General features: G+C 37.9%; 1 protein-coding gene, 1 long non-coding RNA gene and 1 pseudogene across 3 annotated transcripts; 1 reads left to right on the top strand and 2 right to left on the bottom strand.

The window, feature by feature from the left end:
* The first annotated feature begins 42,828 nt into the window (after positions 1-42,828).
* On the top strand, positions 42,829-49,564 carry LOC103946071. Its single transcript, XM_048569779.1, has 3 exons — positions 42,829-43,077; positions 43,129-44,419; positions 49,077-49,564. The coding sequence occupies exons 1-3, from the start codon at positions 42,829-42,831 to the stop codon at positions 49,562-49,564; spliced, it is 2,028 nt and encodes a 675-aa protein (XP_048425736.1).
* Positions 49,565-55,148: 5,584 nt separating this feature from the next.
* LOC103946021 lies at positions 55,149-57,407 on the bottom strand (annotated as a pseudogene).
* Positions 57,408-61,177: 3,770 nt separating this feature from the next.
* Positions 61,178-62,955, bottom strand: LOC125470588. 2 transcript variants are annotated; one of them, XR_007252884.1, is made up of 2 exons: positions 61,979-62,955; positions 61,178-61,893 (listed from the first exon to the last, which is right to left on the bottom strand). It is a non-coding gene; the product is annotated as an uncharacterized LOC125470588 (long non-coding RNA). The 2 variants fall into 2 exon arrangements; XR_007252883.1 differs by having other exon boundaries at positions 62,001-62,955.
* Between the last annotated feature and the right edge of the window lie 9,134 nt (positions 62,956-72,089).

The raw sequence follows: 72,089 nt of genomic DNA, 5'->3' as shown, positions 1-72,089 counted from the left end.
AAGCAAGTAAACTACTCAATCACAAGGCTCCAGGCCGGCCACATGTGGTGTATTCCCAGTTGGGAGACAAATAATTGGCCCCAAATCAAAGTTTCAGACTCATTTTTAGAGGTGGTGCAAAGATATTTCACTTTATTTTCTTCAGTGGGTTCATTGATGATCATTGTCATCTCGAATATCCTTAAAAACTCAACGACAGGAAGAATTTAAGGTCCCTTAAATGGTAATTCAATACCATTCATACAACGAGGAGTGTGCCAATGCTCTTAATCAGGTTGGATAAACCTGAAGTTGTTGTTAGAGATGTGATTTAGGTGTAAAGTTAGTGTGCGTAGTATCGCATTCATCCAGACAACTAACTTTCCCACATTCCTACCTAATAACGTGTTTAATTGAATTGGATCACATCTATTAAGAAACATGATTCAATTAATTCATATTTGAGGACAATATCAATAAGATTATCCATAAGTAAAACATACGCCAAATGTGAATCTAGGAACATAGAAAAATGTTCACAAAGTAAATGGTTTACTAAGAGGATTCGGCCAACAAGGCCATCCATGTCAAAATTCTGCTATTCCAACGGTGTTTGGTGAAGCAAAATTAGTCTCACATATTGATTATGAGAATGGTACTCCTCGACGACATTGGTAGGGGCACAAATAGGTGTATAACCAATGATCTATTCGATCGAGACGGAAATAGATTCTGTAGGGTTGAGGTTTGAGAATACTATCCATTATTCTTGAAGTTTTAGGTCTTAGATGCCAATGATCACGCTTCGGGCGTGATGCCACACCTTGGCAGGCCTTGATTTTACCATATGTTGTAAAAAACAAACTCGAAATTGGATTGTGAGAGAGACAAACCTGAATTGGGTTCGGTAGGCTCTAGTCGAAACTGGAGGGGTCTGTTCGGTAGGTCTCTACTGAAGCAGAGTAGTATCATTCAGTGCACCTTTGCCGAAGCAGAGCATGCCCTTCGGTGCATCCCTGCCGAAGCAAGGCATCATCATTTAGTAGGCTCTGATCGAACTAGGTTGAGCCATTTGGTAGACTCCAGCCGAACTGGGTCTATACCTTTCCCTCACATTTATGGTAGTATTTAGATCTGAGAATTTGGTAAACTTCCGCTTTCTACATTGCTGCTTCAGGGGCGAGTTAGAAAACATGGAAAGACAAGAAAAATATTCTCTAGTCAAAATTTGATCGGATTTATAAATTTCAAAATCATACTCATTCATGGACGTAATCATGGTGTGCTTCAGGCAATGTCTTTCATGATTAAACAGTCCATAGGAGCGAGCCAAAGAGCCATGAAATCCTCATTCAGAAGGTATTTCCATTTGTAATGCTTCGGGCATAAGTCTTCGAATGAAGATCATGACGGAGACTTATTCAGCTATTCCATGTCATTGTTGACTTCAATGGTTTCTCAACTTCTTGATAGTAAAGTGGAGATTCATGTCTTGTACCCCACATAAAGTGGTTTATATTAGAAACATCCAAATCAGGATAATCGAACTTGTTACGGTTCGACAATCCACTGAATTGGAGGGAACAAGATTGTGATTGGTGCTATGAGAATGAATCATCAATAAGCATCAAAGTTAGAACATTCGAGTTCTAAGACATGGTTTTTCATGAAAAACGTCGGGTTTTCATGGGTGTATTGTTTTATGAAAACTTTGGGTTTCAAAGGCATTAAATTTGAAACTATATGTTCAATTTAGTTTATGAACGTTTAGTTCATAAAAGAGAGGTTCCTACAAGGACATAGAATGCAATATGCTGATTTAAGTGTAGTGGATTTGAATTTCTTCGAGAACTCAAGTGTGAGAGCTTCGTTACTACAAAAGTATGTTAGCGGTTCAAAGTATGAAAATAAATTATTGAATCATTAATGTCCAAAAGTGATCTTCACGTTAATAATTTTGGATTCATTATTAGATTAATGGACTGTAGGTCACTTTTAATTAATTCAATAGATTAGGACCAAACGGGGTCGTTCGTAGAAGCAAAAGAATGCTAAAATAATAGTGTTGGGTCGAAAATACCATAGCCCAAAAATTAGGCTGGGTGTCGTGAGCAAAGGGCACGGGTATGGCTGTAATAGCAGCCCATGGAGTGGCTTCATGCCATGGACCGAATGACAAGAGCCCAGCAGCAAGTTGCTAGTGAGATTGGGCCTAGACCATTCTGCAGGGACAGGCCCAGAGGCCTACGGGTGTGAGAGAAACCCCAGCTGCAGCTGGGTTTCTGGTTTGGGTTGAAGGTAAGGCGAAGCGCAAAAAGGAAAACTGTGCACCGTTTAACGCTTACTCTTTTAGATGTCACATTCCTTTTCTGTTAAAGGTGAAGATAAACTCCAAAAACTTGATCAATCTCCCAGTGAGGACTGGCTTCTGAACATGTTGGAGCCAATCAGTGAAGGACTTCTTAATTATTTACTCTTCTTAATTAATTTTCAATATGATCAACGAATTACAGTTTGAATAGGCTGGTTTTGGTTGAATAGGCCAGTTTTGGTGGTTCAGCTGATTTGATGCACACTGTATTATATTCTCCCTAGGCTAACCATTCATGCATTACCTGAATGTTATATTCAGGTAGTTTTTCTCTTATCTTTAGTTTGTGTTTTTTTTTTTTTTTTTTTTTTTTTTTTTTTGTTTAAGCTCGGGCTTGAAGTAACATTGTTTGTTCTGTTCCGCTAGTGACAATTGGTTCCAATTAGATTGAGATTGTTCATGCTAATCTAATGTTACTGTACGCATTAAATATCTATACCAAGCTTCAAGTTGAAGTGTTGTTGTTCTGCATTGTTGGTATCATTATTGGATCTATTTGAATTGGATGTCAATTAAGTTCAGTTTAGTTGGTAAGAGTTGGGTTTCGAATGAACTAAATGTTTGATCTAGATAGGGAGTACTTGGTGCTGCCTCATATTCTGGGTGTATAGATGCTTATTACATATTCTGAGACCTCACTAGTTATAGAATTTATCTTTGTTGATTAACAGAATTTTGACCGAGAGGTGTGCCAAAAACTTGTCTTTTTGGATTTCCGTAATTGGGGATATAGGGTTAGTGCTTGTGTTACTAGACCATGCGAATGAGGAGTGTACGCTTTTCCATAACTCGGAGTCTCGGAGAGGGAGGGAAATCAGCGTGCAGAGTTGTTACGATGGCCTAGTCCAGAGCAAGTACCCACCCAGGGACTTTCCGGAAGAAGTATGTTATAAATGTTGTGAAATCAGGGTATAAGAATTTGGATTGAGTATGGCCATTGTTTTCTTGCACCATGGGAAAAATATGTGTTGTATGTGTAAGTGTGTGTGAGAGAGAGTCGCAGAGAGAGAAATCTGACTGAAAGTATCAAGATTTTATTTGATTATGAAAGCTAATGCGCTAATATTAGCTCTTAATGATTTTTTTGTAAGAATATCCGAGGCATTGTGGCTAGCTGGAAATCTTTAGGCTTGGCCGTATGTGATATATGACTCCACTTTAATACTGTGGATTTTTCCGGAAAGAAACAACTAAGAGAGGGTACGCTCTTGAACTCATTCTGATTTGCTATGACTTCGTTTGTGTTTTTACCTTTTCAGGATGAATGCTATCTCTCTATTTTTCACCACAAGGTGAATGCAGAAGACAGAGCTTGAAATCTTCATGTGTTCATTTATATTGAACTGTAGAATTTACATAATTTAGGATCCAATCAATCAAGTTACTAAACTACATGTAAATCAATACACATAGCATATTCGACTAACCCTAATATTTACTGCAATAAATGAAGTATAACATGAACCTTAACGTAGAAACTGATATGCATGAATAAGCATGCAAACCTGAACTCGAAGCCATGATCTGCAATAGGATCTATCTTCCCTTCTCTTGTACGACAACAATGGATATATCAGGTTTGAAATGGGGCAACCTTACTTAATTGTGAATCATCCATATTTGTACCGAGAAGAGGGACCTATCCCACTCTATTTCTGATAACTGCCTTATCCCATTAATAATGCAGTTATCTTCAGTTACTAATAAGCCAACCATTTTTCATTGATTCAAATATGGCTTAATCATATTTTTCCCTCCAGTTTGTCTTACTTCATTCGAATGTAAAACCTGAAGAAGTCTAACCATATATATAGCTCATTTACCAAGTTCAGCCGCAATCGACAGTTTGAGGAGCTCACATAAATGAATTCATGGATGATGAAATCACATGAATTCTTACATGAACTACGAAAAACTTATTATTCTGGTTACAGAAAAGTTCCAAAGTTACACAATTTGAGGTATACGTGATGACTTCATTTGGATGGTTATGGCAATTTAAATTTATGGCTTAAATGCCACAGGTTCTAACCGGACATAACGCAGCGTATGTTTTAGTTTACTTTTTCTATTTGATTGATTGTGGTTCACACAAGCGAAAATCTTATTTATCTTTCTTAAATAATATATTAAAAATGTTGAGAAATGCATGGTTTATGGGACTATCAGTAGTTTAGTACAAGTAATTCTCTTATGGGATCACATTCTTTTATGTTCACTTTTGTGTATGATTATTGATGTCTTTTTGGACCTATGCATCTGCCCCTAGTTTATGTCCTTTGAATTTCTTCCTCGTTGTTATTTATTTGATCTTTGAATGATAATTTTAGTTTTTGCTTCTGTTGCTTCCACGTAATAGTTGAGTGTTTCTGTCTACTGCATTGCAGATATGACATGGCTTCAAACCATTGGCGTAAGGAGTCACGTATAACAAGACAGGTCCCATGCGACTCACCATTTGGATTTGTTCTATTGAATGGAGAGTTGCATGTAATAACCCTTTTGAAGGCAGCTGAATCAGCAGAAATCCGCTGGTCGCAACTGCATAAGAGAGCAGGAACACTTTACATCCAAATCTACCATCCTAAGAAGAAGTCATGGAGATCTCTCATAACAAAGTCACCTTTCCATTACAGCTTGGATTTCAATACTGCAGTTATGAGCACCATTCGCTTGTGAATCTCGATTCTTATTGCTTGTCCTTGTGTTGATAATTGTACCGATTGATGTGCAGTGCTGCCTATATTGGATCATCGGGGTCATTGCTGCTAGCATATTTGTATAGTCTTGAATGTACAGCTAGCAGACCGATACAAATACCTAACCTGTTAGTAAAGCGGTAATTAGATAAGGTTGAATACAATTGAGTTTCATATATTGTATCAGTTCTTTTTCCAGAGAACAGATAAATATGTGTGTGTGTGTGTGTGTGTGTGATTAAGTCCTGTTGAATAGCTTTGTTGCTTGTGCACCAATCAATCTTTCCACTTTTCATGTTACATCTATAGTTGATATGTTTCTTACTATTTCCAAGTCCGGTTTCTGGGTTTGTAGCTTCATCATGTATTTACTCCACCGTACTTATGATACTTTACAACCAAGGACAAAATCAGACTCTCATTTCCCCCTCCCTTTTGAGAACAGTAAAACGAACTCTAGTCGTTTTCCCATCAAATGAAGTCTTTTCGGAAATTTCAACCAAAAAAAAAGAAAGTCGTGTAACAAGTGAAGTCCTTTCAGAAGTTCCGAGCAACTAAAAGAAAGGTGTAAAAGTGAAGAGCGGGCAAAAGTTGAGACTAAAATGCAGAAATTCCAAGTGAAGAAACGTTTCCACCAAGTTTGTTGAGTTCCCCAATTTTGTAATACATGGCGAAGCGACTAGTGCGGCTAAAGAAGAACCGACTGGCCGTGAAGAATGGGCCAGAAGTCCAAACTCTAACCCGATGCAGCGTTAAACCGCAACATGTATCGCAAGTTTCACTTTTATACATCTATGACTTCAAACCTGAGATATAGTAAATTAAAGTCCTAATATACAATCACCAAGTCAACCCAAAATGTTTTATTACATTTCGGGCAAATATTCGGGAAAAAACGGAGGGAATCTGCTTTCTTGCCAGAGATACATCCCTTTGTATTAGTCGCACTCATCATGTAACAAGTAAACATGAAATGACTTATCTCTACAACACTCATCACGTGACATGTAAACGTAAGGAGATATCTCTGTTGTAGGTCTCGAAGTGAAGGTATTGCAAGGTCCATGGTAAGTGCAAAGAAGCATATATTGTGGGTCAGATTTTGATTTATTTGTGCCCCAAAATGCATGCCAATAATATAATGAAAAATTATTTGCAAGACTCGTGCTAATACATGTAAGGAGAGATTCAACTTAAGAAATTTGAAAATTTTGCTTTGAATACTACTATCATAGATCAAACTCATTTCTTCTGTTCTGACTCCTGACCCATTCAATTTTTAATGCTTTCCACAATAGAAAAAGGGCACATTGGTGCCTATAAATAGCCATATATCTAACCCTCCACATAACGCATCCTTCATATTTTTAAGCTAGCTATCTTTGTTTAATATCTATAAGTATAAGATCAATAGATCATCATGAGGTTTCTTAATGTGATATTCACAGTTACAACAGTTGTATTTCTCATGAGCATGAACATGCATGAGGCTAGTGCAGGCAGGGTGTTGCATGATGTGAACGGAAACATCATGCTGATGGAGTCGAAGCAGAAGTCCAACCATCCTCCTGCCGGTGGACCTAATCCGAAGGTCCCTGCTATGTCGAATGATCTTGACGGTTCAATGATCAACGAAAGGAACTTTGCAGGCCACACAACTACTCCGCCTTCTCCACATGATGCATACCCTCATAATGTCGTGGCTAGATCACTACTCGGCGTGGCTACAGATCATAAATCATTTAGTTGATTAACGATATCTACAGAAATCCCAACCTAATAAGATATATCAAATGTGATAGAAAATAGACGAATAAGTAGAGGGGAAAAACCTAGTTTAATTTTTCACATTTATTTTCATTATACCTTTCTTTTATCTGTGTATCTTCTTGAATAAAAAAAAAGATGAATTCTCATACAACTATCTTATTTCTTCTTTATGCAGTATGCGTGTCAAGATTATATGAGATTTTTTTTTTTTTGGTGGGAATAAGACGTTTTATTCAAACACCATGAGATGGTCCAATTAACAGTTTAAAATACTCCATTTCAAAGTCAACATAAGCATTCGGAGCAAAAGCATCGTCAAAAGATGCGTTGCCTGAACACTATCATGGGGCAAAACAAAGAAATAAACAAAAACACATACAAATGTTTACAATCATATCGTGGAAATGTCAAGTTACACTTGATGCACTGCTGCAGTGAGCCTCGGTAAAAATCCACCACATGAGACAAATACACCTATCTATCTTTAGACTCATCCGGATTAGGAAAATACAGCTATCTATCCTTACACATGAGACGAGAAAACAAGTATTGCGCAAGCTTTATACTCATCCGGATTAGGAAAAGGAACCTGAGACCTCTTCAATCCTATCTATCTTCAAGTGTAGCTTCTTGAACGATCATAAAACATGTAATGCTTTGCCGACCTCTCATCTGCATCCCATTGAAATTCGATGGAGTCCACCATCACAACCATTTTAACTTCCCGGCGTCCGCCATAGGCAAATAACGAGATTTATAACACTCATTTAATGTTTATTGTGAGAAGGCAAATGTTTGCGCAAGTATAGAATTGTCCGTGACAACCCAAAATAACCTTCGTGTAACAACATTCTGGTGATTCATGATCTGGGTGGAGCAGAAGGCGGTGATCAAACCTATATAATTCAGAAGATACTCAAGGCTAGCCAGGAATTTGGGTTTTAAATTTTTTCAGGTAAATTATTAAGAAGTCAAATTAAATACTCTTCCTTCATCAAGTGACCTTTGCTTCAAATTTTCAATTACTATGTTATGTGTCGTGCAATTTACGTTTTTTTGAGACACTATAGGCAACGAAATATTTTTTACGGGCAAAGTAATCTTAGTAGGGCAAAGCTTGCGCGCCAAGGGGGGAAAATTGGCACATATTATGCCACTTTTTGCGCGACGAAAATTTGTTTGTCGGCGGACATATTCGCATCTTCAATTCCTTTGATAAATGTTGCAATTTGTGAAATTAACTTCAACAATTCAACCGTCAATGTAGTTGGTAGGTATATACTCATGAGATGTCATATGGCAACATCAGCCAAATGCAACTTTCTGGGATTAGGTCACGAAACGAAAAAACATATCATCATGATTTAACGGTTCTTTTAGCTCTGATTTTGATGATTTTTACAACTACACTCCTTGGTCCTAGAAAAATGTAATGAACGAACCCGATTATCATTTTAAAATATTTACACTAGTGATTACCACAAAATCTTACATTCTTCTTAATAGAAGTATATAATAAACTCTAAATATTTGTTATAATCTATTGTTTTCATGGGATATGTGGTCTATGAAATTAATTTCAACTACCCAACCATCAAACTTGTTTGAACATATACGAGATTTGCATACACCAAAATTCACTAAAAATAAACTTTCAGGGATTAGGTAACGGGATGAAATCACTTGATGGTTACAAACGTATCATCATGATTTTGATGGTTTTTTGCAAGGACACTAATTCAGGATAAAACTACATACTAGACTAAAATGATCATCAAATTCGATTGATGATCTTTTAACCTTAAAAAAAAAATTGAATTTTTTATGTTTACCGGATGAAATTGGGAAAATTTGTCGCCCAAACTTATCTAAATATCGTTGAGCAACATCACTAAATTTGTCAGGCAGACTTTCAAAGTTTTTCCAAAAAAATCAAACTTTCTCCTAGATTTAGGGTTTGCCTGATGAAATATTGTACACTTCGTCATGCAAAGGTATTTTCCCGCCAATTTTTACGGCAAAACATTAAGTGCACGGCGCCTTTTCTCTCCTACAAAATTCCTACAAAAGTAACAAATTTAACAAACTTCCTACAAAATTTCACAAATTTCTTACAAAGTTCACAATATTTCACAAATTTCACTCTGCCTCTAGTTCGAGTTAGAGTGACCCAGCGGCAGAGAGACCCAGTGACACCCATGCGGCCATTATCGAGTCGATGGCCCGGCCCACTGCATCGGCTTCACAAGGCAAGGTGCCTCGATCTGCCAGGCGTGTTTATAGCCAGAGCCAGCATAAGGCTATGCTAGCTCAAAATCTACCCTGTTGACGACGCATAGGGCGATGCCTATTCGCCAAACCCCCTAAGGGGGATAGAGAACTACCAGCCAAGAAGTAGGTCAAAGTGTAGAGAGTCTGTAGTGGCTTGGCCTCGAATAGGATCACCTGCGTAATGCAAAACAAGATCGTGATTGTTTACGACACACAACATCTGCAAGCGGGCCTTAAAGTTAATAACCAGTTGACTCATAACATTAGAGCCATCCTCGACACCAAGCGCCCCATAATGGGCACTTCATGGAAGAAGCTCCGCTCCTAGGTGTAAAAGGAGATGATGAGATAGATCTCGGTATTTTTTTTAATTTATTACTTTTACTTATTCAATCTTTTTTTTTTTTTTTTAAATCAATACACTTGTTTTTTTTCTTTCTATTTCATGTAACTTCACCATCGACTTGGAGTACCCGATATGTTTGAGTACTTAAATCGGGTGTGGACTGAACGGTACAAGGAGTGGAAGTACAAGTTGCATGTGTACTACGACACTTGTGCGTCTCTTGTTGAAGCTCTTACCTCCATTCTCGAGGTTTGCAGAGAGGTTTGCCGAGTGGGAGTGGATGTGTGATCATTTTCTGAGGCTCGAATTTCTGTAATTAAGTTTTTTTTTTTAAATTAAATTCTAATTTTTTGTTTTTTTTTTTCAAATTTAATTTATTTTCAATTTAATTAATTTTTTAAATTCACATTGAAAATCGGCGACGAATAAGTCTAACCGGGAAGCGAAGCAATTCTTTTATCACTCTATGGGTTGAGGAAAAGCATGATGAGAAGGGTTTACGTTTTCCAAAAGTTTAGGCTTGGGGGATATGCATGCCAATTATGGAAACCAAGTGACTCACAACATTTATGTAAGCATTCCATTTAAAATTTTAATTTCAACATTCATTACACTTAAAATTTTTAAATTCATGATCAATAGTCTTAGCTTATGTTTTTTTTTGGTAGGCTTCTATGTCGTAGAAGAAGGATGAGTATCTCTCCAACCTCTCGCAGCAGCAACCAGATGAGTTGACACCTGATCCAGAGGTATCTATACAATTGTTGATGGATGAAGTTGTGTGACGAAAAGGGAAAGAGATATGTGGGTTAGGAGCAGGTTGAGTTCAAGAGAAGAAGTTCGGGAAGAAGCGACACGCCATCGAGACGAGGAGTTTCGGTGGGACATGGTTGGGATGGCCTAGGCAACTACAACCTCTTACATTCGCCTCCCCGATCCTCCGAGCGACCTTCATCAGCCGCCATCCTCACCAGCCAACATAATTGAACTAATTAATTATACCAAGACAGGCCCCATGCGACTCAGCATTTGGATTCGTTGTATTGGATGGAGAGTTGCACGTGGTAACCTTTTTGAAGGCAGTTGAATCAGCAAAAAAATGCAGGTCTCGATTGCATAAGAAAGCAGGAACACTTCACATCCAAATCTACTATCCAAAGAAGAAGACATGGAGATCTGTCATAACTCTACCTTTCCATTACAGTTTGGATTTTGATACTGTAGTTATGAGCACCATTCGCTTGTGAATCTCTATTATTATTGCTTGTACTTCTGTTGATAATGTACCGATTGATAAACCCCCACTGATAGAAAGTAAAATAAGTTCGTTGTATTATAAAATAAGTTCGTTGTATTATTTTTTCTATCACTCAAAAGAGAACGAAGTTACAAACATAAGATTTGTACTTATACAATATGTGCGAAAATAAAATAACTATCAAAGAAAAAAGGAATTTTTTTCCTGTAATGTATTATTCTTTAGAAAGAGTATATTCAATTAATTAAATGTTTGAAATGAAAATCTTTAGTTGGTTAAGCTAGTTTTTTTAATCCAAAATGGTTTCTGAGATTTGCATAACTCATTACTTTGGTCCTTGAGATTTGAAATCAATAGAAGTGGTCCTTAAGTTTGTCCACCATCAATCATTTTGATTATTCCTTAAAAAAAATGTTAAATAAGGACTAAATGACAAAAATACCATCAATTTAATAAACAATGGACAAAAATGATTTGACAAAATTTGAGAGTATTTTTGTCATTTTATCTTTATTTAATGGAGTTTTTTTCAAGGAATGACCAAAAAGATTGATGGTCCTCTTCTATTGATTTCAAATGTCAGGGACCAAAATGATGAGATATACAAATTTCAAGGACCATTTTGGCTAAAAAGCCAGTTAAGTTTGATATGCAGATGCCCGTGTTAGTATTGCACATCACTTGACCATGGCATGCATGAATCCCTCGGCCATCTATTTTGCATGCAGTGTTGTGATCCCACATTAGTGGGTGAAAATAAAACAGTGGGGTTACACGTGAGGGGCCTGTTTGCAGTCTCACATTGGTGGGGGAAGTCAACAAGGGTGGTTTTAAATTTGATTACCTTACTCTAACTAATACCGAGACCTTTTACGGTAAAATTTCACACCTGACGAATTGGGCAAATGGTAAAGTTAGGGACAATATCGGTGTCGTTAGAGTGGGGCCCCCAGACCTATCGATCTAAAAAATTCCAACATGGTATCAGAGCCAAGGTCCGGGCCTATGCAAACCAACAACCTTGTCACCAAGAAGGAAATAAGCCAGGACTCTTAACAGAGAGCCGACATCTAAGTTCCATTGAAGACAAGTATGGAGTCTTAACATACAACCAACCTCTGAGTTTCAATTGCCGATGTGTGGATTTCCACGTGTGAACCGCTAAATGAGTTTACACGTGAGGGGGAGTGTTAAAATCCCACATCGGTGGGTGAAAAAGAAAACCATGGGTTTAAATATGATTACCCCACTCTAACTAATATCGAAGTATTTTGTGATAAAACCCCACACCTGACGGATTGGGCATGTTATAAAGTTGGGGATAGTACTGGTGTTGTTAGAGTGGCCCACCCACCCCCACCCCCCCTGGGAGCCCGTCAATCTAAAAAATTTCAACATGGTATCAGAGCCAACCTCTGAGTTTCAATTGTTGATGTGTAGATTTCCACGTGTGTTCACTAAATGGGATTACACGTGCGAGGGAGTGTTGGAATCCCACATTGGTAGGTGAAAAGAAAACAATGGGGTTACACGTGAGGGGGTGTGTTGGCAGTCCCACATTGATGGGGGAAGTCAACAAGGGTGGCTTTAGGATTACTCTACTCTAACTAATACCAATGCCTTTTATGGTAAAATCTCACACCTGACGGATTGGACAGGTGGTAAAATTGGGGACAGTATCGGTGTCGCTAGAGTGGGGCCCCCCGGGCCCGTCAATCTAAAAAAATTTCAACATGGTATTAGAGCGAGGGGGTGTGTTGGCAGTCCCACATCAATAGGTGAGGTCAACAAGGGTGGCTTTAAATATGATTACCCTATTCTACTAATACTGAAACCTTTTACGATAAAATCTCACACCTAACGAATTGGACAGTTGGAGACAATATCGATGTCGTTAGAGTGGGACCTTCCAAGCCCGTTGATTTAAAAAAATTTCAACATGCAGATTCTTATTCATTTGGTTGGTACAACTTCAAGGGACGGTCGGACTTGGAGTATCGTTGGGTGGGGCAGGAACCCTCTGCAGAACTTGCTTGATTATCTGATTCAAGTGGAAATAATTGACAGTTGTGCCCCTAATTTGCAAAACATCCTTCTTCGTCATCGTAAATTTCCCTTTCACAGGCAAAATTCTGCAGGCCTCGTACAAGTGCACGTTCACTAGAAAAACCACTACCATGGCCACCAAAAGCATATTCAGAAACTTCATGTTGTTACTCGTTTGGCAAATAATGATTTTTCCTTTTCCTTTTTTCTTCTTTCTTTCTATGTATGAATGCAAAAGAACGAACGAATGAATGGATGAATGAATAATAGAGGACTATAGGGCTCTCTATTTATAGGGACCAACTTATATCATGAGTTGAATTTTCCATTAATATTTTATGCAGCAATTTTTTGTTTTGACCATTCTGTCAAAAGGACAGATATTGAATGAGTCATACAATTAGGGAGAAGAAATTGGGTTTAAAAAATATATATAAAATCACCTCAGAATATTCCATTCCATTGCAATCGTGATTATATAGAATTGTATACATAAAATTTGGGAAAATGACCAAAACGGCTACAACGGAGCAGTGGCATGGACGAGCTGCTTGCCGTTTTGGGGTACAAGGTTCAGTCCAACATGGCTGACGTCGTGGAGAATTCAAAATGACCTTCAATTGACGGGTGCTAATTAACGGTTTTTGCGGGTAAACTCAAAATGATCCGTTATTTAACAGATGATTAACTATCTAACCAGTTAAATATTCAACCAAATGCTATTTTAACGGGTGGGGTAGATCGATCAAGTTGACGGGTTAGGTCTAAAATGTCATATGTGGAATATCTCACAAGATTATACAGTATATAGGTTAGAGTAATTAAATTAACCGAGTGATAAAGTTGAGAATTGATCAATTCATTTGCTTGCTACACAAACTGAGAACTGAGAAGTAAAGCTTGGTGTGGAAGCATTAACAACGACCTAGGAATTGAACTTTGAATGTTTCTGGTATTGGATGTGTGCTAACCTTTTACACAACATGGATTACTCTGACAAAAAAAAGTTGAATCTCATGGTATGGTTGAAGTCCCATTTGACTGAAATATATCTTGCAAGATATGTAGAATGACGGTGTCTTAATTAGGTTGAATAAGCACTCTTTTTATGAGCACTAATTTTTTATTACTACTTTATATCTTCCTTTATGTATAAGGGTTTAGCAGATCTTTAATGGAAACAAGTTAATAAGCCTAGGAATCAGGATATGTAGTAGGAAATTTTTTTAGTATAATTAACGGTTATATATACGTGTTATAATAAAAAGTGGACAACATAATTGATATGTCACACACTAGAATATAGTATAACACAAGTAAACTGATAATACCATGACACAAATGGATCGATAACACCATGATGGTGGACAGTCATATCCCAAAATCTCCCCGGACTCAACTAATAGCCGATACCAAGTTTTTGATATTTGGACAAGCTGTGGATTTCAGGTTTTGATATCTTTGTACACGAAATATGATACTGCATCCCATTCTGATAAAAACGTTATCTTTAGTTGCAAAACTTCCAATGTGTTATCACATTATTGGAGCAGAGGGTCTCATCTTTGTGCCACGTATGCGTACTAATAGAGTTGTTTGGGTTAATATTTGAAAAGAAATAAGAAAAAAATAAAATAGTTATGTTTGAATTTAGTATGTGTGAAATAAAAGGATAAGAGGTAAGGGTTTTAGTCGAGTCTCCTTAGCTATATTGGTTCACTTTACACCAAAGGAAGTTCATGAATTCTTTTATAATTGATTCTAAATGGCTTAGACTCTGCAGTAGAATTAGTTGGAACTTTTGAAAAGATGTTCTAATTTTTAACATTTTCTATGGATTGCAACTTGAAGGTGAAAATTTTGTCTTAATTAATTTTTGTCTAAGTTTTTAGTTTGTTAGTTTTTATTTTTGTTTTTGAGTTTTGTTTTGCTTGAGGACAAGCAAAAAGCTAAGTTTGGGGGTATTTGATGAGTCACTTTTATACTATATATTTTACCCTAATCTTAGTATTAATTTATTGGTTATTTTGGTAGAATTTTGGTACTTTGTTATATATTTTCAATATAGGATATTCGACTTCCTCTGAAGCAAAAAGTGACCAAACAGATGAATTTTGGAGTAATTTCAATTGGAGGATGGTCGTGCGCCTTTTAAGATGATTGTGTCAAAATTCCAGATTTTTCTACTAAGCCGTTTGACCGTGGCGATGAAATTAAGGCCCAGCGCGCAGCTTTCCTAAATTGACGTTTCTGGACGTTTTGGGTATTTTGGAGGTCAAGATGGCGTATTTTGGAGGAAGATTCTGAGAATTTGCAGGGGACGTCTTCAGGTTTAAAAGAAGAGACCTTTTATGACGAAATCAGAGTTGATTTGGTCAGTCAAAAGTGTGATTGTCTGAGAAGTTCGAATTTTAGTTTAAATAGGAAACCTTTTATTTTCTGTTTTATTATTTTATTATGTTTCCTAGTTTTATTATAAGACCTTTTTTAGGAAGGATTTTATTTTGTAGTAGTATAAATAAAGTTTTTTAGCCATTAGGTTAGAGGAGGGGAGAAAACGCACGCACACTTTAGAGAGCTTTTGGATTCAAGTTTATTTTCAAGGTGTTTTCTATCCTTATTTTTAATAATATTTCACTATATGATTGCTAGTAACTAAATTTCGTTTGCTAGGGCGAGGCCACGAGCCTTAGCAAGAATATGTAGTTTCTTTTCAACTTGCTTATGATATTATGCATGCAAGTTTTGAATTATTAATCACCGATTTAAACTATTTGATTGTCTTGATGCTTAGCTACCATTAGGATCTTTAGAAAAGTAATTTGATGCAATTTTGGTCAGAGGTTGGTCCCTGAAATTGATGAAAACTTCTTGTGAGGCTTCTTGTGATTAATATGTGCAAGTTCACTTAGGATAAATACCACGTCTTAAGGGTTGTATAGTTTTTTAAAAGGTTTCACAAAGCTTAATCAGTCGTGCATGTTTAGATTTGATGTGAGTACCACAGACGGATTGCATGTTTGGTATACGCTCTATGTTGGGGGTCCAAGTAGGCATATATTAGGAAAACCTAACTTTCAAATATGTATGTGTAATTCATAAGTAATTAGAAGAACTACATATGATTGTTAAGGTGACGGCGGCATCCTAGGCTTTTACACTTTAATTTTCAAAAACCATTTTCTTTTAGTTTATTTTATTTTGTCACTTTATTTAGTTTTTTTTATTAAATTCGTTTTTATTATTTGAATTCACAAAATCAACTTTTTCTCAAACTTTGTTGTAAATAATTAATTAAGATTTGATTTAACACAAATTATTCATTCAATCCCTGTGGAGAATGACCTTGTTAGAGCCAACTATACTACAATTACCTTGTACTCTTGCAAGTATTTTAGTGTTTTTATTTCTACTTTTGCAGGTAGTAAAAATACCTATTAGCACACAGGCACAAAAAGAAATTAGTAAATATATATAATTTCGTTTGTACTTCGTATTATTCAGTCAATTTCTTACACATTAGGAAGCTAATACACCCTTTTTTTTTTTTTTTTTTTTTTTTGTTTACATTCTTACACATTACACATTAAGAAAAAAAAAAACCTAGACTCCAGGCATTTTCCTGTTCTTATTCACTGCTAAGAAAATATATCAAATGTTTAAAAGGGGTTAAAAATTAATTCTGCTAGTGCTTTTCGTTGATGGTTGCACTTCGATGTAGTCTTTGGAATTGGTACTACGTTCTTCAAGGTTGGGTCGGATTAGGACCTCCGGGAGGGACGGTGCCACTAAGTATTTGCCTGATCAAAGGGAAGAAGGGACGATCCATCTGATGCAAAACATCATTCTTCATCTGATGCATAAAATTTTGTTCTCCATGCAACACTCTGCAGGCTTCGGACGATTGCATGTTCATAAGAAAAACCACTAAAAACACGGCCACCAAAAACATTTTTAGAACCTTCATTTTGTTGGGCAGACAAAGATTATTTTGCTTCTTTATTCTGTGGAAGAAGGAGGAATGACTGAATGAATGAAGATAAAGATAAAGGTTTGTTGGAAACTAAGATTTTGCTTCTTTTGTCTGTCTGAAAAATAGAAAGAATTGAAGGAATGAATGAATGAATAGATGGGGAATATGGGGGGCCTCTTTTATATGCATCAATTTAGACCAACCTTCATTTGACTTTGATTTTTAAATATAAATCTATTTGTTTCGTTGTTTTGACTTGGAATTGAATGGGTCGTCATACCCGAAAAGGCTTTGGTTTTAACTTTGAATTGAATGGGTCGTCATACCCGCAAGGGCTTTGGTTTTGTGGCTTCACTATATTGTGGGCCTATAATAAATCAAAGCTAATCAATAAAACACATTCCTTCTTTTTACTCTTAAGTTGAGCTGTAGCTTTGTTTACTTAATTAATCTAGACAGTAAAACCTCTATATAGTCATAACGTTAGAACCAAACGAATTTTATAACTTTAGGGAGGTTATTACTTAATAGAGGTGTAGCTAAAAAATATTATTAGTGGAGTACGTCAATTTCTAGGATGTAACATTAAAAAAAGAAAGATACTCAATCTTTAAAATTTAGTGCATGTTGTATGTAGTACTCTCTTTAAGTTTAATGCTTACCTGTAAACATGCTTGAGAAGCTAGAAACATTATGGCTTCTAACAAGAAATCGTCCATTTGATGAGGTATTACGTACTCACAAACTTAAAAGTGTGATATCAATTTTAAAAAAATAATACATTGTCTCAAACAATTAGAGAGAAATATTTTAGTTCATCTTAAATTTTTATTTGTAGCATTGCATATTTTTGTACTTATTGACAATTATTACTACATGGGGGCGAGTTCTTAATACGTGACCTATAAAAATTATAACTTATTATAATACGGAGTTTATTCTAATACATATATAACTGGCTCCAAGTTAGGACCGTAAATTTTTACGATAATTAAGGAGGTTATTCCTATATAGAGTATGATAAAGAAGTTTTACTTTATATTTTGTAATTAAGTTGTCCTGGTTCAATTTTTTTATTAACATTACTAATGGTATAGAGGTATTTTGACCAACTCTTGTCGAGTGTTTTTTACTATTTTCTTGAATCGCAATTTTGAACAGAATTGGAGTTTTTGCATGCAAGTAAAAGCGTGTAAGGCCTTTGAAGTTTGAACGTTGACTATGTTCATTGAAGTTTTTTTATTTCTTTATTTTTTGGTTGAAAGAAACGATTCAAAGAAACAGCAAGGCACAAGGCCAAACAACAAGCAGAGGGCTTCCTAGCACACCCATAAAACAGAAAACAAAGATAAAAGGGACAAAAAGAGACGCGACCACAAGGCACCAACGTCATCCCATCTATCCACGCAAAAAAACACCCCACCCTTACACCGGAGGACAAGGAAGACCGTCATTGTTCAAGACACCCACAAGCGAAGATGGTGGTCTTACAACCCAGCCAAAGCTGCACATCTCCAGTGATATATTCCTCGTGATGAAGTTCGTTGGCATATTTCCTGATTGTGGAATCCACGACCAGGAGCATGATTGAAAGCTCATCCCAACCTCCAAGGCACGGCTAAGGATTGGGAGTAGGTCCCAAACACAACTCAGGGAAGGGGAATTAAAGGACTGCATAATAACTTGTGCATCCGATTCAATTACCACCTCATGCATATTTAAGTTTTTGGCCAATAAGCATCCTTCTAGAATAGCTAGGGCCTCTGCCATCGCAGTCGAAGACTTGTACACCCTCACGCTTTTCACTGCTTTGCAACCCGAAAGGCTATCTCTGGCAACAACCCTAATGTGACCGCATAGAAAGTTTCTTTTCTAGCAAGCATCAACATTTAACTTGATCCAGTTAACTGGGGGAGGAGACCACAGAGGAGAATGATGCATACCTCTAGAGTGGTTGATTCTATCAGAGGCCAACAAACGCAGAGTTGTAGAGGCCATTTTGAAGGATGATGCAAACTAAATAAGCACACAAATTAAAACCCTCTTGTGACAATTGTAGTATATGTATAAGTAGGGATCGTTCTTAACCGGGGATCAGGAGGGATTGCAAAATCACTTGGAAACTGACTCAAAAACGTAAAATAAAGTTTAAAACACTAAACTAGACTCGAAGAATGCAAAACTAAACAATAAAAACACTAAAACAAACCAAAAGACTCAAACAACACCCAAAACACTCAAAACTGCCTTAAAAACACTTTCTGGGCAGTTTTGAGCACTTTGAATACTTTGGACGAAATTGGGTAATAAAATGAATCAAAACACTTAGAAACACAAACTACGACACTTTCTAACTAAATTGGACACTAAAGTAAAGGGGGATTGATGTTTTGACGAAATTAAACTAAATGCACTGATTGCAATTAAGGGCAGAATGTAAATATGAATGTGATGAAAATATGGATGAATGCTAGCTAGAAGGTTCTTCTCCACACATGTTACACTTGCATACAAGATGATTTTCAGTTGGTCTTTCGATGAATTATGAAACTCAACACCCCGGGTTAATTAGGTCCGCTTAAATTAACCGTCAAGTTCTCCTTAAGTTAATGAATTGGATGGGTTAGCGCAACGCAATTCAAAACATTCTCCAAAAGTCCTTTACGTGAAAAGCACAATAAAGATACAATCAAAGATCATTAAGCATCATGAAAACTATAAGTGTTGACGAGGCATTCGTTACTATGATGAGCATGAAACTAGTGCCAAGAATTCATTTAACGCGATTGTTTATAAGCAACCTCCACTACTTGTGAATATAAGTTCATAACTATTAGGTGAAACTTACTTATATTCTAGCGTCATATTCATGCATGAAAATTAAGCGTGCACTCTCAATAAACATACATAAATAAGTTATCAAACAAACAGTTAAACAAATTGAATCCACAACTCATGAAATCCCAACCAAAGGTAATCAATTCATATTGCAAGCATAAACATGGTTTCGAATCACCCCCTAGCTAACTAGGGATTTAGCCTCTCATGTTCACAGAAAGAGAAATAAAATTGAATTTAAACATAAAGAACAAAGGATTGAGTACACCTAGAATGCCCAACGAATCCACTTGAATTTCTGCACGTCTAAGCTCCTCTTTCCTCTTCTCCTTGCTGCGGCAGAGATGGTGTGTGGTTAATTTGGATGATTTTCTGGTTTTGGGATGGATTTATGGAAGTGTGGTGGTGCGGCAAGGTGGTAGGAAGGTGTATGAAGGTGTGGAAGGTGGCTGGAATGAAGGGGGAAGGCTGCGGCACAAAGGGAAGTAGCTGGAATGGAGGGTGAATGCACGGCAAAGGATGGTTCTTGGGTGATGAATATGGCTGCAATCATGAAGAGTGAATGGGAGAATATATGTATAATGGTGGCTGAATTAATTAATGGGAGAGAATAGGAGTAACAGAGGGTGCGGCTAGGTTGGTTGGTGGCTGCAATGGAGAGTAAAAGGTGCGGCTGATGGAGAAGAATAGGGTGAATGGTATGCACGATTTTTGGGAGAAAATGTGGCTGCAATCATGAAGAGTGAATGGGAGAATATATGTATGATGGTGGCTGAATTAATTAATGGGAGAGAATGGGAGTGACAGCTAGGGTGAATGATTAAAGGGTACGGCTAGGTTGGTTGGTGGCTGCAATGGAGGGTAAAAGGTGCGGCTGATGGAGAAGAATAGGGTGAATGGTGAAGGGAATAACAGCTAGGGGGGAATATATGTATGATGGTGGCTGCAATGATGAAGAGTGAATAAATAATGCATGTAGGGTTAGGAAATAAAATCATAAATTAAAGGGGGAATGATTAAAGGGTGCGGCTATGGTGGGAAAGGTGTGGAAGATGGAAGTGTGTGGCTGCAATATGAAAAGAATGACTAATAATGCATATAGGGTGCGGCTAGGTTAGTGGAAAGTGTGTGGAAGATGGCTGGAATTGGTGGTGATGGAGGGGGAAGCCAACCTACTGCAATGGTGTGTAATTGGGCTAGGGCCATTGTTTTGTGTCCTAAAGTGCCTACAAGGCCTTCAAAGTGGCTAGAAAATACGGAGGTTTAAGTTTAGGAAAGGTTACCAAAACGGGAAACCTAGGGTTAACTTTCCTACTTCAAGTAGGAATCCTTGTTTGAGTAGGATTCCTCGTTTTGGTAGGAATTCATCGTTGGAGTAGGAATTCGTCATTGGAGTAGGAATTCGTCGTTTCTTCAAGTCTTCAACTCATTCATTCCTCTTTCGCTCCAAAAGACTCCAATTTGTATCTTCTTGCACACTTTGGCCTTATAATCTGAAAATACACAAAAGTGGCCTTAAACACTAAAATAACTAAGTAAACACAACATAAATGCACGAGAACAAGCTAATTAAGTCTCATGAATATGCTCCTATCAAAGGAGTCCAAGGAAGTGGCGATAGCCTGCAAAGTTCTGAAATGAGAAGGATATACCTTATTGAATATTGCATCACATCTGGCCCTCCAAATAAACCAACACGAAAAGACCACTTGTGACATAGTACGATCCAAATTCTCCTTACAACCCAGATTTTGGTTGACTACCAGACACAACCAATCAGCCAAAGTTGTGATGGGGTTTCTATTAACTTGAAGGCTCAAAGGACCCCCATTCCACACCCTGGAGGTCCACGGGCAAAAAAGGAGTATATGCTCCATGGTCTTTTCACCCTCAGCACAAATGGGGCAAAGGGGGGACGAGGCACACCGACGACGAAAGAGGTTGAACTTGGTGACGCAAGCATCACAGAAGGCCCTCCACAGGAAGTTCCTCATCTTTGTAGGGGCTTTGCATCTCCAAACCCAAGCCCACATCCGGGTATCAATACTGCGAAAAGAGGAAAGATGATCATGATTCACAGTTGGTAGTCGATTGTGACACCACCTATATCCAGACTTCACAGAATATGAACCATTTTTTTCGAAAGGCCAAACAAGTTTATCTGGTCTCAACAACGGCCCCACCTAAATGTGAGAAATGGCTACAAGCTTAGCCTCCGGGACAAAATGTGAAAGAAGATCCATATTCCACAACCTTGAAACTGGATCAATGAACTCCGCAACCTTACTCTCCCTACTAATATCCATGTGAAGTGGAGGGGTATGATGCCCTGCAGGTATGCCTGGCACCCAATTATCCATCCAAAATTAAACCTTCTACCCTTCTAAAATCTGCCATATAGCACCCTTAAGGATAAGATCCTTCCCTTCTAACAGACTCGCCCACGCCTAATAAGCCTTACCACCTTTCTTAGGCACCACAAAAGAAATATTTGGGAAATACTGTTCCTTCAAAACCCGCGCCCACAAAGAATCAGGATCATGTATTAACTACCAATGTTGTTTCGCTAGCAAGGCAAGGTTAAAATCTTTAAGATTATGAAACCCTATACCTCACGCCCTTTTTGCCCGACCCAAATCCTTCCAATTAATCCTATGTACCCTGCGATCCTTGTTAGGCCTTGCCCACTAAAACCTTACCACGGCCGCGTTAATTTCCTTGCACAACATATCCGGTAATCAAAATACACATATTGGATACATAGGAATTGCCTGGACCACACACTTTAATGAGAACTTCCTTCCCCGCCTGAGATAAAAACCGCTGCTTCCAATCTGCCAGCTTTTCCAAAACCCGATCCTTAGTGTACTGTAAAGTCTCCTGCTTCGATCTCCCCCAAATTGTTGGGATACACAAATACTTACCTAGATCATCAACCTTTGGCACATCTAATATATTACTAATGGGTCGGGGTATTTGCTCCAAAATAAACAACCAATTTCTGAAGACTAACCTGCTGACCTGATGCTCTTCAATACACATGAAGAAGGGTAGATAAATTCCTACAATTCTGCTTGGAAGCCATAAGAAAAATTAGAGTATCATCTGTAAACAAAAGGTGTGAGAGCACAGGTCCTAAAGCCGATATCCTGATGCCTTCCAAGTATTCCTGTTGGACCGCCCTTTTAATAACCAAGGATAACACTTCACTGATAATGAGGAACAAACAAGGGGAGAGGGGGTCTCCCTATCGAAGACCCTTAGATGGTTTGAAAGCTTTTCCCGACCTCCCATTTATAAGAATAGAGGACTCCACAGTTTTCACATAACACATAACCATATCAGTCCACCTTCATTGGAAACCAAGAAGCCTCATAACTGCCTCTAGAAAGTCCCACTCCACCTGATCATAAGCCTTATTCATATCAAGTTTGATCCTCATCTCAAACTTAGTCTTAGTTTTCCTCAACTTCAGGAAATGAAAAATTTCATCGGCCAAGATAATATTTATCTTGGATTTGTTTGCCTTGGATGAACGCATTTTGACTTGGCGAAATTATATCATCCAGCATAGGTTTCAAATGATTCGCCAAAATCTTAGATAGGATTTTGTAAGAATAATTACAAAGACTAATTGGCCTGAATTGACTAACAACTTCCGAGTTGGGGATCTTGGGGATCAAAACAATATTGGTGGAGAACTTAGTACTGTCTTTTCTCTTAGTTTTATTTTAGGACAAAATTGAATAAGAATTAGTCATGATGTCCAGAACGGCTATCTCTATTATAAAAAATTATCGTTTGTGAAATTTGAACTCATAATCTTCTCAAAAAAAAAAAAACAAAAAAAAAAAAAGAGGAAATCTAGAGCCGCTAATCCGAAGCTCTTAAAAGAAACCAAACTAGGGAAGATTGTATAGAGAATTGGCTAGAGTTGTTGTTGTTGTTTTATTTTTTTTTATTTTTTTTATGAGTTGAGCGATGTAATTAAATGTTATATTAGTCACCAACGAGGTTTGAATTCATGCCGTCATGTAAGTGCATACCTTTCCACCACTATGGTAAAGGGTTAGAGTTTTAATAATAGATAATTGGGTGAATGATTTTCTGATTACTCTCTGTCAACAATACCTCATATATATATATATACAAATTCGACATTCAATCACGCCTATTTCTAAGGCTAGGAATCCGTGATCCACCTTTGATCTAGTCTAAAACAAGAAATTAGTGTAAATCTTACAAATATATTATAAAGATAATTCTTAACACAAAACGATAATGAGCAAACAAAGTGTATTAAATATTGTTGTGGGAAAATTAAAGGAAGGTGCTGTATTTAGTAACACACACACGAAAATTTAGATAGAAATAATTCGACCCCAAAAGAAACTTTAAAATAGGAATTGAGGACTAGTGCTACATGTCACGCCCTGATTCCGACATACGACCAGAATCGACACGTGACGTCACCAAATACCTGTATCTCGAACATACCCCGCCTTCGGAATATGTACATAGCATAATTCAAGATCCAAATCGCGTAGAAATTTTTGTATACTTTATGGCTGCATCTAACCTCCTCGTTAGACTGCCTACGTACCCTCAATAGGGATCAAGCCATTCGTAGTTCACCATTTCACTATACTCGAATATTCATCAATTAAATCGCTATGTCTTGACAATATATCATAATGTATAACATACAATATTACAAGGGACAAACGATGGAGCACAATCATATTCACTAGTCATAAAGTTCAACGAGTCTAATCATAATTACCATAACCATAACTAACATCATTCCATAATCACATCAATCAATAATGCCAACCATCACATCATCAATAACACATACAACAGTCGAAGCGCGGGGCTAGAGCAACACAGTTCGGCCGAAGACTACATCTTTGGAAAAGGGGATTTTGGACCACACAATGGAACCACGGCACCAAAGGGGATTCCGGACCATCACTCAACGGAATCGTGGAGTAGAAAGGATTCCAGACCATTCAACAGAACTAAAAGGAAGTCCAAGAAGCATAACAACAGCTCGAAGGAACAAGACATGATTCAAGTTACTCAATTCACGAAAACTCAACGAAGCGAAACAATATCGAGCAACAAATCCACATCACAATGGGTTATCGGTCCATTACTAGACCTCACATCTCCCAAGCAATTCAATATGCATTTCAATCACATGTCACAACCATTTCTAATACACAAGTCAAATCACATTTCACTTCATCATACCAATCACTATGTGATGCAAACTAAATAAGCACACAAATTAAAACCCTCTTGTGACAATTGTAGTATATGTTTAAGTAGGGATCGTTCTTAACCGGGGATTAGGAGAGATTGCAAAATCACTTGGAAACTGACTCAAAAACGTAAAATAAAGTTTAAAACACTAAACTAGACTCAAAGAATGCAAAACTAAACACTTAAAACACTAAAACAAACCAAAAGACTCAAACAGCACCCAAAACACTCAAAACTGCCTTAAAAACACTTTCGGGGCAGTTTTGAGCACTTTGGTGAATTTGGACGAATTTGTGTAATAAATTGAATCAAAACACTTATAAACACAAACTAAGACACTTTCTAACTAAATTGGACACTAAAGTAAAGGGGGATTGAGGTTTTGACAAAATTAAACTAAATGCACAGATTGCAATTAAGGGCAGAATGTAAATATGAATGTGATGAAAATATGGATGAATGCTAGCTAGAAGGTTCTTCTCCACACATGTTACACTTGCATACAAGATGATTTTCAGTTGGTCTTTCGATAAATTATGAAACTGAACACCCCGGGTTAATTAGGTCCGCTTAAATTAACCGTCAAGTTCTCCTTAAGTTAATGAATTGGATGGGTTAGCGCAACGCAATTCAAAACATTCTCCAAAAGTCCTTTACGTGAAAAGCACAATAAAGATATAATCAAAGATCATTAAGCATCATGAAAACTATAAGTGTTGACCAGGCCTTCGTTACTATGATGAGCATGAAACTAGTGCCAAGAATTCATTTAACGCGATTATTTATAAGCAACCTCCACTACTTGTGAATATAAGTTCATAACTATTAGGTGAAACTCACTTATATTCTAGCGTCATATTCATGCATGAAAATTAAGCGTGCACTCTCAATAAACATACATAAATAAGTTATCAATCAAACAGTTAAACAAATTGAATCCACAACTCATGAAATTCCAACCAAAGGTAATCAATTCATATTGCAAGCATAAACATGGTTTTGATTCACCCCCTAGCTAACTAGGGATTTAGCCTCTCATGTTCACAAAAAGAGAAATAAAATTGAATTTAAACATGATGAACAAAGGATTGATTACACCTAGAACGCCCAACGAATCCACTTGAATTTCTTCGCGTCTAAGCTCCTCTTTCTTCTTCTTCTTGCTGCGGCAGAGAGGTTTTATGGTGTTTTTGGATGGTTTTCTGGGTTATAGATGGATTTATGGAAGTTAGGTGGTGCGGCAAGGTTTGTGGAAAATGTATGGAGGTATGGAAGGTGGCTGGAATGGTTTGTTGGTGAGGGGATGCACGGTTTTGGGAGAGAATAGGGATGATAGCTAGGGAGAGAATGTGGCTCATTGTTTATGGGAGAATATGTGGCTGAATGATGATGGGAGTGACAGCTAGGGGGGAATATATGTATGATGGTGGCTGCAATGATCAAGAGTGAATAAATAATGCATGTAGGGTTAGGAAATAAAATCATAAATTAAAGGGGGAATGATTAAAGGGTGCGGCTAGGTTGGAAAGGTGTGGAAGATGGCTGGAATTAGGAGACGGAAATAGGTTTAATTCAGAAATAAAAGGGCAAGGTGGCTGCAAGGAAAAGGATTAGGGTTTAGGTGCATAGAATAGGCCTAAAATACCCCCCTTGCACGGCAAGGGAAGGGGAGAAGGGAAAAACCCACGGCAAGGTTGTGTAATTGGGCTAAGGCCATTGTTTTGTGTCCTAAAGTGCCTACAAGGCCTTCAAAGTGGCTAGAAAATACGGACGTTTAAGTTTAGGAAAGATTACCAAAACGGGAAACCTAGGGTTAACTTTCCTACTTCAAGTAAGAATCCTTGTTTGAGTAGGATTCCTCGTTTTGGTAAGAATTCATCGTTGGAGTAGGAATTCGTCGTTAGAGTAGGAATTCGTCGTTTCTTCAAGTCTTCAACTCATTCATTCCTCTTTCGCTTTAAAAGACTCCAATTTGCATCTTCTTGCAACGTTGGCCTTATAATCTGAAAATACACAAAAGTGGCCTTAAACACTAAAATAACTAAGTAAACACAACATAAATGCACGAGAACAAGCTAATTAAGTCGCATGAATATGCTCCTATCACTATGCTTCCAACATTATATCTTAATCCATAGCTTGTAACATATCAAGGAATCATGAAGCACAATATTAATATTTAATTACGTTAATCAATCAGTGAGATAACATATCATTTCACGAATTTAATTAAAGAACTCTACATAATTCCCTACTTGGGTTATGAATAGTAATTCTAATTTATATTCACAAGATCCATTGTGGGTAATTCCCATTCACTCGAATCTAGATAACCTTATGAAAATGAGCAAGAGCAAGGATTATGGACCACCACTCAACGGAATCCAAATCAGGATATGATTCCGGACCATCACTCAATAGAATCGCGAAGTAGAAGGGATTCCGGACCATCACTCAACGGAATCCAAACCAGGATACGATTCCGGACCATCACTCAACGGAATCCAAACCAGGATACGATTCCGGACCATCACTCAACGGAATCGCAGAGTAGAATGTGTAACACCAATCAACAAAACAAGACATAGATCAAGTTACTCAAGGTACAAAGACTCAACGAAACGAGAATGAATAACGACACAAGGGTTGAAACATGTTTCGAAGCAACAAACCCCATAACAATGGGTTAATGGTCCACTACTAGCCCTCGCATTTCATCATTCAATCATACAATACAAATCATATTTCCAATGCACAAGTCAAATCATACTTAATGAAAATAGATCAATGACCATAAATAAAATAACACTTCAATAGAATTCACATTTAATTAACATGGGTCTATGGCATATATATATATATAATTCACATTTCAATATGCAATTCGAATCATTTTTCCACAAATATTACCCATCCATGAATCAAACCACATTTAATAAAAATAGATCGATGGCCAATTATAAAATAATCACATTTTAATAGCTTAGTTTGGTTAGTAATGTGTGCTACTTGTATTTATACTCTTGATTGTACTTTTGTGTGCTGATTAAGCTCTTCAAAGGAACAAAATTAATATTAACTAAAGAAAGTACACTGATTCTGGAATCTACCACTCTAATAATATCACTCAATTAGTAGTAAAGAAGATTAGAAAGGAATCTGGAAAAGAAAATAGGTGTGGCAAAAACAGTACTCTGCTTCTCCACAAAACGTGCAGAAAACAGCACTATTGGACCTAGTTTAGGCTCCCCTTGGAATATTCAAAACTAAACCAAATCATGTAATATTATATGGGTTTTGAAGCTTGTGTTATGTACTTTAAAAGCATACAAAGTTTGTAGAAAATGGAGCTCTAAATTGGAAGTTATGCCAAAAGGAAAAACAAAGTCTTGAAACTGGAAAGCCAATTTTCTGCTGCTGTTTGGCAGCTCGCGACCCAACTTTAAAGAAGGTTTTGATCAACCAAAACTCAATGGCATTGAGTGAAAACAATTGGGTTACGATCATGAACATATGTACTTTCAACACACTAAAAATTTTCTCCAAAGGAGCACATAAATGCCTAGAAATTAAGAGCCAAAGAAGGCTACTCGAAACTTGAGTTTTCTTTGCAAAGAAATCAATTTTCTGCAACTTACGTAACAGCCCACTTCCAATTCATATAACAAATCCCAAAATACTTCCAGGTAGTCCAGAAGTCATGTATACAACATCCAAAACTAACATGACTCAAAATTAACAAGAAATTGACCTTTTGAACCAAACCCTTGATCAAGAAATTTGATCTACACACCCAATCCAAATTACCCAACTCTAATTCATGTTTAGACTAGTTAATTGAATGATAGAAACCCTAAATAGAACTAAGAACTCCAATATATCATGGCAGTTACAATTCAACTTAAGAAAGTTAAATTTGAAAATCAAGATAATGAAGTAACAAGGAATTTACATTTTCAAATCTCTGAATCCTTCCTTCACAATCACGTTCTCTAACTCCTCCCTCTCCGAGTTTTGCCTGAAGAAAGAAGGATTTTCTTCCAACAGCTATGGAAGAGCCACCTCCTCCCTATTTCTTTTTCTTTCCTCGCAAAGCCAGGAAGAACGTGAAAGAACGTTCTCCCCCACCCCCCCCCCCCACCTCTCTTTCACAACTCCCTTTTTCCTTCCTCCCCTTGCTGCCATCTGGTCCCTTCCCTTTTTGTCTGATTGGTCCACCCTAACCCTTACATGATTGGGCTTCTCTCTCACAAAGTGGGAATTTATTTAATTAAAAATTATAGTTTAGCAAACGATTTCAAATGTCCGTAACTATACTGTTAAAACTCGGATTTGCAAACAGCTTTCGTCTAAGCATTCGTGGCTTCAAGATCTATTTGAAAACATTACTTGTGACCTCAAAAAGGTCTACGGATTTTAAATAATTAATTTCCAAACTTCGAACTTCGTGACTAATTTAATTAAAATCTAAATTCAAACAATTTAAAATAAATTCAAATCTCAATAATACAAATATGTAGATTATAATAGTGAAATCTAGGAACGGGATTTCACACTAAAAATAGCACAAGAAAGTTTGTAGTATTTGGGTATGCAAACCTTTTACACGAACTTATCTAAGTTGAATTATATCTTTGATCACTAAAGTCCCATTTGACCTTGAAATAATGTATTATGCATTATATGGAGAAACTTAGTGTCTTAAAGAATATAAATTATGGTTTAAAAAGTCCTCGTTGTAAATTTTGAAAATTTCTTGGATATGATCACATGTAGTTACAATTCAAGTGTTTGTTTGTTTGTTTGTTTGTTTTTTTTTTTTTTTTTTTTTCTGTTTTTGCCAAAACCAGAGGTATCTCACATCCCGAAAGGTAGGATTAATTTTTAGTGGAGCCTAGAAAGGCTAAAGGTAGTCCAACCTACCTCTTGCCACAATTAAATACCACACTTCCTCCCAAAGCTTTTAATTAGAGAATCACTCGTATTTTTGCCAACTTTGTGCCTTGAATCAGAGACCACAGAACATAACTGACTTGGAATTCTGCCATGTTTCTACTGGATAGTGGTTGTTGTTTATACAACTATCAAGAGGACAGACTTTGACATAATTTTTTTTTTAAATACCATTTATATCCCCACATTTTTTTATCCTTAGTTGCGATAAATAACCTTTATATAATAAGATTAAAATAGAAATTTTTTGGATTTAAATTATTAAATTAAATTAGAGTTCTTCCACGTTTTTCTCCACCTTTTTCAATATGTTTCTCCCACATGCATAGAACGATCGAATGTTTGTAATGTGCAAACCTTTTACACGACGTGACATATACTCGGACAAAAAAATTTAATTTACTCGTTGGCCGCTAAAGTCCCATTTGACCTTGAAATAATTTATCATGCATTATTTGGAGAGAGAATAAAGTGTCTTAACGAATATAAATTATGATTAATAAATCTTCGTTGTAAAATTTGAAAAATCATAAGGTGTTACTAATATAAGTGTTGTATATACTATTTTTTTTTTTTGTCAAATCCGGAGGCATCTCACATCCCAAAGATTAAGACTAATCCTCAATGAGGCCTGTAAAGGTTAAGGCATTGCATCCCACCTCTGACTACGATCAAATATCACACATCTTTCTAAAGCTTTCAATTAGAAAATTATCCGTGTTTTTGCCAACTTTGTGCCTCGAACTCAAAGACCACGAAGCATACATGGTTTGGAATTTTACTGCATTTCTACTAGACCATTTACCGTGATTGTTGTCTATACTATTATTTAGAGAACACACTCTCTCAAACTTTTCTTCAAATACCATTTATGTCCCCACAGTCCCAATTTTTTATCCTTAGTTGCAATAAATAACCTTAATATAATAAGATTAAAATAGGATTTTATTTAAAATTCTTCCACATTTTTCTCCAACTTCTCTTTCGATATGTTTCTCCTACATGCATAGCATGTGTGAGATTGCTATTGACAAAGAGTTGATTAGTAGTACATATCAGGTGGTGATATTACAAGTTACACTTAAGAGCTTCTCAATAATTTCGAGTAATGTACCGTGACAATTTTTTTAAATGAAAATAATAATATATTACTCTAAGTTTACATACACTTAGAAAAGGAAAAGAGTTTAATCCGAAACACAATAAATTGAAGAAAAAGATTCTATTCACCAAAGCAAATCCATCACTTGCATTGTGACATCTTTCTGACATGCAACTTTTCTTTATTTCATTACATATCATATCTTTTGCATGTAAATTTTCTTGATGATTTCCAAATTTTAAAACGATGCAAAACAACATTGATTAGTTTAAACTCAAACTAGCTCAATGGGGAGGAGCATATGAATTGAATTCAATTAGTGCACGCCAAGTGTTTGACATATATTTTGATGCTCCAGAGTCCACAGGCATATCGTTCATGATATTGCATGCCATTGTAAAAAGAAAGCGTTCATTATTGCATGATTCACGTCAATGCATATTAATTTTAGATCTCATGTATAATTAAAGGGTTTTACTGTACCGATTGAGTCATTGTTTCGATATAACAGTTACATTGGCACATGGTGTTACTTACCCATCAAGGTATAACGTGCGAAGTACTAACACTAATTGATGGTGGAACAGGTGCCTTTTAAACCAGATGTAGAGTCTTCACTATGCGCACACACATATATATGGTAAATAGGTATCTCTGCAAACATTGTCAGAGGTCTTTGTAGAGCAGGTAATATATTTTCGCAATTCTGCAGTTTAATTTCTTGTCAATAAAATGGGAATTGCTTTTAAACTCACTGTTAAATTAAGGACAGTGCAATCTACACACTTTTTTTTTTTTTTTATCTCTCACACATCTTTCTTAATTTTGGCCATCAAATTGAATGAATTGAAAAAGATTAATAGACAAAAATTACCAATGATGTGTTAGAGGTGTGTTAGAAGTAAAAACATATGTGTGAATAGCAGTACCTTAAATTAAAAGGCAAATAAACTCATGCTAGAGCTACAGATGCATACGTGCCCAAAAAAAAAATAGTAAATAAAGAATTTATTCTATACTTCGTCATATTCAGTCAACTTCATATACACTATGAAGCTAATACACTTTATTCTTACATGTAAGGAAAAAAAATACCTAAACTGCAGGCATTTTTCTGTACTTATTCAATGCTAAGAAAATATATAAAACGTTTAATTTGATTTAAAATTAATTCTGCTAGTGCTTTTCGTTGATGGTTGCACTTCGATGTAGAATCTTTGGAATTGGCACTACTTCAAGGTTCGGTCGGATTAGGACCTCCGGAAGGGGTAGTGCCCCTAAGTATTTGCCTGATCAAAGGGAAGAAGGGACGATCCTTCTGATGCAAAACATCATTCTTCATCTGATGCATAAACTTTTCTTCCCCATGCAACACTCTGCAGGCTTCGGACAATTGCATGTTCATAAGAAAAACCATTAAAAACGCTGCCACCAAAAATATTTTTAGAAACTTCATTTTGTTGGGCAAACAAAGACTATTTTGCATCTGCGGAAGAAGGAATGAATGAATGAAGATAAAGCTAAAGGTTTTGTTGCGAAAACAAAGAAGGAATGAATGAATTAAGGAATGAATGAATAGATGGGGAATATGGGGCTTTTTATATGCATCAATTAAGACCAACTTTCATATGACTTTGATTTTTCAATATAAATCTATTTGTTTCGTTGTTTTGACTATTAATTGATTATTATATGCTAAAGACTTAGAATTGAATGGGTCGTCATATCCGCAAGGGTTTTGGTTTTAGGGTTTCACTATATTGTGGACCTGTAATAAATCAAAGCTAATAAATTATATAATAACACAATCCTTTCTTGATGCCCAGAAATAGCACCTTTATTTTACTCTTAAGCTCCTGCAAGCAACATTTTACTCATAATTTAAGTTGAGCTGCCACTCAGTACTATGGTCTGGTGGTATTCAGTATTCCTCTTCACTTGGAAGTGAGAGGTCCTACGTTCGAATCTCATGGATGGTGAATTCGATACCAAATTTGGTTGCCCTGTGTGGCTTACCCGAACTCTCCATCCCCTTAGTATAAAAATATCGATGTACTAAAAATAACAAAGTTGACCCATATAGCTTTTTTACTTAATTATTTTAGTACAGTAAAACCTCTATATAGTTATGATATTGAAACCAAATCAAATTTATAACTTTAAGCCAAGGCCAGCCCAGGCCCAGTGCGGGCTGGGCTACCGTCTGGGGCACCAAAATTATTAAAGTGTTATAAAAGTATAAATGAGTTTAATTTGGTTAATTGACAAAGAAATTTAACTATAATTGGTGGTTTTTTAATGAGGAAATATCAGGTTCAAAACACCGTGTGTGTTTATTTACTTTTCAATTTTTACAAATTTCTTTTCATATGAGTATAAATTTATAAAATTTGGTAAGTAGTGGTTTATATTATTTAAAACAAACAAGGAGGTCCCAGGTTCAAAACAATATATGTCTCTTTCACTTTTCAACTTTAACGAATTTCTTTTCATGGGTTTAAATTTATGAAGATGGGCTAAATGATCTAGAGGTTTAATTAGAAGTAATAGTTTTTGTTGCTAAAATTAACGAGAGATCTTGAGTTCAAAATGCTATTTGCATATTTATTCTTTTCAATTTTTACGAGTTTCTGTTTGGTTGTTAATTTCCTTTTAATTATTAGCTAGTAGCTATGTGGGTTGCAATTTTCAAACATTTGTTCCAATTCAAGTCTGAATTTTAACAAAGAGTAATGCGTAGACCAATTTTGCAAATCATATGATGTGTCACTAGGAGGTTTAATTTAGTACTCATTTATTGCTTATACGTATCAATTAAAGACTCGAAAGCTTCATTATTTTTATAGACCCATATTGACAAGGTTAGTAAATAGGAAAAAACACATCACGATTTATATAAAAACACTTTAAAAGTTTAGGTAGAAAAACAAGACTCATCATTTATCTACTTGTAAGCCCGAGGTTTATTGGTTCCTATACAAAAGAAATTAGTTTTTGCATGTTTCTAAATTATGGAGCTTGAAGTGTTTTTGTAAGTAATAACTTTATCAAGATTGGCACTACTTTAAGCAGGTTATTACTTAATAGAGGTGCAACTAAAAAATATTATTATTTTTTACTTAGTTATCCTCAATAAAAATTGTATAGATACAAAGAACTATTGACAAAAAAAAAAAAAAAAAAAAAAATTCAAAGGCGTGTTATCAATTCTAAAAAATAAAATATTGTCTCCAATAATTATAGAGAAATATTTTAGTTCATCTTAAACGTTTATTTGCAACATTGCATATTTTTGTGCTTATGGACGATTATTATTATTTTTGCGAGTTTCCTTAATACGGGACATATAAAAATTATAACTTATTACAATGTAGAGTTTATTCATATACATAATTAGCTCCAGGTTTGGACCATAAATTTTTATGACTATAAAGAAGGTTATTCTTAAATGGAGCATTATTATAAAGATGTTTTACTATATATTTTTGAGGCCTTTTTTTTTATTAAGTTGTCCTGATTCAATTATTTTTTTTCTTTTAGATTTATTAACAATTACTAATACTATAGAGGTATTTTGACCAACTCTTGTAGAGTTTTTGTTACTATTTTCTTGCATTGCAATTTTGAACTGAGATTGGAGTTTGGCTTGCAAGTAAAAGCGTGTACAAGGCCTTTGAAGTTTGAACGTTGACTATTTTAATTGAAGTTTTAGTACGCTGAGGTATAGTATCGGGTGTGTGCTAACCTTTTACACGACATGAATACTTTAACACACAAACACACACAAAAATTGAATCATATTGTGACGACTCAAGTCTTATTTGATTTGAAATGTGTCCAAGCGTGTTTATTTAATTAAGACAACTCAAAACTAATTAAGACCTCTCTAATCTACTAGCCAGACCTTAGTATTGTTTTTTCTTAGTTTTATAGGATAAATTGAATAAGAATAAGTCATGATGTCTAGAAAGGTTGTCTAAAATGATTCCCTGTGAAATTTGAACTTATAATCTTCTTCGGAAAAATGAAAATCAGGTGCTGCTAATCCAAAACGATAATAAGCGAACAAGGTGTATTAAAATATTATTGGAGGAAAATGAGGAGAAGGTGTTGTACTTAATTAAACGTGCAAGAAAATTTTGGTAGAAATTAGTTAATTTGACCTCAAAAGAAACGTTGAAAGAGGAATTGAGGAATAGTTTGGATCAAATGATATCACTGCCGACAACTTTTTATCATGCATTAGTTTCAAAATCTTCAATAGTTTGAATTACCGTCAAGACCTTTTATGGTAAGACTAGAATTCTCTCCCATTTTCTTTCTATTCCCTTCCCTCCTTTCCTTTTACATTCTCTATTTTGTCTTTCTCTTTCTATATAAAATCAATCTAATATGTTGACGTGGTTTAATCGTGATAGTTCAAATATGAGGGAAGGGAAGGGGAGGGAAAAAAAGAGGGGAGATACACACACACACACACAGACACTTAAATTTAACCCTTAAGCTCACAAGACATACACTCAAATTGTCATTCAAAGTGTTTGGGGTTAAAGTGTATACGCTCAAAAGATCAATACATAAATGCTCTACCATAGGCTTGCAGATTGATCTCATCTCCACACAGAAAAAATTACCTTCTTTGGATCAAGTAGGTCTTTGTGAAGGGTTGTAAAGGGGTTTCGGTGACTTGGTTAATCAAATGAAGGATATGGGAAACACAAAGTCTAAGAAACTAATAGAGTAGTTGGAAATGAAACTGAGAGAGACATGCGACAATTAACCAAGGCAATAAATTGAGCAGTTTGATGAACGACATATAACTGCACAATGAATATCTAATGATTCTTGTCTTCATTTACAACAACACACTTGATTTCTTATGATGCTGGCAGCTCACCTGTGACTCATAATGATTTATTTTCCTCTTTTCTTCTTTTGTTCTTCATTAGTAGTTGGGCTTTCTACGCAAAATTTTCATCTTCAACTTTTAATAACCTTGAACTCTTACCTTTTTAAAAACGTACTCTACTAGCTTCTTAGTAGGGTAGGGATTTTTTAATATAAGAGGCTAGGTAAGAAAAATGTAGGTTTAAGAACAAAAGGCTTACATATAGGCTCAAAAGAGCTAACTAGGGGCAAAACATATGTAAGGCCCTGGCATGTATGGCAATGGTGGTAATATATGATACAAAGTTTTGAGAGATCTCAAGGCAAGTTCTAGAGATGCAAAACACATAAGATCGCACACATGAATTAAAAAGAGTGTATGAAACATGCATACACTATATTTAGGCACAAAAGCTCACATGGGTGTGGGTTTTGCTCAAGCTAAACATGTTCAACTCATTAACATTTGTTTGTACCATACTTGACCAATCCCGAAATTACTAAGCACCGGTCAACAGCATATCGTCAAGGATCCACAAGACTTTTCCTCCAACCAGGAGGCCAATCACAATACGACACATGTCGGTATCAGAGGCCAATCATAGCGCGACACGTGTCGATATCAGAGGCCAATCATAACACGACACGTGTCAATGTCAAAATAAAGCTAGAAACTCTCTTCTATAAAAGGGGATCATTCTCCCACAATAATCCCTAATGTCATTTGTACTAAACTATTCACTAGAACTCACTAAAAGAGAGCTTGAACCTATGTATTTGTGTAAACCCTTCACAACTAATGAGAACGCCTCTACTCCGTGGACGTAGCCAATCTGGCTGAACCACGTACATCTTGTGTTATTTGCTTCCCTGTCTCTATTCATTTACATACTTATCCACACTAATGACCAAAGCAACCTAGCGAAGGTCACAAACTTGACACTTTTTGTTGTACCAAAGTCCTCGCCGATTTTGTGCATCAACATTTGGCGCCGTCTGTGGGAATCGCACTTATTCCTACCCTCTCCAGCTTTGTCAAGCTAGTTTCCACCATTCGCACACTTTCCTTCGACCAGGCACCCCTCTCCAACATGGGGAGTGAAGGGAGCCATAGCACGCAGAACGACACCCCCCTCGCACTTAGTGCAAAGCAACGAAAGAAAGAACGAAAAAGGTTTGCTCTTCAGGCTAAAGTCGATGAGCTAGAAGCTCAGAACAACAAGATAGGCATACTCAAACACACGAACTCATCGCCCTTGGGGAAGTCAACCATCATCTGGGTGCCCCCCAACAAGGGGAATCACCTGCCTTCAACATGGATATCCTTAATGGGGAGCGAGTTACTCATCAAGGTGTTGATCAACATGAGACCTCTCTCGACCCAGCTATTTCAACCCGAAGTAGGAGAAGTGGAGGAATGCACCTTTTTGCAGAAGGAGTAGAAGGATCAAAAGCTGTTTATCGCGACTGTCGGGACTTCCTGAGGCAACGTCGAGAGAACCCCATCCACATAAGCTCGAAGGTCAATGATCCAAGAATTTCTGAAAGGTTTGGCCCTCTTCCATGCCCCAAGCCAATTGCCAATCTAGGGAATGAGCGACATGTCCTAGAGGAATATGAAGGTATGGGGGACTCGGGGGTGTTTCGACAGGCTCGTCCTGGAAGTCAGTGCGGTGAGTCCAAAGAAAAATCCCATGCCCTTGACCAAGCTTTCCTACTTTCAAGAGGAGATGGAAACTTACGGAAGAAGGATTCAGCAGTACCTGACTCCACTCAGGACCCCCTTGTCCTACAACTCCTTGAGGAAATAAACAAGTTGAAGGCCGAACGTCAGGCCGAAATACCTGACTGGAACCAACCTAGGCCTGGCCCTTTTACAAGGAGGATCCTCGACACCACCTCCAAGCAAAGACAAAGCAGAAGCTTGGCTTACAACTCTATACTGGAAGGGAGGACCCGATTGAACACCTTAACCTCTTTGAGTCCACCATGGCATACTGGATGCACACTGACGAAGAACGATGTCTTCTCTTCCCCTCTACCCTTTCTGGCGGAGCTCTGAATTGGTATTGTCGTCTTTCACCTGAGACACTAGACTCATTTGAGGAACTGAGGAAATTATTTGTCTCTCAACATATCTTCTAGACAAATCGCTTGCATTCCGCAGATGACTTGTACACTATTCGCCAGAAGCCGGATGAGTCACTACGAAAGTATGCCAGCCGCTTCAGCCATGAGTATTCTCACTGCGCTGAGGCAGATGACAAGACCACCCTTAAAGCCTTCACGGTAGGCCTACTCGACTGTTTCTTCAAGTACATGATCAATGCTAACACTTGGAAGACTTACTCTGAGGTAATGGCACAGGCTTATAACCATGCCTCCGCCGAGGCAAGGACATATCAAGGGAAACCCCCTACAGCCATCCCTTATCAGCAAATGGGGAATGGAAGCCAAATTCAACCCAATGAGAAGACCTCAACCTTCCAAACAGCAGCGACGCTTCCCCCTGCCCTACCTAATATCTCGCCAAGTCAAAAGGCGTATCATTCTCAGGGCAAGAGGAAAGACTTCCATCCTCATCAGTCTCACTTTAATAAAAAGAGTAAGAGGCACTATCGTGATAACCAAAGGTATTACCACGATAATACCCGCCCCCAGGCGGTCAATGCAGTGGGCCAAACACGTGTCAAGAATGGTCCTACCCTGAGGTATGAGACATACACACCTTTGAACGCCACATGCACGGCCATTTACCCCAGTATAGCTCACTTGATACCAAAGCCAAGGCCGAGAGAGCCAGATTTCAAGTCCACGAAGAACACAGGCATGTTTTGTGGTTACCACGAGTATAATGGCCATGACGGCGAGAAATGTATCACTCTCCGTGATCATATTGAAGCTTTGGCATGTGAAAGAAAAATTGACCAGTTCCTCCTTCACCCTCCAAGGGATAACCGCAACCAACGCTAAGTGAATGTGATATATTCCATAAGCGGTGGCACGCCCATTTCTGAATTTTCCAACAGGGCCATGAAAAACAATGAACGAACGTTGAAGCCTGGCCACCAAGTGTTTCACGTGGAAGACATCAGGGGAAGCAAGTATCAAAAGCCTAACTGGGATCCAATATGTTTCTACCCTGAAGAAGAAAGAAGTATCATCTATCCTTACAACGACCCACTGATTGTGGAGGCTCACACAGCCAACTTTGATGTACGACCAATCCTGGTAGACACGGGGGCGTCGGTCAATATCATGTTCGCTGAAGCTTTCAAAACACTTAATGTAGCTGAACACTTGCTCGATCACTCGGTTTCTCCTCTGATAAGCTTCTCTGGTGATGTCGTGCAACTTTTAGGGAGCGTACATTTACCCTTCACCATCGGTACAGGCTCGTACGCAGCCACTAACTTCTTGGTGGTCGACTGCTCAACGGCATACAATGTCATCTTTGGGCGCACAGGCATTAATGATCTCAAGGCCATGGTATCCACGCATATGTTGTTGATGAAATTTCCAACCCCCTATGACAATGATTACATCAGAGGAGATCAACTTAGTGCACGATTATGTTACAACACTTCAGTCAAGCAACAACACTTGCATGTACCCAAAGAAACACTTTCTATACATGACCAAGTCATCAAGACCAGTTCGGACAAAGCCAACTTGAATATTCACGATGGTAACAATCAACCCGACGATCCTCAAGATGATTCTTTCACCTAGCAAGCACAACCTGCTGAAGAGTTGGAGAAGGTCTCTATCTCAAAAGATTATCCAGATCGCATAGTGAAGATTGACACCACTTTGTCACCACCTATTCGGTTGGCATTGATCTCTTTTTTGCAAGAGAACACTGAAGTCTTCGCCTGGTCATACGATGACATGTCAGGCATCTCTCCCGATATCATCTGTCATCGCTTGAGTATTAATCCCAAGACCAAGCCGGTGAGACAGAAGCGAAGATCTTATGATGTTGAACGATATGAAGCAATGAAGGTAGAAGTTGAAAAACTTAAAAGCATAAGCTTCATCCGTGAAGTCAATTATCCAACGTGGGTAGCAAATGTGGTCCTTGTTAAGAAAAATCTGACCAAGGAAAGTCTCTTGCTTCAAAAGATGTTGTGGAGATGTGTGTCAACTACACCGACTTAAACAAAGAATGCCCGAATGATAGCTTTCCCCTTCCTCTCATTGATAGACTTGTAGACTCTACAGTAGGGTGTGAACTCTTAAGCTTCATGGATGCTTACTCAGGGTACAATCAAATCCTCATGAACCCTTCGGACCAAGAACACACGGCCTTCACTACTGATAGAGGATTATATTGCTATAAGTCATGTCATTCAGCCTAAAAAATGCAGGGGCGACTTATCAAAAATTAGTCAATTCAATGTTCGCTGAACAGATTGGAAAAAGCTGATAGGGGCATATTTATGCACCTTAGTTTAGCTTGTCTTGTGCATTTAAAGTGTTTTTCCTTAGTAAAGTAGTCTTTTAAGCTAGTTTTATGTATTTTCAGGATTTAAGGGCAAAGTATGCAAAAGGATGCATTTTGGAGCCTTTTGGAGCAAATTAGAGCTTGGAATGGACATCATATGCTTGGAGCCAAGAGGATGGACAAAATTGAAGACTTGAAGATGATGATTCCTAGAAGAACAAGGTGTCCTACTTGAAGTAGGAAAGTTAAATCCCAATGGCCTCAAGTTGCAGCAACAAAGAAGTTTTCCAAGTCCAAGAAGGAGAAGAATTCCAAGATGAAGAAGGATTAGCTTTCCTAATCCTAATGCACAAGGTTTTCAGCCACAAAGAGGAGTCCTAAACACTTTAGGACACCTAATCCTAATCCTATAGGGATGCCATGCACTTTACCTTATCTTGGAGGGTTTCTAGAAGCCTTAGATGCCCTATCCTATCTTTGCCGTGGGTTTTATCCAACTCCTCTTAGTTTTTAGGCTTTCTAGAAGCCCTAACATTATCCCTAAGAAGGTGCTGCACCCTTATCTCTTTTTCCCTACAAATCTGGCACTTAAATCATGATTCTAGAAACCTTATCTTATCTCCTACAAAGGTGGCGCCCCAAATCCTTCTAGAAAAGCCAATTTCTGTCACAAAACACTTTTTTTTTAGAACCCTAAAAATCTGGCGCCTCTATTCCTTTTCCTTTGGGGTTTCCTACCTTCTAGATGGCCTATTCCTGATAGGTTTTGATTTCCTTGTCATCTTCAAATACTTAGTCCTTTTCCTTGCTGATTGAAAGGGATTTTGCACTATAAATAGACCCCCTTGCCGCACCAATTGAGGATCATGCATTCCTCCACATTCAGAAATTCGCCAGAAATACATTCCCAACCCTTTGCCGCAGCCATCCTTCACCATTCTCCATATTTTTCCACCTTGCCGTACTCCCCATCCCTCCTAAACACTACCCTACCATCACACATCCATTCCTCCATACAAATACCACCCAAAACATGTCCTTAGACCTTGTGCCGCAACAAAGAGGAGGAGAAGAGGGCTTGGATGTTCATGCAATTCAAGTTCGAGTTGCTGGAATTTTTAGGTGTTTCCTCTCTTTTGATTTTAATGGTTAAATTTACTTCACTTTGTCTTGTACGTATGAGGAACTAAACCCCCCCTTGGCTAGGGGGGGATTCGAAACCATGATCATGCTTGCTATATGATTTGATTACCTCTAATTGCGTTTCATAAGTTGTGAATTCAATTCACTTATCTATTTGAATTAAACTGATTTGTGTGTGTTGGTTGAGAGTGCACGCTTAATTATCATGCATAAATCTAATGCTAGGATATAAGGAAGTTTCATCTAATCGTTACAAACTTATATTCACAAGTAGTAAAAGTTGATGACCTCAATTGCGTTAAGTAAATTCTTGGCATAAGTTTCATGCAATTCATAGTAACGAGTGCTTCGTCAATGCTTATGGTTTTCAAAGAACTTAATGATTCTTGCTTGTATCTCTATTATGCAATTCATGTAGGGAACTTGTAGGGAATGCTTTGGGTTGTCGTATGCAATCATCCAATTCAATAACGTTAGGAAAATCTGAGGGTTAATTAGTGCAATTCACGGTTAATCTGGGGCGTTGAGAATTCATGGGTTATTGAAAAGCAATTAGAAATCATTTTGTGTGCAAGTATGGCATGTGTGGAGATGAACCCCTTAGCTAGCTTTCATTCCATTCATTAAATCCAAATTTGTTTTAAAATCTGTTCGTTTTACAAAGTTTTAAGTTTTGTTTTCAAATTCGTCAAAATCAAAATCCCCCTTTACTTGGAGTGTCAAATTAGTTAGAAATCAATTTAGTTTGTGTTTTTAAAGTATCTTGAGTCAAGTTATAACTCTTTTCGTCCAAATTCTTCTCTAGTGCTCAAAACTGCTCAGAAAGTAGTTTTAAGGCAGTTTTGAGTGTTTTCTTACTGTTTGAGTCTTTTGGGTTGTTTTAGTGTTTTAAACTTTAGTTTTGCATTCTTTGGGTCTAGTTTGGTGTTTTATATTGTGTTTTTACGTTTTTGAGTCAAATCCAAGTGATTAACAATCACTCCTAATCCCCGGTCCAGAACGATCCCTACTTACATTCTTCACTACAATTGATAAAAAGAGGGTTTAATTTGTGTGCGTATAATTCTCACATCAAAAGCGTGGAAGTTTATGTTGATGATATGTTAGTCAAAAGCAAACATGCTGACCAACACATTGCCAACTTGTCTGAAACCTTTTCCATCCTGAAGAAGTATCGAATGAGGTTGAACCCCAACAAATGCGTTTTCGGTGTGGGCTCTGGAAAATTCTTGGGCTTCATGATTAGCCAACGAGGCATTGAAGCTAACCCCGAGAAGACCAAAGCAATCATGGACATGAAAGAACCAGTAACCTCAAAAGACATCCAGAGCCTTACTGGCAAGGTGGCAGCCTTGACCAGGTTCATCTCTAAGGCCACAGACAAATGCGCTCCTTTTTTCAAAGCACTTAAGGGAAGTAAGAAGTACATTACGTGGACCGATGAATGTGCCGAAGCATTTAAGAACCTCAAGGATACATGAGTGAAGCCTCTCTGATTTCCAAACCTGAAGTTGGCGACACCCTAATTGTCTATCTATCTGTCTCAGCTTCAGCAGTTAGTTCAGTCCTCTTTCGTAGGGATGGTAGTATCAAACGACCTGTCTACTACGCTAGCAAAGCTCTACAAGATGCGGAGACACGATACTCTAACATTGAGAAATTAGCTCTAGCATTAGTCATGTCTGCTCAGAAACTTCGCCCCTACTTCCAAGCACACTTCATCATCGTGCTTACCAATCACCCCCTTCGACAAATACTTCAGAGTCCTGCCACTTAGGAGCGAATTATCAAATGGGCCACAGCATTGGGAGAGTTTGACATCTCCTACCACCCAAAACTAGCTGAAAAGGGCCAAACAGTTGCAGATTTCATTGCCGAATTCACTTATCCCGTTGACATTTCTCCTACACCTGAGGCAGCGGCTTCATCATCCCTGGAAACCCGAAAAGTAAAACCAACACTCCTAGTATGGACTCTATATGTTGATAGCTCATCCAACCAACAGGGTTGTGGAGCAGGACTAGTCCTGATTACCCCCGACAAAGTGGCAATGGGGTATACTCTCCGATTCAAATTCAAGGCGTCAAACAATGAAGCCAAGTATGAGGCTCTTTTAGCAGGCTTACGTTTGGCCAAACACCTTGGAGTTAAACAAATTAATATCTTCAGTGACTCCCAATTGGTGGTTAACCAGGTCACAAACAACTTTGATGTTAAGGATAACTCCATGGCAGCGTATCTTGCGCAAATGCATCTTTTGCTTAAACACTTCCACTACCAGATCACCCAAGTCCCTCGAGCGGCAAATAGTCATGTAGACGCTTTGGCTCGCCTCGCCTCAGCAGTGAAAAACAAGATTGGGAGAAAAATTCATGCCGAATTGTTGGCAACACCAAGCACCATGGTCATAGAAGTGTGCAACTTGCAACAGGGGGATAGCTGGATCACCCCAATTTACAAATTCCTTGTTCATAGCACTTTCCCAAATGATAAAGTCCTAGCTAAACAGATTCGATACAAGTTTACCCGCTACTTGATCATTAATGACCAACTCTACAAGCGAGGTTTCAACCTACTATACTTATGGTGCCTCACACCTGTGGAAGCGGAAATTGTCCTTCGAGAAATACATGAAGGAGTCTACGGAGATCATACTGGATCTGGATCCTTAGCACACAAGGCTTTTCGCCAAGGATATTACTGGCCAACACTCTACCAAGATGCCATCAGAATATCTCGCTCATGTGATAAGTGTCAACGCTACGTAACTATTCATCACTCCTCTCCCGAGCCTCTTACTCCTATGATTAGCCATTGGCCCTTCGCCCAATGGGGACTTGATTTGATCGGCCCAATGCCTGCAGGAAAGGGCAAGGTCCGCTATGCAATAGTTGCAGTTGACTACTTCACAAAGTGGGCCGAAGTAGAACCCTTGGCAACCATTACTGAGGTAAAAATAGAAGACTTCGTATGGAAGAACATCCTTTGCAGATTTGGCATTCCTAATGCGATAATCACGGACAATGGACGACAGTTCGACAAGAGCGATAGGAGTGGTGTTTTTCATGGTGTCGCCTTCACTTTTCCTCGCCGATTTTGTGCATCAACAACATTCATATATTATCAACAAGAGGCTATTGTCCACAACAGGTCAAGCATATCATGCTAGGGTCATGTTATCAAGTGAACAAAGCTAGAACTCATATGAAATCATACTTTTCCATTTTACCTCATACATATTTTTTTTTTAACAAGAAGACATAAAAAATGCAATATCAATGCTATATGAATATGCAAGCATACATAAATGAAAGCATTTGCAAAGAGAGAGCTCAGTCAATATAAACAACTTGAACGTGGAGAGGAATTGACAAATACACCACTTTGATTCTCTTTTATTCTCCAAACTTGTTGCACTTTTGGAACAACCGTACTCAGAACATATATAATTCTTGCAATCCGATTAATCTCTTTCAAATAAGTCACAAATTGTTCCTTAAGATTTGCTTTCTTAGAGTTCATTGAAACTTTTTCTTGAGAAGAATTTTTCTTCCTAAGCTTATTGCACTTAGGCCGGATGTGACCAGGAATCCCACAAAAATGACATATAGGAATGAACTTCCTAGATTGTTTGGGATTGTTAGGATTAACTGAAGTCTTGGCAGGATTTGACACATTTGCAAAGATTGTAGATGTTTCAGAAGTAAGACCTAAACCTTGATTGACACCTACTTTTGAGCTAGGAATATCAGACGCTTTGATAAATCTTGTGATGGAAGAAGAACTAATTGTCTTTTCAAACTCAAATCCTAGACCTCTTTTATCTCCAAAATTCTTTCCATAGCTAAGCATCTTGTCAAATTTTCCCGAACCTATGCTTAATTCTTAAGCTTTGTTTTTTTTTTTTTTTTATCTCAACTAATTCATCCTGAAGAGCTTTCTTATCAAACGTGAGAGTGCTTTTTGTGGTTTGAAGAATATGTATCTCCTCTAACAATGACTCTCACAATCTCTCTCCATTGTCTAACTGAGATTGATGTTCAAGTTTAGCTTCATTCTTTTCACTTTCAACTAATGCAAGTTTCTTTTTCAAGATAGAGTTATCCTTCTTTACTTGCACACTAATGTCATAAAGATCAAAATATTTTCTCAAGACTTCTTCCAAGTCAGGTTCTTCAATAAATGAACCTTCTGTGTTATATCCATCAATAATTCCTATAAGGGTAGTTGTATCCTTCTCATTTTCGAAGGCAGATGCATCTCCCAAATCATTAGAGCTCCAAGTAATATTCATTGCCTTATTCTTCTTCTCCTTCTTCTTGATAGTATTTGCACACTCATAAGCAATATGTCCATACCCTTGGCATTCATGACATTGCACTCTATTGTTAGAACTCTTACACTCACTAGTTCTAAAGGATTTAGATGCTTTGTCATGTGAGACATCTAGAGAATGAAGTTTCTAGAGTTTGAACCTGAGTTGGTTCGTTGCTCACGACCTTTGGAATTCTGAGAGTTGAGAAATCTTCTAATTTGCATGGTTAATTCAACCAATTCATCTTTGGACAAGTCATCAATTAAGCCATCACTTTCCTCTTCTTTGACAGCTTTGAGAGCAATGTTTTTCACCTTATTGGAATTAGGAAGCTCTAACTCATATGTTTGCAGATAGCCAATCAGTTGCTAAAGCTTGTAAGTGTTTAGATCTTTCGATTCCTCAATTGCAGTCCTTTTAGTATGAAACCTCATAGGAAGTGATCTTAAGATCTTTTTCATAATTCTATATTTTGAAATACTGTCACCAAGATTGTGGTAGCCATTGACAATTACGCTTAGCCTAGCATAAAAGTCAGAGAAACTCTCATCATCAGACATTGTGATATTTTGTGAATTTTTGTGATGAGATGTTGAAGCTTGGATTCTTTAAAAATTGAGTTACCCTCATGAGTAACTTCAAGAATGTCCCAAGCTTCTTACTTATGTAATTGAATTGTTCAGGCAAAACAGCTGTGAATAAAGTATTCAAAGCCTTTTGGTTAAAAGTACAAGAGCTACGCTCATCATTGGTCCATTCTTTCCTAGGCTTGAGCTTAGATACAGATGTAGAGGACTTTCATTCACCTTTTGTTTCTTTGATCGTCAGAGGTTCCCAACCTTCTTCAACAGCAAGCCAAACCTTGTCATCTTGCACCCACAGAAACGATTTCATTTTTGCCTTCCACGCAGCATAGTTGTCACCATCAAAGTGTGGTGGATGAGAAATTGAACCCATAGCATGATTCATCCTAGACTACCCATGAATCTCACTAAGTATTTTTAGTGACCTGCTCTGGTGCCAAATGAAAGTTCTAGGATGGTACTAGTTTAACCTAGAGGGTGGGTGAATAGGTTCCAATTTAAAAAGTCCAATCGAATTTTCAATTTAATTTTCAGTTTTCAAATTAATTCCACATTTACATCATATAAATTATCCTACACATATGCAATTATGAAGATAAATAAAATGTGCACACATGACGTAGGATTTAACGAGGCAAAACCCACCACTGGGAAAATCCCCAGGCTCCCAAGCCAGGACAAACACTAAGAGAAATGAGTACAAAAAGACTTACAAAACTCATCAAATAGACACACATACTAGTAGGCAGTATTGTCTCCACGCTTCGCTACCCGATCTCTCTTCAGCCTTCTAGTGGAAGTGGCGTAATACTAACGCAGTTGCCAGTTACCTTCTCCTCGAACTTTGCAGGATACTAATGTGATCATGCAGAATGAATGTATGATGAAATGATTTTTGAAAAACAATCAAGTATGAAAATCACAAGATACATTTTCATAATCAATCTCAGTTTAAAGCACAATGAAAAACCAGTGATTAAAAACTAAATACCAGTGATTAAAAACTAAATAAACTTTCTCCTTAAAAACACTCGGCAATAAAACTACTGATTTTTCTGGGCTGCTAACATACTTTTGATCTCCAATGATTTTTCATGCAGCGATATAGAGTATAATACAAATATCAATGCTTACGGCGGCAAAAACCAAAACCCAAAAGCATGTTCTAATGCACGCAGCAACAAAAATTATGATATGATGATGACTTGTAAAAAACCTAACGCATGCAGCAATACTCTAAAAAATCAAGGAAAAAAATATGATTTTCTTTTCTTCCTAATGCATGGCTGCCGACTAACATAAAAAGGATGCTGCAAAAATCTCTTTTACCAGTGCATGTATATGACCGCAATTGAAAAGCAGAATCTGTATATTAAACGCATGCGGCAGCAGCAGCCAAAGCCCTAATCTAATGCAACATGACTTAAAACTCTACGAGATTAAGATGAAAAAGGAAGAAATATGACTAGCAAACTAATTCCAGATTATCACCACTTTTTTCTCAGCATGTGATAGACATCAAATAAGCTCCCAAGTTTTAATCAGATAAAATTCATTCATCGTGGACGCGTAAGGCTCTTGGCCTTGAGTTAAGGTGTTAATTATTTTGCAGGTGCATTTTCGTCCAAGAAGAAGAAGGCGGAAATTTGCATCCACAAATTGGTGCTTTCTAACTTTTTGTTCATTCATAGATTTTTCATACGTTCTCATTCCTAGAATTTTTTATACAAAAATTCTTTGAATAAACGTAAAAGAAAAGTACAATAACAAGAAATTCAAAAACCACGACGAACGGAACTTCCTACTTTCAAGGATTTGGACCATGATAATCCACGAGGCTTAACACAACGGCGAGTGGAACGGCACCACCCTCACGGGGTACCATCGTGATAGCCACCATGGCAATAGCCACTGTGGCAACTCACGGCGAGATCCGAGCCCAAGAAGCAGGCCTCACCTTGCAGCCGTAAGCCCAGGCCCATGCCACCTTTGCATCAGTGAGCCCAGGCCAGCGCCACAAGGGAACCCAGCTCGACCCAACACAAGAAGGCCCAAGGTGAGCAAGCCCAGAATCAAGCAGCCACGACATGAGCAGCACCCTAGACCTCGGGGCCCAAGGCCATCGCGAGCCCAATCCACTCCAAGGCCGAGCCTAAGACCAAAGAACCCAAGCCGTGCCATTTCAAGCTTCAAGGGCCCAAGCCCAGGATGTGCAAACCCAAGCCACAACCCGGCGCGAGCCCAACGCGCACCCGAGCCGAGCCCAGGCTCAACTCCCCTGCGTGCCGCACTTGGAGCAGCCCACTCCCATAGCCCATCCTATTCTCATGGCTTCTTAAATCTTGCGCCCGGAGTCCATTACACTTCCATTACTCAGAGAGACGCATACCGTCCAAGACCTTCTAACCCAAATGGCAAACCACACTTGTCTTGACAAGTCATAAAGTTGACAAGCGCCCTCGCACAACAGACGACCTTGGTGAATCAACTATTGCAGCACACCGAGATACAACATGCCCCGGATGAGGTGTCCCGAAGTAGGATAAGGGCAGACGAATAACCTCTCCAGTAGCGTCCGGACAAGCAGCCACTCGACCAGTCACGAACTGACCGTTTTGGTAGTGTATACTCCCGACTGGGCCCCCGAGATAGCGTATACTCTCGTCTTAGTGCGCAGATGAGTGTGCATTCTCGGTTAGGCCCACAGACAAGCATAAATTCACGGTTGAGGCCATACTCCAATAATCAACATGAGTAACCTTACAGGTGAAGTGTTCATTCGCGGATAGGCTTGCAATAAGCATCTTTCACTTTACATCGAAGTAGGTAGCACGACAGACGATGAGAAACAGTTACTCAATTTGGCTAAACTTCAACCGATAGCCTGCGAAGAACTAACTCGCTTGCTAGGAAAGTACCACATACACCGCAGTCGCGACATAGACGAGCTGAACACATGGAAGAGCAGCCTAGACCAACAGGTCAAGACTGGGGACAGCCAAAAGCTCCACTACCCCCAACAAAGGCAAATTCAGGAAGAAGTAGAGAGGCTCTTAACTGAGCAATTGCGTGATTTCCAACACAACAAGGTCATTGATGAGGTGCTACGACGAGACATGACCAACATAAACAGGTCACCTTTCACGAACGAGATCAAGCAAGCAGAGCCTCCACGCAAGTTTAGCATGCCATATTTCACATCCTTCAAAGGAGATGGAGACCTAGAGAGATACTTTAAGCAATACCGAAGCGTAATGATCCTCTATCAAAACAACGACGATCTCACGTGCAAGATATTCACCACCACTCTATAAGGCGAGGCATAAGATTGGTTCTACACCCTGCCACCATAATCCATCTGGAGTTTCAACAAACTTTCTTTGGTTTTCACCAAAGAATATTCATCTTATCGCTTAATCAAGAAGAAGTCCGACCACTTGTTCAACGCCAAGAAGAACCTAAAGGAGTCGTTTCACGACTATGTGAAGAAGTTCAAAGCAAATAAAGCAAAGATAGTCAGATACAACAACTCGATAGCTAGAGCAGCATTCTAAAAAGGACTTCTAGCAGACCACCCACTGTTCGAAAAATTGATCATGAAAGAAGATCTAACTCTGGCAGACTTTTTCACTCTGGCAGAGAGACATACACTTTGGGACAAGGCTCGCTGATCCAGATTCAAAGACTTGAATGAGTACATGACATCAACTCCCTACAATCCAAACTAGAAGCAGAGGATGACCTATTCATATGTTTGACGGTATCTGAAGTAGCAATAAGCTCTACCATCATACGAGAAGAGCTGGGGGCCAACTACCTGCATTACACAGTTCAAAAGATCTCCTCGATGCAGAAACCAACAACCAAAAATTCAAAAGCTAACTTTGGCGACAATTGTTACAACCCAGAAGCTTAAGTTATACCTTCAGACGCACGCAGTCATCCTCATGACACACTGTTCCGCCTAATCCGGACCCGCGATGATAAAGACGCAGATATTAGCGAGCGTAAAGTTTTCCGACGAACACAACAACTTAGCCCAAAAGGTGCACCAAGGGTAGACGAACACTAGAATAAAACACTCGAAAACAAGTTTTGTTGTCGTTGCCCCAAAAAATTCTACATAGGAGCAACATATACCGACAGTTGAGCATCACCTTCTGCTGCGTGTCACACGGTCCCAGCCGACCCTTGCTTCATAATTAAGCTCTAGAGTGACCCAATACCAGCAGTTGAGCATCTCCTGCTGCATGTAACATGGCCCTAGCTCTACGGCTCCTTATTACACCTTAACGCTTAGCCTAGGCAACATAACAGAATGGCCTAACGATGCCCCAAAGGTAGCCGAGCACACCTTAGTCGTGCCTGCTCCACCCGATGGAAACTTTCGGCATTTGCATGTCAACAGTGCATCTAACTACAAAGGTTCAGGAACAGGCATGGTTCTTGTCACCCCAGACAATTCAATGGTCGAGTAGGCGAACACTCTAAGCTTCAAATCATCCAACAACGAAGCAAAGTGCGAGGCCCTACTAGCAGGCCTCCAAATGGCAAGAGACTTAATGGTCAAAAAGCTCGTAATTCATTCCGATTCCTAGCTAATCACCAGCCAGACTACTAGGGAATACACAGCAAAACATCCAAGAACGGCGCAATACCTAGAGAAGGTATGCAAGCAACTTAAGGCATTTCAGACTTACACTCTCACCCAAGTTCCGTAGGCAGACAACGCCCACATGGACGCACTAGCCGACCTAGGCTCCGCCCTTGACCACCAACTTAAACGCTCTATTTTGGTGGAGTAACTAGACAAGCCAAGCATAGAGGCAGAGCTGGCAGCCGAAGTGTCACAAGTTAGTATAACTCCCAACTAGCAAAGTTATATTATAAACTACCTGGTCAATGGCACACTCCCCGCGGAATGGTTGGAGTTTAGAAAGCTCCAAATAAAAGAAGCACGCTACTACATATAGAACGGCATCTTCGTCTGAAAATCTTACACTTGACCACATTTCCACTGTCTAACGCCTCCTGATGACCTAAAGGTTCTAAGTTCAATCCATGAAGATGTTTGTGGAAATCAATCAGGAGGCCGATCCTTAGCACAAAAGGCTCTTAACGCAGGTTATTACTGACCTACTATGCATCAAGACGTTAAAGAGTTAGTACAAAAGTGCGACCGTTGCCAACGCTATAAGCCGATACCAGCACTGTCTGCCAACGAACTACACCCACAAACGAGTCCTTGGCTGTTCATGTAGTGGGTAATCGACTTGGTAAGGCCAATGTCGCCCGCTATTGGGGCAGAGGCATGATGATCGTGGCAACTGATTACTTCACCAAATAGGTAGAAACAGAGCCCATGATAACCACAACTCAGACAGACATAGAACGCTTCATATGGAGGAACATCATTTTTTTATTTGGCATCCCTCAATCCATCGTCACAGACAATGGCCCGCAAATTCATAAGCAAAGATTTGGCGAATTTCTTCCAAAAGTATGGCATTAAGCAGCACATGTCTACGCCGAGATATGCTTAAGGCAATGGGCAGGCCAAAACATCCAATAAGACAATTCTCGACTGCCTTAAGAAGTACCTCTCCGACAATAAGGGAAAATGGCCAGACGAACTCTTCGGATGTCTATACGCATATCGTACCACCAAACGACAAGTCATCGGTGAGACTCTTTTCTCTTTGGCATTTGGTTCAGAAGAAATCATTCCTCCCAATGTCATCATGCCAAGCATCAGCACTCTACTGCTAAGCATCGAGCAAAACAGTAAGGAGATTACCACAAGCCTAGATCTGGTAGAGGATAAATGCGAGCAGACCATCACCCGTATCGCAGCCTACCAGCAACAACTCCTTTCCAACTATAATAAGAGGGCCAAAGCCAAGGAGAGCTCTCAACCAGGTAGAACTCATTCTACGGCCATTTTCATTAGTCAAAATCATTCTTTTTTTTTTTTCCATTTCAGGTGTGTCATTTGCTATGGATCTTATATATATCGTATAATTCTTATATATATATATATATATCATATAATGAAGTACCACATGAGTGCATATATAGGAATCAAAATATGCCGAATAACTCTTTCGCTCAAAAGGTTGAAGAGAGATACTGCATCAAGCTGTTCGCAAGGGCCAACTTGATCCTCTTTCCCAAGGATCCCAGATAAGGATTCAGAAATTCCGGCCCGTAGATCTAGTCCTGAGAAAAGCCTTCATCACTGCTCATAGAGAAAGCTCCAAAAAGATGGATCCCGTATGGGAAGGTCCATACAAGATCAGCAAAGTAGGCGGCAAGGGTAGTTTTTGAGAAAATTATAATCTCACCGAGTGGAGCGCTTGAGCTTCTGAGCCAGCAGGTGTGGGAAATTGCTGACAGTGGAGGGAAGATAATGCAGCAGCATAGAGATAGGCAACACCTTGAGGGGGAGGGAAAGGTGCAGGTACGGTGGGTGAAGCCCCCTTTTTCGCACTATCAAGGTGAATTGTGATGGGGCTTAGTGTAAGCAAACTGGGGGGGTTATGGGTGGGTTGCCAGGGACTTTGCTGGGATCTTTCAATCCATTGGTGGCATGGGCAATATAATTTGTGGCTCCAATTTGATGGCGGAAGCGGAAGCGTTGAGATTGGCATTGATGGCTTGTGTTGAGTTGGGATTCAAGTTAGTTCAGTTAGAGACGAACTCGAAGGTCTTGGTGGAAATGCTTAACGGGGGTCTTGGCTCCAGAGGCAGCTTTGGAGGGTATCCTATGGGATACGAACATTCGACAACAAATGAGTTCAGTAGAGTTTCTGTTTACTCCTCGTGCTTGTAATGGGGTTGCGCATCAAGTGGCTTCTTATGCCAAGCGTGTGGGGGGTTCTCATATGTGGGATCGTTTTGAACCAGAGTGGCTATTTAATACTCTGATTCTGATGTAAACATTTCAATTCATCTTTAATAATATTTGAATTTCGACAAAAAAAAATAATAATAAAAACTTAATTTTATAGGACAAAATTGAATAAGAATAAGTCTTGATGTCTAGAATGAGTGTCTCTTTTATTAAAAAAAAAAAAAAAAAATATGATCGCCTGTAAAATTTGGACTTGTATCTTCTCCGGAAAAATGAAAAATAAAGTTCCGCTCATCCTAAACGATAATGAGCAAATAAAGTGTATTAAAATATTATTGGAGAAAAATTAAGAGAAGGTGTTGTACTCAGTGCCACATGCAGGAAAATTTTAGTAGAAATTAGTTAATTCGGCCTCAAAAGAAACGTTGAAATTGGAATTGAGGAATCACTGCTGACAACTTTTTATCACGCATTAGTTTCAAAATCTTCAATAGTTTGAATCACCGTCGAGAGAGAGAGAGAGATATTAAGATGTTTTATCTTGCATTTTGTGTAGCAGATACAACACCACCAATCTGTGGGATTTTACTGTTTTAGCAGTTGATTAATAACATGACTTAATTAAAAATTGAGATTTGTTCATCCATCTGCTCATTAGAATTCAGACAAAAATTGAGATTTGCTCATCCATCTCCTCAAAATAAATAAATAAAAAACAAATAGAATGAGTTCAATTAATATAAAAAAAAATTCTTTGAAGTTATAATAGTCTCATGGGTTACAATTACAACCAAAACTTTTTAGCCAATTGACCAACAAAAATAATGAAAAAAATGGGTTATTATACATCAATTTTACCGCAGGGATGCTAATCTAGCTAAGCATTATTCACATTTTGAACTTTATAACATCTGTTGCTCCCGTTTCTGCGTCTCAATATAGCCGGCCGGAACGTTAATTCTCGGTATTAGTAGAGTGAGGAATGGCACGGCTAAGAAGGCTTCATGCACTAAGTGGTAAAGCAACATTCATCTCATACAGGTGCAAATACCCGAGCTGCGGCCGGGGATGAGGGTGCAGGGATTAGGGCCGGTTGGGGGCGGTCGAACCCTCTGGAGGGACTGAAACACAAGTACAACACCATGGTTCTTAGCCCATTGCTCTGCCTTCAATTACCTCATTTCTCCAACTTGCAGACAAGAAAACAGAACAAGAACAACAAAAAGAGTTGAGAACAAAGTCCTCCTGTAACATAACCTATCTTTGATACCCAAATGGAACTTTAGGCTTTGAGGGAGAAAGCTAGAAATTTTTTCTAGTGGGGGCAACCCAAAAATCAACTAAGGAAACCTTATTATAGTATGGCTTATTCCCAATATGATAATAGGGATGATTTCAAATGATAATGTATTACAATTCAAATGTTACAAAAAATTCATTGTAGTAGTGGAAAGTGACAAAGTGATAAGAAAAATATTCATACATGATAACGTAGGAGAGAGGTTTTTGAGTCTGAATGACAGAACAAGAGCACTTTTGCTCATATAATATTTGATATGGAGTATATGCAGTATGAAAGTATGTTAGATATTAGTTACATATATTTTCTTCAAGTATAATGCGTATATATTATATAATGATAGTCTGCAACTTAACAAACGAATAACTTGAGTTGTGGCATTTGCCCCTAATGGGCCTTCACTGGCTCCTTCCATGGACCAATTTTTGGGAAAATTGCTCGATTTTGATTTAGTCATAGCAGAGAAGCCATGACCAAAGGTTCGCAGCATTCCTATAAAAAGGGGTATATATTTATCAGTCAAACTCAATACCCTTTAAATTATGGAGTTGAAATAGCAAATCCTACGACGAGAAAAACTTGGGTGTAACCAGGATATATCCACAACACCGTGTAGCACTCATCACGTGCCCAAGTCACGTGCAGGAATCTCCCCTTACTTGAGGGCTGGCTCTGGCCAATTCATCTAAACATGCATGCATAAACTGTAAAACAGTAACTCAGAAGCCTTCCAAGGATAGCGACGTAGAGAGATAAATTCATAACATCCATTTTGGTTCTTCCGAACATGTTCAAAATTACAACGAGCTTTTTTTCATACATAAACAAAACAACTCGTACAATAATACGAATCTGAAGTTATATAACAAATCATCACGAGATAAAGACACTCATCAGTTACTCGACAACAAGAAAACTCACGTTTATATCAGGCAGATGCATAAAGATACAGGTAATAACTTACGAAACAACTTTACAGTCAGATCATTTTGAAAGAGAGGCCACCAGCTTCTCCCTTAATTGCTCGGCATCACCGCTTTGAGTTTGAGTGGAGAATGTATGAATAACCTTATCGTTGTCTGTTATGGAAACGTTAGACTCTTGAGCTACAATTTTATGTTCCCCAAGTGTTCTGAATACTTCAGAAACCGGGTGAGAATCCAATGGGAAGTTCATCCTCACAACTGCATCCTCGAGATATAGGTAATGGCATCACCAAGAAGAGAGGCTTTATCGATCTTCGATATGTTAGGAACAACAGCTCTTAGTGCATAGTAACTCTGGTTAGGCTTCTCACGCCTCCGCCGTTCTGCTTCCACATGATTCAATGCTTCTTCTCTCCCATTGGCAGGCTTTCTCCCTCTCTTTCTGGGTTTCCGCTCATCAATTTGTGCCGAGGACTCATCCTTGAGCAGCTCCGAACTTGAGACTCTTGTCTGAACATTGAAACCGTCAACCATCATTTGGTTCATTTGCGGAAACAGTTTTACTTCACTATCCTCTCTTCGACATCCATTTGAAGTGCCTACTGATTGTAATTCAAACGGTTCTGGAGGAAATGCAAAATCTTCTTCTATTTTTGGAGTAAAGGAAATGTTGACGGATTGTGATTTTGGACCACCGAGACTTAGTTCACGTCCAAATATCATTGGAAATGTCTTTGCCTGAATAGGACTAGATTCCCCAAATGCACTTCTGACCATATCCACATAACTTTGTTTTTCCGAAGTTGATTTGACCGAACCGAGTTCCACAACTCCTGATTCATCGGTACAAACACCACTGTCTGAAACCCAGCCAATCTTGCTAAAAATGACCTCGACTGGTAATGATGTAAACAACTACCGGCATCTGATACCCAAATCGATTTTCCGGACTTGGACGACTCCCCAGGACCGCAGTGTGAGATCGAATCAAGTTGAAATGCATAACACATTGAAGTGAGATGAAACATCTCCACATCTGACACCCCATCCAACCTTCGTGCATAAATATCCCCATTCAAACCGCCAAAACACGCGTGGAGCTTCTCAAGCACCCACTTCTTCACCTCTTCTTTCTTCTGCATTGCCTCCAAACTACCATCCCGACTAGAATTCACGTCCCCAGCTCCACCGCCCTTGGTGTCTCTGCAATGCCCATCACCCCAAATCAAAGCAGATCCACCAGATTTCTTGCTAACAGCCTGCCAGAAAATGAAATAATTCCAATTCGACCCTTTGACAAGCTGGCACAGCCCCTGCTGCACACCCAATTTACCCGGCGGCCTAATCAATTCTGACAAAACATTTTCGGAAGCCAGTGAGATCAAGAATTGGCACGCTTCGGTACCCAGTACCGACTCCATCACGACCTTGTCTTCTTCATTCACCCAAAATTTCTCACCCATAACTTCTCTTCTCCTTCCACAACTAGCTCAAACAACACAAAAATGCTATAACTACAGATATTCACAACACAGCTCTCAAATTTCTTATTCCCACTACAGAAATTCGCAATCTTTTCGCAAAAATTCATGACCGGATCAATCTACTGCTCGAATCACAATTAAAGTTCTGAACTTTCAACACATCTCAGGGAATCAATTCTACACAAATATAACATCTTTGATAAGATATCTCGAACAAAAATTACCAACTTCAAATGAACAAAAAAAACAACCTTAAGTTAAGCAAACAGAACTAAAACTCGAAAAAGTCGAGAAATTTAGACTTACCCAATTAGCAGATCCTAAGAAAACTTCAAACATTATATACAAAGACCCTCACTTTACTGCTAAATTAAAGCTGATGAAGTTTTTGGATGCACAAAATTGGCTCAGAAAAACTCCAAAATCCAGGCAGAGAATAATAGTAGACATCCGATTACCTGAAAGCTGATATGGGTTTGTGGCAGATACTTGGATTCCAACTCAGTGCAAGTGTGCAGGAAAGTTAAACAAACATGAGGAAAGTGGGGGTTGCCAAACTTCCAAGATCTGGGGATGTTTTTTAATTGTTTTATTAAATTAAAAGTATCAGTATTCCACCAGATGTGACTCTTTGTTTGAAGAGATTTTTTAATGTAACATGTACATGAAATGGTACATCACGTGTTATTATACAAATGGTAGGATATATGTGCTAAAAAATTAATAACTTAAAAAATAAAATTTCCTACCACTTTTATTAAAACACGTAATGTACATCTTGATTCCTATCACGACTAAAAATTTCTCCTTTCTTTGGACCCTCACCACCAAAATTGAGGCAGCATGTGTCCCTCTGTGTTCCTTTGTTTTTTGGTGAAACGTTTGTGGAATCTTTCATGGGAATGGCCCAGAAGGCCGAATAGCCACCAGCCCATCAAGTAAAACAAAGATAATCACGGGATAGGAAAAATAATGAAAAAATGAAAATGAAAAATGAAATATGAAATTCACTATCCATTAGAAATAAAATGCTAATTTAAAAAAAAAAAAAAAGACAAGTAAACATGTCGCTCCAAGAAGAAAAACTTAAATTTGATGGTCACGTGATCACGTAATAATTCATATTCATGTATTAAGACTTTAAAACATGCATATTGGGTGATAGGCAAGATTGGTACTACACGAACCTATAGTATGATATGTATAAATAGATTTATGTAATATAACATTGGTGGACATATAACACATCTTGTTCGTGTAATTGTCACATCGAAAAATTTCTTCAACAGGGATTGCAATTAAATTTTAAACGTTTACACAGTGTTATATTCCTCAGTTTTCTAAAGGTGTTTGTCTGGTTACAAGTTAGAAAGTAGGGCCACAAATATTTGCATGAGTATTTGTAGAGAATATGATATTAATTTACCATGAAAAAGCAAAAGCGGCGTCCCCAACGAGTTTTCGTACAACAAAGACTTACATGGAAATTGGCCATCGATAAGCAGCAGCTTGCATGCAATAACCTCAATTTCTCGATAGTTGTATTTTTGTTCATCACCTTCAAATGATAGTAGTGCTTATTATTTTATTTATTGTTATTGAATGAATTTAAATGTTGAGATTTGTGTTTATCCACTATACAAATTTCGAATTTAAACTCTTCCAATAACGATAAATTGGGTGATGAGCATCATCATCATGCGAGAGTAATCGGCAGGGAGACATTTTTTTTTCCCTCCTCTTGCGGCTAAAGTTTAGTCACTATCCCCGATGTCAACATGTGGCTTTGGAGTCGGCAGCAACCCTTCTTCATCTCTTCATTGTCTTTCTTTTCCTATTTTAGGTAGTGATCTCTCGCTTTGTTGAGGAGAGCCTTGTGGTAATTGTGGTCACTTTCTCTTCTTGAGGAGGAGAGCTTACGGCACTGTAGCGGTTATGATTTATTACTCAACCCCGAATCTTAAAGGAACAATTGTTGTTCAAAATTCTAAGGTGTTGACTTTGTTGTTTGTGTGCTTGGCAAGAATTATGCGGAGAAAACTCGACATTTGTTGGAGTTGACTTGTTGCAAGGTTTCTACCGATGATTACAAGATCATCAAAGGGTGACGCAGTCTTGCCTTCGTGTGGTCGTTTTAGTGGTTCAAGGGATTCACAATCATGTTTTCTTGTCGTTGCAATGTCTTCAGGTGATGGTACGATGTCTAACTTATGTGTCTTTGACGGTGTTATTATGTCCGGCTCCCAGGGCTTAGACCTTTTGAGCTTATCTTTACTGTTCGTTAAGAACGGGTCTTCCGTGATTGAGGAATCGTATTTCTGGAGAGTTTATTTTATGTTTTGACATTTTTTTTGTTTGTTTTGGTTGTGGTTTCCCTGTTTGTACGCCTAACAAAGGACTATGACGACATCATCGTGATGTCTCATAGCAAGGCATCTTTGCTGAAGGGGTGTTGTCTTTTGTAAGTTCATAAAATAAAATAAAATAAACCATGAAAGGTTTTGTCCACATGAGCATTTCTTTCTATTTCTTTAGATGTGGTTATGTAGGGTAAGTTTTTGTATTGTCTTTTTGTTGCGTTTGAAATTGTATTCCTAATAAATGATGATGTTCTTCGTTTTATTTTATTAATGACATTACCTTCAAAAAAAAAAAAAAAATTTATATTCCATAGTTAATTTACAAATATTACTCGCTAATTAGTAATTACAAAAAAAAAATATATATGCAATAAAATACATGTATAAAGTCAAAATACACATACACGGCCAAGCATACACCTATTTTTACATGCCACACATCCCTTGTTAATTTTTGTTTTTAGATCTTCTCCAGTTTATTGGATTCGACAGCTTCAAATTGAGAAGAAGGTATGAGAAGCAAAAAGAATGATGTGAATCACTAGCCCAAAAATATATACGATAACCTCTGCATGAACCTTTTCCCCGTCTGTCTGCTTAGAACTATACATACACACACACAGAGAGATAAATATATAAATATATATATATATATATATGTATATTATGCACACTTCATCGCTTGCTTGTGACTTTATTAGAGTAGGTGCTTGATATGATCTCTGATGAGCTTCCACTTGTTGATTAAGTTGTAATGGCCGTTGCCGCGTTCAGGGAATGCACGGATTGGGGCCAGTAGGTGGCACTGAACCTCTAGCTTGTGGCAGAAACGCCGTCTTTGGAACAAAAGTCTTCGGCGTCTTCGTACAGCCCAGAGGTCGAGCAGCAGCAGCTACATGATCAGTGGATAATTTGGCTGTGAAAATGATCAAGAGAATAAGCATCAATAACTTCATAGCGTGCATATGGTTTTATATGGTGACCGAAAAATGATGTCGAAAGCGCTTTCTCTCTATGGAAAGATGGAAGATAAGGTGCATGGAATAAGCTTTCTTGTGCTTAATTTATATAGAGATTGAGTTAAGAACTACAAGTGGAACATGAATTCAACTTCGAAACTCCTAAGAAAAGGGGGGCTGACTGCATGCAAGTTACACAATTTGAGACACTCTTAACGAAAAAGTCAAGGAAAAAGGAAAATAAAGGGTAAATTTATTTCCACCAAACCACCCCATCCATCCCCCATCCACAACCACACCACCCATCCCCCACCCCCCCCCCCCCCCCTCTTTTTTTTTTTCTCTCCAACATTTGGAATCAATTTCAATTCCTTAGAACATCATTAAAACATTTAAATTTCATATTTATTTATCTCCCCTATCTTCATATTTGGAATCAATTTCATTTCACTTCCTTACAACATCATTAAAACATTTAAATTTCATATTTATTTATCTCCCCCTCTCTTCATATTTGGGATCAATTTCAATTCCTTACAACATCTTTAAAAAACATTTCAATTTCACCATCCATCCCCCACCACCCCCCCCCCTCCTTTTTTTTTCTCTCCAACATTTGGAATCAATTTCAATTCCTTAGAACATCATTAAAACATTTAAATTTCATATTTATTTATCTCCCCCTCTCTTCAGATTTGGAATCAATTTCATTTCACTTCCTTACAACATCATTAAAACATTTAAATTTCATATTTATTTATCTTCCCCTCTCTTCATATTTGGGATCAATTTCAATTCCTTACAACATCTTTAAAAAACATTTCAATTTCATATTTATTTCTCCCCCCTCTCTTCAAATTTGGAATCAATTTCAATTCCTTAGACCATCTCCAATGGTTGGGCTAAAAGTCAAATTTTTTAGCCCGAAAAATTTAGCTTTTAGCCCAAAAACAGCTTTTCTACTCCAACCATTCTATCCTAAAATTTTAGCCCGGGATTATTAAAGAATGAATTTAGGCTTTTTTTTTTTGTTAAATTAATTTAAAAAAAAATAAATATGTAGACTATCGTAAATTAATTTTATAAACATTTTAATCTAAAAAAATTTAAATTCCGATAAATATTGGGTAGAATCCACCCCGATTTCTGAGCTAAATTTCGGGGGGAATTTGGCATTGGTTTAGCATTTAGCATTTAGCTCAAAATTTCCCCTTGGGTTGGAGTGCGTTTGGGGGGAAATTTTGGGGGGTAATTTGGCTTTTAGCCCACCATTGGAGTTGGTCTTACAACATCCTTAAAACATTTCAATTCATACATTTATTTATCATTTTATTTCAATTTCATACATTCGTTAGAAAACCCATTAAGTAAACCGTTAAATGATAATGTGGAAAATATGAAATCCATATTTGTACCGTATAGTTAAACACTTCATAAAAAATTTCAAATATTAAAATAATTAATTAAAGAAAAGTAAAAATAAAGAATAAAAAAAGAAAAACCCAGTTTTCCCCTTCGTCTTCCCCACCCCCAAATCAAACACACTCCCTCTCTAATCACCCTATTCCTCCTCTCCCTCTACCTTACCTCCCGCCGCCACTCCCGGGCCTAGAAGGCCCAGCCCAAGCCCGTTGCCGCCATCCAGCCGGGTCGCCATGGCCCGCAGCATCTCTCCCTTCTCACCTTCGTTCTTCACCTTCTCGGCGACGGGAAGGATGAAGAACTTCCATTGCCATCAGACAGAGGGCTGGCGCTGCAACCCTGCAAAATCCCAGATAAAGTTCAGCATTTCTGATTAGATTTGGTAGGAATTTGAGGAGCTGGCTTGGAAATTGAAGGTGAGGACTTTGATGGAGGAGCTGATATACTAGGTGTAGGGTATGGCATGGACGGTCGACGAGTTGGTGTTGAAGCTCTTGATGCAGGCTTGGTAGGGGTACAGTGCGTCTGGACGTTGGTGTTGAAGATCTTGCCGCAGACCTTGGTGGTGTAGAGGATCTTGAGGGAACTGTAGATTTAGTTGCAGGAGTTGTCGATCTATTTGCAGGAAGTGTGGATCGAGTTGTGGGAACCGTAGATTTAGGGGCAGAATTTATGGACTTGTTTAACGGCAAGGTTAATGATGGTTCTGAGATCGGACATGAGCCGGAGCTGCGCCGACGACGCCATCTCAGATGCAAATCGTGGAGCAGAGAAGGGGGGAGGTGGAGGTGGAGGTGGGGGTGGGGTGGGTTTTTGGATGGGAGGGGAGGTGAAGAGGGTAGAGGACAGGGAGGTGGGTCGGACGAATGGGTTTCTGGGTTTCAGGTTTTTTCTTTTTTTTTTTTCGCTTTTTTTTTTTTAATAATAGGGTAAATTATTATAATATTTTAAATGTATAAAATAAAAAAAAATTTGTCACGTGACATAAATTTGACAGTCACGTGACACAAATATGGCAACCACATCAATTCTTAATTGATCAATTGATGAAAAATGTAACGGATGTATTATATTGAAATAAAATAGTACTTGAGGTATGAAAGTGAAATATTTTAAAGAGGTTGTGTTAGATTTCAACAGATTTCAAAAATGATGTGATAAAGTGAAATTTACCCAAAAATAGAAGGAAGCCAAATTCCACAATTTGTGAGGAAATTGTTTACACTTTTTCAGCCCGCCAATTGGGTCAAAAGAAACCAATTAAATATATATTATATATGAGGATTTTAAAGTAAAAGAGTCTTATGTCATGAAATGAAACAAATTGAGCTATTTCTAATATTGCCAATTGGTTTTATAGTGGAATTCAACTTTCTTCATGATATCAGAGCACGTACTCCATGTCACCCAATTCTTGTTGTCCAAGTGTTTGATTTGAAAATTCGCTATATGTGAGAGGTCATGTGAAGATGTAAAGGTAAAAGAGTTTCATATCAGTGAAAGAAAAAATCTTAAAATGAGAAATCTTGTAAGGGCTTATAAGAAGTTGAACTACTCCCCATATTACCAATTAGCTTTAAACTCCAACTTTCTTCAATTACATAAGTGTTACTATACACTAGGATTATGTATCGAAGTATAGTGATAGATATGTGTTTAACCTTAATCTAGAGCGGTTGCTAGATAGAGTCTTCATGTGCACTTTCGACCTAGGAGAGTTTTGCAAAGTAATGTGTTATGTAAACCAAGGCAGCTCAAGCGTGTACACTTTATGAACTACTTTCTTTGGAAATGAGAAGCAATAAAACAAAAAGGAAAACATAGGTCATACGCATATACCAAAACTCAGTACACAGTGATATCTATTTTGGCTTTAAATTTGGGATTTTTGCAGATATGAAAAAATATATAAGGAAAAGGAATAATAGAGAAGAAGTGGTGAAAGAAAAGAACAAATAAAAAATGGATACATACGAAATCTTAAAGGTGAAAAAGTTTAAAATAGATTTGAGTTTAAATATGTTTTCTTCTTGTATACGCTTCTAAAACTTAAAGAAAAATGTATTTCCTTTCACATTTTTTATACCTGTCGTTGTTCCACTATATTTCTCTTTATTTTTAACACAAAACTGAAAACTAAAAACGAAAAAACAATATGTATTTCATGCTCTCTAGTTACAACCTCATACCAAAGTCAATACACGTGAAATTGAAATTCCCCTGCAATGAGGTGTCGGTGTTTGTTGTTTTGTATCGATTGACAATTTTCATAGCACGCAAAAATGTCAACCTACGTTTATACGCGTTATTAGTACCGAATCAGTTTAATAGACGTGTGGCTTTTGTTTAATTATAATTAGTGCTAAAAAGTAAACTCGGTTATTTTCGTCGGGAAACATTATCCTGTTCCTGTTGACCTTACTAGCACAATGTTTTTTGTTTGTTTTAGTTTGATTTTGGCATTTGGGCTTTTGATTCCCTCACGCAAATGACACGCTTTCTATACATTTTACGATAACAGTGTGCGGGTTCATTAAAAAAAAATTTAAAAGCGTTTTTAGTGAGTATGTTTGAAATTCTAAAAGCACTTGATATGTTTCCTGCAAGAAACATTAATTACGTATTTCTTGCAAAAAGCACTCAAAGCGCTTTTTTTAAATTTATTTCCATTTTTACTTATTTGATTCTCTATTTTTATTAAATGTGTTTTTAGGTATTTTGAAAGTTTCTATGGTGACATAGTGATGAGCAAAGTGCTTATGCTGCAGATTGTGTGATGTTTTATACAGAAACGGACGGAGGTTGAAACTCCTTGGAAAAAGGGCGCTGACTCATTACACGAACCCAATTGTCAAGTCATAATTTTAGATAATTAGATGAAATAAAAACTCAATTTATGCAACTCCCTTGCAATTTGCTGGAAGTTTATATCACTAGTTTGCAGGACCCCGCGTTTAAACGTTTTCCGTACATCTATGTTAGTTCACATATATATATATATATATATATATATAAGAATGGAAATAACTTCTTCACTTCCATTTTTTCTTCAATATACATCGATTTATGTTTGGTTCTAGTTATATATAATTAGGTAAATTAAGAAACATAAATAAACAAAGTGTATAAAAAGATAGGTAAGAAAAAATGTGCAAAAGTTATACTTAGATAAATGAGTTAATTTACTACTGAGTAGTAGTTACGTAAGATTTTTTTATCTATAGTATAATTTAACGAAATTGAGTTGAAATCTATTTTTCTATTATAACAAATAGTGATGACAAATCACTAAAACAACAACGATCGATTATAAAACAAATGAGGGAGAGGGAACCTAATTTTGTTCGTGTTTATTTCTTTAAACATGTTTTTAGTAAAGCCAACTCTCGCTTGCTAATTTTGGTTATGCGCAAAATTATGATTGTATTGGGCTTGATTTTGTTTCTCCTTTTGCTAGCCAAGCTTTGCTTTGGGACTTTCGTTGACGTGACATTTGCCCGGGAGACTTTGTGTTTAATTTAATTTTAGCACTTGAGGAAAACAAATGAGAAAAAGGGTACTCGAGTCAAAGCTCATCGTGTTTATATATACTAGTAGAGAGCACACTCTATGTATGTGAATAATTTTTTTTAATAAGTGTATTTTTTTTTCTATATTATTATTAAGGGAAGCCTCCTTGCCAACTTTTTTCCGCTTGTTTTTTTTTTTTTTGCTATTTTGTTCTCCTTATGTAAATATTGTGTATCAAAAGTGTTATTAAGAGAAGCCTCCTTGTCAAAATATTTCCTCTTTTTATTTCCTATTTTGTCCTCCTTATGTAAATATTGTGTATCAAAACTGAGGGTGAAATTGAAAAAATAAGTATATGATTGTCATTTTCTCAAAAAAAAAAAAAAAAAAAGGGGGTAAAATAGGAAAAATAGGGATATGATTGTCATTTTGTCAAAAGGTACAAAATTACTATTTTGCCCTCCTTTTTGTCAATAGTGTGTATCAAAAGTAAGAGCAAAATAGGAAAAAAAATAGGGAAAATTTTGACAAGGAGGGTTCTCTTAATAATAGTATACACATATGTGTGTGTGTGTGTGTGTGTAATAAGGCAAAAAGTTGAACCTTGCCCCCTAAGACATTACCAAAGTCAAAACGTATGAAATAAGTGTGTATCAAAAATGAGGGCAAAATAGAAAAAAAAAAGGGAAAAGAGTTGACAAGCAAGATTACATGTGTGTGTGTGTGTGTGTGTGTGTGTGTGATAAGGCAAAAAGTTGAACCTTGCCCCCTAAGACATTACCAAAGTCAAAACGCATGAAATAAGTTGAAACCCCAATTAATATAATAGATTGATTAGCTTTCTTGTTAAGCAAATTAGCTTTACGATGCCGAACTTTGCTTAATTTAATTGTATTTGAAAGAATTAAAAATCCTAAAACAAACGTAATTATCACGTATGTAATTTTAATGCAGAGAAGCTAGATCCACTACGCTGGATGGTAGGTTGTTTAAGTAATTTTCTCTTACTTGAATTCATGTTTGCACTAAATTAAAATTTTGTTTAGTTAATTACATGATTACAAGTAACTATAATCTAATTAATGTCCCAGTCATCGGAAAAAAAAAAAATGTAAACCCAAGAATCCACACAGCACGTTTGGAGTTCGTATTCTGGCGCCAATGAATTGCACGATAGCGACCACAGGAGGCTGAAATGCATCTATGAGTCTTCAACCTCTAAAAAGGTTAATTGTTTTGGCAAAGCTATTAGCTAATCATTTTTTAATTGAAAAAAAAAAAAAAAAAAAAAAAAAGAAGAAGATATGCATTACTGTACAGTCTGTATTGGATTTGGTGATGGCCGGGTTTTGTTATTTTGTGTGGTTGACAATTTTTTATAAATGTCAGCCTGAATATTTGCCTACTCGGTTTGCTTTTACTTGTGCTAAAAGTAAACCTAATAACTTTGGAAAGTAATTTCCCGGCGAAGTTATGGTCGAAGTGGGATCATCCCTCAATGAGTGCCATATAATCAGCAGAGTATAAATCGCCCGCTGTAGACAGATTATATAGTGTTGAAGAAATTTCAAAACCTAAAGGAAAATTGTCAACTAATATTTCGTGATTTTACTACTACTTGTGTCAATTAAACCTACCTCTATAACTCGTTTGAGGATGTTTCTAAAATAACTGAAAACGCTTTTATATGAATAACTTGACTCTTATAGAGGTACTATCTAAAAATTAAAAATGATAAACTCTAATGTTGTAAGACTTACCCATGTAACAGATTTTGTGAAAAATATGAAATTAAAAGCAGCCTTAAATCACATTAACAACACTAGAACTCGACAAATCTGAGAAATTATTTAGACTTACCCATGTAGCATATCCTAAGAAAGCTTCCATAATTCATCACTGTTCTAAAAATCTCCGTCTAACGTCGCCTAGGCCTTGCCTAGGCGTTAAGTAATTAGCCACCGTCTCGATTAATCCTTAGGCGGTTGAAAATTAAGAAAGGGCATGTAGACCTACTTAGGCACTTACCTAGACCACATAGGCGCTCTACTAGCCTGCCCAGAATCACCTAGGTTGTGACTTTCACTTAGACATAAAATAGATAACTTTCATTTTGCTTTTATTTTTTTAAGCAATTTTTTTTAATGAAAACACATTATATGGTTGTTTCCCATATTTTCATGAAATTTTGTATTTTTAAGTATAAGCAAACATTTCATTTATACGATATATAATAAATTTATTTACATCCGCCTAGGTCATGCCGCCACCTAAGCGCTAGATCCCCATCCGCCGACCGATTAGTGCTTAGCGTACTTTATAACCTTTCACTTTATTGCTATATTAAAGCTGAAGAAATTTTTGGAACCACAAATTTGGCTCAGTAAAACTCCAAAATCCAGGCGAAGACAATAGCAGAGATCCAATTATCTGAAAAGAGATATAGGCTTGTAGCTGAAAAAAAAGGTTCTAAGGTATGGTTTGGCATTGAGGTGTTTAAAAAAAAGTTGTTTATTTTCAAAGTTTTTATGTTGAAGGTGTTTGGTAAACTAAAACAAAAAGAAGATTATTTTGGGAGCTGCTGTGAGAATAAGCTAAAATCATCAAAAAAGCTGAAGCACCTAAATGTTGCTTTGGAAAACTGGTTTTTTTTCAAAGCACGAGGAGATATAGTGCTCCCTTAATAAAACTTTCTAAAGTCCAATAACACCCTCAAACCAGAAACGGTGCTCCTTTGCCGATCTCCACAAGAAATGGAAACACAGAAACCCACCAGAAACCACTTTGCCAATCTACACAAGAAATGGAAACACAAAAACTCAGAAACCCACTAAACAACCACAACCAAAACTGATAATCGCAAAAAAAAAAAAAAAAAAAAAAACAAAAAACAAAAAAGCATAAAACTCTCATTTTTCCTTTGCTACTTCAAGAATCTATAGACAAAAAGAACAACAACAATTCAATTTCTCCTTCTTCGAAGTTTACAACTTTGAATTTGTTTCAAATTAGAAAAAAGAAAATGAGGAGGAGGTGGAAGAGATAACCTTGAGTCGCTGCTTGCGGAAAAAAGAAAGGCTGGACTGAAGACAGCGGGAAGAAGAGGATTAAGTCGCTGCCTCCGTTATCCATCTTCAATTTCTCCTTCTTCAAAGTTTACAACTTGGAGACAGCGAGAGGAAAAAAGGCTGGACTAGAGATAGCGAGAAGTGAAATGAGGCTGGACTTAAGTCACTACCTCCATTATCCATCGCCCACAGAAGATTGGAGGGGCAAAGCGAAGCGATCTTGCTCCGATGGTAGTTGCCATGTCGGCTAGATGAAGAAGAATGAAGAAAACAAAAAAGATGAAGAAGAAGCAGAGAAAAAACAAAATAAAGACAGAAAATTGGGGAGTGGGGGAGAGTCGGGAGACTTCTACATAGATTATTAACAAATGAAGATGGATAAAAGAAAGATAAGAAACTTCTAGAGATACTATTTGTTATATCCCGGCCCAAGCCCCCACCACAATCCGGGCTCGACTCCAACGTAGCACGATATTGTCCACTTTGGGCCCTGACCACACCTTCACGGTTTTGTTTCTGGGAACTCACACGAGAACTTCCCAGTGGGTCACCCATCATGGGATTGCTCTTGCGCGTTACTCGTTTAACTTCGGAGTTCCTACGGAACCCGAAGCCAGTGAGCTCCCAAAAAGCCTCGTGCTAGGTAGAGATAGGAATATACATTTAAGGCTTACAAGATCTACTCCCCTAGGCGATGTGGGATGTCACAATCCATCCCCCTTAAGGGCCCGACATCCTCGTCGGCACACATCCGGACAGGCATTGGCTCTTATACCAAATTGTCACTTCCCGACCTGAGCCCCCACCACAACCCTAGCTTGACTCTAAATGGGCTGGGTAACCCGGCCCAAAGGCCTAGGTTGAGGGTGGTTTTCAGGCCACTCTTTGGTCGGTTTTTGGTCTGACTTCAAATGGCCAACCCGGATCCAACCCTAAGACCAAACCCGGTTGACTTAGTTTGACCAATTGACTTTGACACGATCTAACCGTTGACCCGGTCAACGGTCAGGGTTGACTTTGACTGGTCAATGGTCAACGTTGACTTTGACCGTTGACTTTTCGGGTTTTCGTCCGGGACCTCTCCAAAGCTAATTCCGACGTCCTAGACCCGTTTTCGATGTTCGTTTTCCCAAATTAAGTTGTTTGAGTAGAGTTTAACTAAATGTACCATTTATGTGCTTAGGGGTAATTAATTGTGGCATTTCCGTCTTCGCTAGTTACGTGGCTCTTCAGCAGCTAAGTACTGTGAGTGTCCCTTCTAAAAATGCATGTTTTTATAGTAGAAATTCATACATGACAAGCATGATTTGATGACTATGTTTTATGAAACGTTTTATGAGATAACATGCTTGCTGAGGCTAGTTTGAATTATTACTATTTTTCTTATAAGTCGTGTTCTTATAGAATATTTGATGGATGACGATATGATATTCAAAACATGTTTAGAACACCTCTTTATAGTATAGATGATGGATGACTTTATACTATGAAGTTGCTTTTCAATATATGTATGTTCAATGGTTTTGTACTTACCTAGTGGTCCTTATTCCGCTACGGGACGTATGGATAGATTCTGGTCCGTCCCGAGCAACGGTTTGGTGTTGGCATAGGGCCTGTAGTGTGTTTCCTCTGGCTATTAGCACAGGAACGGGGAGTCGGCATGGGGCCTGGAGTGTATTTTTCTCTGACTGTTTGCTCAGAGACGGGGAGCCGGCATGGGATTTGGGGGTTATTGGACATTCACTAGTGATTTTTATATATACAAGTTATGATTTGAGACATTGCACGACATGCTAGGTTTCGGAAAACCTATGTTTATCATGATATATGTGTTTTCATAAAATCTGGGGTTTAGTACGTTGATAACTGTTTTATTATATATATATATATATATCAACTTGGTTTACTCATGTTTATTTTGCACCCCCTTCAGGACTTTGAATCGAGGCATACAATCCCGGCGTCAAGGCACTTCCGCATCGACATATTCGAGTCCTCTTGGTGTAGGACCCATTCTTTTATTCATTCAATTTTATATTATTTTTTTTAGTGTTCTAGTTAGTTGTATGCTCTGAACACGTTCCTTAAATGCATAGTCATTATTCTTTTATATTTATAAGCCTTATCTACCCCTTATTTTCAGCATTTGCACTCAATAAATGGTTTTCGTCACCCTCAGGTGTCAGCCAGCACGTGCCTATCCTAGTATTCGGGGAATATCGGATCGGTGCGTGTCAGATGCTAGGTAGAGATGAGAATATACATATAAGGCTTACATGATCTACTCTCCTGGGCGATGTGGGATGTCACACTATTAATAAATAGAAGACATGGATTATTAATAAATGAAGATAGATAAAAGAAAGATAGAGCTGGTTTATTATTTTACATTTAACATTATACTCATTTTATACCCTTTTTGGTTATTTCACACAGTCATATCTGTTTTACATAAAAGTTTACCAAACGCTATCATACTGCTTTTTTTTATTTTTTTTTCCAAAAGCATTTTTACAAAAAAAAGTTGACCAAACACTTTGTTGCTTTATTTCACAACTGCTTATTCTCACAGTATAGCAGAAGAAGTTTTTTTTCAAAGCACAATAATACCAAACCAGCCCTAAATACTTGGGTTGAGATCCTTTTCAAATTTGTCTGTACCCTTTAATCCTAGCCATTCACATAGACAATGCGGCCAGGAATCTATTTTAATATTTTTTTAGGGTGTGGCCTTTACACACTTATTTTAACTCACTCACACACTAAAAGATTATTAAACAATCGAAAAATACGTAAGATGTAAAAGTCCGAGGTAAAAATCACCAATTTTTTAAAGTTTTCCATGCAAAACGAGGGACCCCTCAGTCTATTTTCGGACATCAAAACAAACTAGAGCCTTCTTTTGGCCCAGGCATTTCATCTTCATCTTTCACTCTTTGGGGCAAAAAATTTTCTATGTACTCAGAACACAAGCTGATGTACAATGTGTTATAAATATAGTGAAGGGACACTAAAAAGTATATTCGTCCTTGTATCATGATATTTAGTATACCAACTCATGTTCTGGATACACGGAAAGATCTCTCTTTTTGTGCAATGTGCAAAGACAACTTTGCTTCCATTAAATTAAAGGGTTAACTGCATTTTACACCACAAGGTTTGTAGTCATTTGCAAAATGTGACATCCCACATCGCCCAGGGGAGTGATCCTTATATGTATATTCCCATCCCTACCTAGCATGAGGCCTTTTGGGAGCTCACTGGCTTCGGGTTCCGTAAGAACTCTGAAGTTAAGCGAGTAGTGCGCGAAAGCACTCCTAGGATGGGTGACCCATCAAGAAGTTCTCGTGTGAGTTCCCAAAAACAAAATCGTGAGGGCGTGGTAGGGACCCAAAGCGGACAATATCGTGCTAAAGTGGTGAAGCGGGCCCGGGATGTGGTGGACCCCGGGCCGGGATGTGACAATTTGGTATCAGAGCCTAACCCTAGCCATGTGTGTGCCGACGAAGACGTCGAGCCCCTAAGGGGGGTAGATTGTGACATCCCATATCGCCCAGGAGAGTGATCCTTATATGTATATTTCCATCCCTACCTAGCACAAGGCCTTTTGGGAGCTCACTGGCTTCGGGTTCCATAGGAACTCTGAAGTTAAGTGAGTAGCGCGCAAGAGCACTCCCAGGATAGGTGACCCATCGGAAAGTTCTCGTGTGAGTTCCCAAAAACAAAACCGTGAGGACGTGGTCGGGGCTCAAAGCGGACAATATCGTGCTACGGTGTTGGAGCAGGCCCGAGAAATGGTCATCCCCGGGCCGGGATGTGACAATTTGGTATCAAAGCCTAACCCTGGCCGTGGTGTGCCGACAAGGACGTTGGGCCCCTAAAGGGGATGGATCGTGACATCCCACATCACCCAGGGGAGTGATCCTTAAATATTTATTCCCATCCCTACCTAGCACG

This window comes from the organism of the source record quoted next, unplaced genomic scaffold (assembly GCF_019419815.1).
Source record: "Pyrus x bretschneideri cultivar Hongxiangsu unplaced genomic scaffold, Pyrus_bretschneideri_v1 Contig50, whole genome shotgun sequence".
Classification (NCBI taxonomy): domain Eukaryota; kingdom Viridiplantae; phylum Streptophyta; class Magnoliopsida; order Rosales; family Rosaceae; genus Pyrus; species Pyrus x bretschneideri.
Note: the sequence above shows the minus strand (reverse complement) of the source record. Positions and strands in the feature narration are given on the sequence as shown.

Coding starts and splice junctions, on each gene's coding strand:
- LOC103946071 (XM_048569779.1), top strand. CDS start 42,829: ATGAGTGAAGCCTCTCTGATTTCCAAACCTGAAGTTGGCGACACCCTA. Junction 43,078..43,128: donor TCCAAGCACACTTCATCATC/GTGCTTACCAAT, acceptor CCTGCCACTTAG/GAGCGAATTATCAAATGGGC. Junction 44,420..49,076: donor TAGGAGTGGTGTTTTTCATG/GTGTCGCCTTCA, acceptor ACATCGAAGTAG/GTAGCACGACAGACGATGAG.